The 72,089-nt window shown below is 33.1% G+C and overlaps 5 protein-coding genes and 1 long non-coding RNA gene across 9 annotated transcripts; 4 read left to right on the top strand and 2 right to left on the bottom strand.

Annotated features, from left to right (window-relative positions):
* The first annotated feature begins 10,806 nt into the window (after nt 1-10,806).
* Nucleotides 10,807-12,693, top strand: LOC105973583 (zinc finger protein ZAT9). Its single transcript, XM_012998616.2, has one exon. The coding sequence runs from the start codon at nt 11,220-11,222 to the stop codon at nt 12,510-12,512; it is 1,293 nt and encodes a 430-aa protein (XP_012854070.2). The 5' UTR covers nt 10,807-11,219; the 3' UTR covers nt 12,513-12,693.
* An 8,262-nt stretch (nt 12,694-20,955) lies between these two features.
* Nucleotides 20,956-24,960, top strand: LOC148771190 (uncharacterized). The gene is made up of 3 exons (XR_016030865.1): nt 20,956-21,189; nt 21,904-23,681; nt 23,786-24,960. It is a non-coding gene; the product is annotated as an uncharacterized LOC148771190 (long non-coding RNA).
* On the bottom strand, nt 21,593-25,615 carry LOC105973321 (glutamate receptor 2.3). Of its 2 annotated transcripts, XM_088816927.1 has the most exons (5): nt 25,255-25,615; nt 23,385-24,724; nt 22,962-23,274; nt 22,466-22,872; nt 21,593-22,393 (listed from the first exon to the last, which is right to left on the bottom strand). In XM_088816927.1, the coding sequence occupies exons 1-5, from the start codon at nt 25,529-25,531 to the stop codon at nt 21,869-21,871; spliced, it is 2,862 nt and encodes a 953-aa protein (XP_088673053.1). In that variant the 5' UTR covers nt 25,532-25,615; the 3' UTR covers nt 21,593-21,868. The 2 variants fall into 2 exon arrangements, with proteins under 2 accessions (XP_088673053.1, XP_088673052.1); XM_088816926.1 differs by having other exon boundaries at nt 21,768-22,872; nt 25,255-25,559.
* A 14,917-nt stretch (nt 25,616-40,532) lies between these two features.
* LOC105973518 (SNAP25 homologous protein SNAP33) lies at nt 40,533-43,948 on the top strand. Its single transcript, XM_012998549.2, has 6 exons — nt 40,533-40,842; nt 41,526-42,146; nt 42,943-43,036; nt 43,170-43,303; nt 43,469-43,566; nt 43,658-43,948. The coding sequence occupies exons 2-6, from the start codon at nt 41,634-41,636 to the stop codon at nt 43,755-43,757; spliced, it is 939 nt and encodes a 312-aa protein (XP_012854003.2). The 5' UTR covers nt 40,533-40,842; nt 41,526-41,633; the 3' UTR covers nt 43,758-43,948.
* Nucleotides 43,949-46,612: 2,664 nt separating this feature from the next.
* LOC105973519 (LYR family of Fe/S cluster biogenesis protein) lies at nt 46,613-48,853 on the bottom strand. Of its 2 annotated transcripts, none has more exons than XM_012998550.2 (2): nt 48,459-48,853; nt 46,613-46,857 (listed from the first exon to the last, which is right to left on the bottom strand). In XM_012998550.2, exon 1 carries the CDS (start codon nt 48,762-48,764, stop codon nt 48,498-48,500), a length of 267 nt encoding a protein of 88 aa, XP_012854004.2. In that variant the 5' UTR covers nt 48,765-48,853; the 3' UTR covers nt 46,613-46,857; nt 48,459-48,497. The 2 variants fall into 2 exon arrangements, with proteins under 2 accessions (XP_012854004.2, XP_012854005.2); XM_012998551.2 differs by having other exon boundaries at nt 46,613-46,854.
* Nucleotides 48,854-51,646: 2,793 nt separating this feature from the next.
* On the top strand, nt 51,647-59,829 carry LOC105973463 (uncharacterized). Of its 2 annotated transcripts, none has more exons than XM_088816923.1 (9): nt 51,647-51,785; nt 52,032-52,147; nt 52,501-53,805; nt 54,410-56,122; nt 56,214-57,248; nt 57,999-58,103; nt 58,220-58,309; nt 58,926-59,036; nt 59,163-59,829. In XM_088816923.1, exons 2-9 carry the CDS (start codon nt 52,091-52,093, stop codon nt 59,652-59,654), a joined length of 4,908 nt encoding a protein of 1,635 aa, XP_088673049.1. In that variant the 5' UTR covers nt 51,647-51,785; nt 52,032-52,090; the 3' UTR covers nt 59,655-59,829. The 2 variants fall into 2 exon arrangements, with proteins under 2 accessions (XP_088673049.1, XP_088673048.1); XM_088816922.1 differs by having other exon boundaries at nt 51,669-51,785; nt 51,981-52,147.
* Nucleotides 59,830-72,089: the final 12,260 nt, after the last annotated feature.

The following is a 72,089-nucleotide window of genomic DNA, read 5'->3' as shown; positions in this document are numbered from 1 at the left end:
TTTTTTTTTAAATCTTTTTTTCTTAAAAAAAAATTATTTTAATTAATATTACTGCATTGGCTGCTAAATTACTGTCTCCAACAGTAATTTAACTGTCTAAGACAATAATATTAATAATATTACTGTTCGGGAAAAAAATATTCATAATATTACTGTCCAAAATAGTAATATTTCTGTCTGAAACAGTAATTTAGTAGCCAAGACAGTAATATTAATTAAAATATTTTTTTTCTAAGAAAAAAAAATCAAAAAAAAAAAAAAAAAGTCAACGTTGGAGACCGGCGGTCTCCGGCGGTCAACGCCGGAATCTGGCCGGAAAAAAAAACGTTTCAGAAAAAAAATTATTTTCTGAAAAAAAAAATTGAGGGTTAATGTGATATATTTTTTTAAATACGGGGTCAATGTGTAATATTAAGGAAGTTAGAGCATAATGGGTGGAATTGATAAGAATTAGGGTAAATTACACACACCACCCTGAGGTAAGCTTAAATAACTGTAAGGTCCCTGTGATATGGATAATTACACTCAGCCCCCTGAAACGTAGTCAGAAACTCTAATGGGATAATGAATTGGATATGTTATTCCAATAGGGTTCTAACGGACTATTGGTTTCAGAAAGTGGTGAAGACAACAAAGAGCTATGGGAAGAGTTATGGGTGATTTAAGAAATGTTCGGGAATGTTCGGGGAGCCATGTCACCCCATAGCTCTTTGTTGTCTTCACCACTTTCTGAAACCAATAGTCCGTTAGAACCCTATCGGAATAACGTATCCAATTCATTATCCCATTAGAGTTTCTGACTACGTTTCATGGGGCTAAGTGTAATTATCGATACCACAGGGACCTTACAGTTATTTAAGCTTACCTCAGGGGGGTGTGTGTAATTTACCCTAAGAATTATATTATGGAGGGTATTTTAGACTAAAGACATGGGGATGAGTTTAATTGAGAGACTGTTTTTTTTGTGGATCAAAATGCATTTAAGTCCTATGTGATGGGCATTTTTCCGCCCTAAATAATTATTGCGGCAAATTACATCTCGGCCTATGGGTTCAGACTTAATTGCGTATATATCCAGACTAAAATCAGTTCGACAAAAGAGGCCATTCACTTGTCTTTTACCGAAAATACCGCTCATAATATAATTTGCATCAATTTCATCTACAATATTCTAATTTATCCAATTTTAACAAATACTATATCGTCCCAATTGCATCTAGGCGCGGCCCATAGGGATTAGGGTTTATGAATTAATTAAAAAAAAAAAAATTATGCTATAATTTGGATATGAACTCAAGATCTCTTCGATTAACAAAGTGTGAGCTATCTATCACTAGGCCATTGGAATTTTTGTGATGCATATTAATCAATAATTTTATTATTTATATCTATTAACCAGTCAACTTGTATAATAGAGTTTAACCCACTAACATTAATTTTTTTTACAATTCCCTTTTATTTTGTTGTAACATTATTCACAGTAACATTAATTTCACAATAATATTATTTTTCACATTAACATCAATCTTCTTTTACTGATTATTTTCACAGTAACATTAATTTTCAGAATAATATTAGTTTTCAAAGTAACATATTTTTAAGTTTTTGTTTTCCTATTTTCGCAGTAATATCAATGTTTACGGTAATATCAATTTTGACATTAACATTAATTTTGACACTAACATTAATTTTTACAATAACATCATTAGTAACATTAATTTTCACAGTAATTTAGACCGCAATAATATACTGATGTATTACTGTTAACCATAACAAAATAGCCCTATACTATTGTGGTCCACAATAATTTTATTGTGGTCAATAGTAATATTATCACTGTGGTCAACAGTAATATAGTGATATATTACTGATAACCACAACATAATAGCTTTGCATTATTGTTGAGCACAACATAATTGGCGAAAAAAATATTTGTGAAAAAATAATAATGTCGTGTTGGCTTGTTAAAAAAAACGTTTTTGCAGCCACGCAAAAAAAGGCAATCATTTGTGGTGGGTAACGACATGTGGCGGTGGTGGCAGATGGTGGTGGTGGGTGGTGACGGCAGGTATCTGGTGGCAAATGGGTGGTGATGGTGGTGGCGGCGGGTATTGGTGGAGAATAGGTGGTGGTGGTGGTGGTGGTGGGGAACAATGGGTCAAAATGTAGTTAATACACCGTATTTGTTAAAATGAGTAGTGCTACTTCCACTTCCAAATTATCTCAATTCACCACCAAACATTATAAAATATCATAAATACCCCTCAAATTTATAATCCTCCACCCTTTCTTATATTAATTTAATTCTCATGTGTTCTATTTTATTTAATTTATTAAAAAAAAATTATTTTTTTTATTTTTTTATTATTATTTTTATTATTATTTTTTTATTTTTTATAGTGAAACATTTATTACAAGATATTTAAACTTTCATAACAACAAATTACATAATTTTTTTTAGGAAACAAAATTATATTAAGCCAAACTGATCATTTTTTAGGATGTTCAGGACCTTCCATACAAGCAATCTTAATTATTTCTCAAAAAACGTGAATTTCTGCTCTCTTTGACATTCGAAAATGTTTTTTCTCTGACGAAAGTATTATTCACTTAAGATGGAGAGGGTGAAATTTTCCGTGAAAAGAGTGGGATTTTTTTTGTATAAATATTTGAATTAGTTTAGTTGTAGATAGTTTATAAATTTGTAAAAAATTACAGGTGAAAGAAGAAGAAGAGGGTAAAATTGGAAATATATTTAATTTGGTGGTGAAATAAGATATTTTGGGGGTGGAAATAGCACATTTCGTTAAAATTAAGGTCCATATGTAATAATGGGTAAGTTGAAGTTTAAAATATGAACTGAGGGTGTTCAAAAAACTTATGGGTAATTTTGGTATTTATGGTATGATTTTTCCTTATTTGCAATAAGGGTCGAATGAGTGGATTTATTTGCCAAAGAGAAAAATAGCATGTCTTTGTTTTAATTAAATGTGTATCATGGGCTTATATGCAAATTCCCCTTAATTATGGTTGTCAGCAAGATTAACATGTGGACCAGTTATAGTTAAGCAACTTGCTAATTAATACGTAGTGTTCCCATAGTTTCATTCCACACCTCTTTAGTTGGTTGAAAATGAGAGCATGCTAATTGCTAAGCATTTATCTTGCTTTGACTTACAACTAAAGGTTGTCTTTTTCTTTAGAGAAATAGTAAAATTAATTTTCTTATTTAATTTTCACTCCCCTTCGTCATTCGTTAGTAACGATGTTTTGTGCAAATATAAATTCATTTTTTGTGTAAATGTTTTTGGTCATGTTTAGTAGCGGTGCCAGCATTTGTTAGTAACAATGGTTTGTGCAAATATAACACCCCAATATTTTTTAAATTTCTATTAATTTATGTACAAATATAAAAGAAAATTATGTACACTAGTATTAATGGTCCCCATTTAAGATTTTTTTTAATGCATTCGACCCCTTCGGACTGAAAATCCTGGGTCAAGTATGGTCATGTTTATTTGAATTTATTTTTAGTTAAATTACTAATTCATGAATATTGTAGGTGAAAAATACATATCAATCTAGTTATATGTATAATTATTGGAGAGAAAAAAATGTAGTAGCATATTGAAATTTATGTTAACTGGAGGCCTCTTTATTGCAGGAATATTTAGAAATAATAAAAATATATAAATAGAGTCATGGTTTTTTTATTTTTTTATTTTGGAAATCATGAAATAATTAATATCTTGATAAAAAGTTTGGCCTCCATCGATTTCATCAATTTGAATACCATTGGAGTAAGTTTGTCGATTTGTGAACTCCTAGATAGATATTCAATTGGATTAGTACTATAAAACTCCTATGTGCAAAAAAGATAACTATAATAAATCTTTTTATATTTATTTTACTGTATAAAATTATTATTTATTTTATTTTGCACAAAATAGATTTCCTCATGTATTTCACACAATAAATATACATATGCACTTGATTTTATAAAGATTAAAATAATTGGGAAAAAAAACAATTTTGCGAATTTATACGAATATATTAGCCTAAGCAAGTGAGAGCAATTATCTTTTTTTCTCGAGATACAAAAAAAAAAAAAAAAAAAAAACTAATTACAACAACCTTGCCCTTCTTATTTTTGGATAATTACAAACACCTCATCAACTATGTATTATTCAGGAAAAAAACCCCTCATTTAGTAGGTAAATTTGACACTGCGAGTGGTGAACATGTAAGACAATATATAGTTGAGGGATCATTATGATTACCTAAACATGAGGGAATTTTCGTGATTTGGTCTTAATTTAGAGGGTTGGCTGTAATTCGCCAAAAAATAAAATTAAAGTAATATAACTAGTAATTAATCTACAATAATAAAAGAAGTTTTTGAATAGTGGGGAGAAAAAATGAGTAATAAAAAAAGGCCAAATGGAAGGCATCTTATATAATTTTTATACTTAATAATGTGAGTAAGGCGTGGGAGACGCTAATTAAGACAAGTGAGTGGCCGAACCTTTCATGTCAAATTCAGCATCACTTTAGGGGAAATTTATATATACTCTTTGCTCACAAGTGAAGTCACTTACTTCGCCCACATTAATTTATTTATAACATGTCAAATATCACACCCACATACACATATATGCAGTTTGTTCTCGAGAAATTGAGGATCCTAGGCAAGTTTTAAGAATTTATAAAAATGGGATTCTATTTATATTGTATAATGTACACTAATTCGTTCTAAAACGAGCACGATTGGACAATGATTTTTTCAACTTACCGAAACTCTTTGATGTTAGAAATAAACAATATAGATTATTAAAAAATGCAAAGATTGATGGAAAAAAAAAGTTTAAGATCTTGAAATAGATAAAAAGGTTGATAGAAGAATCAATTCAATATTTAACTAATTATGATTGGTCTAAAAGACATTTCATTCACATCAAATGCAAGAATAACTGTAAAAATTTCCCAAATACTTAAACTATGTAAAATAATATAGTTATGGTTATTCAAATTGTTGAACTATGTAAAATTTGGGGGACTCAATTTTTTTCAAAAGTCAGATGTCCGACGCGACCGTCTCTTTCGCTTATAGTCAGAACCGACCCTGCATATATATATATATATATATATATATATATATATATGAATTAGTAAAAATGAATTGAATTGTCTAAAGATGTAAAATAGTGATGATCGACAAATCATATACTAGTTAATGTCTTCATTGATAACGTGTATTGAGGCCATGACTCTTCCCACTTCTAAAAAGAATATTCCATTAATTCATATCGAAACTTGTTAATTTTTAAATAATAATTTGTATCCCTGACAATTTGTACACCAAGCATGAGCTTTCTTTAAGAAGAGGCAACACTAATATTAATAAGTAAAACCATTTCACAAATTAAAACTAAATGTATTCTAAAATAAATCAAAATTCAACAGGGTAAATTACAAAAACCCCCCTAAGGTATGGTCAAATTACAAAAACCCCCCTCTTGTTTGGATAATTACATCTACCCCCTCAACTATGATTTTTTCTTAGACCTCCACCTTTATGGGGCCAAATTCAACATAGTCATCTAGATTCCGTGAAATGTAATCTAGTTTGTACTCTTTTTGTGTAAAAAATACAGTTTCCGATGCACCACAAACTGATATATACAATCTAAAAATCACATATTATGATCATCTTGCTTCATAATGTGGAGTTTGAATGGGATAAAACGGGTACAAAAGTGATAATATTCCATATAATCTCTAAGATTCCACTAAATTTGATGAGTTGAGGGGGGTGGTTGTAATTATTCAAACAAGAGGGGTGTTTTTGTAATTTGACCATACCTCGGGGGGGTGTTTGTAATTTACCCAAATTCAACAAGCCATCTCTATCGAACAATGCATTTAAAGTCTTATGAGAAGGGTGCCGATAATGCTGTTATACAAGAAAAGTTTAAACTGTTACATAAAATAACAGGGATTTGAGAAATACTGGGGGGCCATGGCCCTCCACCCTATGCTGGCTCTGACACTGGGTGGGTGGAAGGTGCTGTGGTGGTGAAAGATGCAATGAATCTCATAACAAATATTGTTAGCAACTTTTGATCTATGTTGATTTGTAGTCCAAAAAAATAAGCACTTTATTTACTCGTCGCCTCACTAAAGAGGATTTATCAATATGCAATAATAGGAAATGCACTTATTAGCCACTTACTACCACTTTCCCTTTTTTCTTAGCATTATTCAATTAATAAGGGAAGAAAGACATTTTGTTTGTTGTTTGGTGTAACCATCTTAACAACCATATTCTATTTAAAAAAATTTAGTTAACTTTTATTTTTTTGTTTATATCTTATACTTAATGACCATTACTATATAAATCACACCCATATGAAAATAATCGACATTTTACAAAAACCATCACATTTAATGTTTGATTTATTTACTAGATTTATCCTTCTATATTTTTAATTAAAAATTCCCTCTTTATTTTATTTATTAAGTTATTTTATTTTACTTTATATAATTCAAATATCCAATTAGACCAAGTGGTGAGGGTAGATGACCTTTCCCTAGTTCCTTCATCATATAAATTCGAATACCATTGTATTTTATTTACACTTGGGATTAGGGGTGTAAATCGGACGGATCGAATCAGAATTAGCCCTTTCAGAAAAAAAAATGATTTTTTTTCGGACTGAAAAACTAGTTCCAATTATGTTTCAAAAAATTGGAAATCGGAATTTTGGAAATTGGAACGAAAAAACTTGTTCCAAAATCTGAAAATTGCGGATTGAAATCTGTGCGGAATACGGAAATTTCCAATATTTGGTCACCTAAAATATAAAGTACATAATAATATTAGATTTTTAAGTGTAATATTGAGGAAAAAAATCAGAATTTTCGGAAGTTAAATCAGATTTGAAATCGGAATCTCATATATATTTCAATTTGGATCAAAATAATTTCGGAAAAATCACAAGTCGGAATTCCAATGAAAACTATTGTTCCGAAATCGGACAGTAATATTCGATCGATTCAAAGAACCCACAGTTTAAACTTATGTGGTCCTTAACTTTCTTGTGCTTTATCACTTTCCACACGCAGAAACATTTTCATTTCTATTTTATAAGTTACATGTTTTTGTTTATACATTGTTAAAATAGCAAGAATTTACTTAAAAAAATAAAATAAAAGAAGTGGTCTAATAAATAGCCGAATATCCAACCTCTGTGTAAAATATAGTTTATCTGAATGTTATTTTTTTTAGAACAATTTATTTTTTATTTTTAATAAATATATAATATAATATAATATAATATATTGGTCCTAGTTGCTGTGTATAGACGTGCCAACACTAAACTCACTCATAATTCCTAACTGGTATAAAGGGAACAAGAATTGGGAATATTGGAAGACAATGTACAGCTAAATCTTGGCATAAAAAGCCGGCAATTTATTTAATTTAATTTACTTTAATTAGCAAGTGTGAGCCGAGCCGGGCCGAGCCGAGCCGAGCCGGAATGTCAACCTTTATGCTTGTGAGTTGTTGTACTTGTGAGCAAAGGCCGGCCGGCACTCTCTCACTACACTTCCATGCTTAGCTAATTACTACTTGCCATAAACTTGTGACTTAAAGTTTCTACTTTTCTTGTGAAACATACAACTGGCTTCCCAATGCTTATACAACAACAATTAAATAAATCAAAAAATAAAAACTTGTTAATATATTACATTTAAGCCCTTCATAAATGAAATACATTATATTTACACCCCCATAGCATTTTTGTCCCAATAGTAGCATATCGATAAGACACGCGGACATGGGTGAAATTGGAAATTTAAATCGTTGGTATTAACTCTATTACGGGTTTTTATGTGGATAAGGGTAAAATTAGAAATTTAAATTGAATATGCTATGATATCTTAGTAATTCGTTAATGTTCTGGATTTTTTTTTTTTTTTGTAATTTAGCCTTAACTCCAGGGGTTGTCGTCATTGATCGTTGTTGTTGTTATTATTATTTTTATTCTTATTCTTATTTACACACAGTCGTCATATACGTGTACATGTATATTTGTAAAACACATATAACTATATACACACGTATAATTAGATGTTATCGGATGAACTATACTGAATATACCATACAATCCAAAATCCATATGAATAACTCTTCAAAAGAGCCAACTAACTTGGGGTTGTCTAGGGTCCGAGAGGGGTTGTACTACTCGGACCCAAACAATTGAAAATCAACCAATAAAAATGTGACACGTATGATTTGTACGAACCCCACAAAAAAAGTACGATACCTACCTTATAAGTGAAATTACATAAAAACCCCTATAACTAAAACTTAAGTAACAATTAATAATAATTAATAATTAGGGTCATGACAAGGGACTTAATGCACATTGGTCCACATAAACAACAATCTTTCAAATAAACCCATCACCATGTCTTTACTCTAAAATACCCTCCATAATATATTTTTTATCAATTTCATCCATTATACTCTAACTTCCTTAATATTACACATTGACCCCGAATTTAAACAAATATATCACATTAACCCCCATTTTAATAATTTTTTGAAAAATATTTTTTTTAGAAAATAAATTTTTTTCTGAAATTTTTTTTTCCGGCCAGATTCCGGCGTTGACCTGGCGGGCGTTGTCCGGCATTGAATTTTTTTTTTTGAAAACATTTTTTTTTCTGATTTTTTTTTTCCGGCCAGTCAACCGCAGTTGACCACCGCTCTCCGACGTTGACTTTTTTTTTAATTTCGTTTTTGAAAAAAAAATTCTTAGATAAAAATATTTTAATTAATATTACTATCTTGCCTACTAAATTACTGTCTCGTACAGTAATATTACTATTCCGGACAATAATATTACTGTTTCAGACAGTAATATTATGAATATTATTTCCCGAACCGCAATATTACTAATATTACTGTCCCAAACAGTGACATTATTGCTTGAGACAGTAATATTACGGTCAAAGACAATAATATTACAGTCGAAGACAACAATAATGCAGGCCAAGACGATAAAATTAATTAATACAGTAATATTATTGTCTCAGACAGTTAAATTACTGTTGGAGACAGTAATTTTGAGCCAAGACAGTAATATTAATTAAAATATTTTTTTTAAGAAAAAACAAAATTTAAAAAAAAAAGTCAATTAACAGTTAAATTATTGTATCCGAAAGCTAAATTACTGTAGCCAAGACGGTAATATTAATTAAAATATTATTTTTAAGAAAAAAAAGTCGATTAACAGTTAAATTAGTGTCTCCGACAGTTAAATAACTGTGGAGACAGTAATTTAGCAGTCAAGATAGTAATATTAATTAATATATTTTTTTTAAGAAAATAAAGGTTAATTAACATTAAATTACTCTCTCCGACAGTTAAATAACTGTTGAAGACAATAATTTAACAGCCAATACATTAATATTAGTTAAAATAGTCTTTTTTAGAAAAAAAAAAAAGCCGGAGACCCTGCGATTGAGCTACCGGAAAAGAATTTCAGACAAAAAAAAAGTTTTGAAAAAAAAAAAGATTTAACGCCGGAGACCGTGGGTCTCTGGCGGTCTCCGGTGGTGGCGAGTCAAAATTGGGGTCAAAATTGAAATTATGGTAAAAAAATGGTTAATTGGTGAAATTGGGCTAAATTAGTTAGTCGAGGTAGATCGTGGAAATTTTTTTTTTATTTGGGGGGCAAAGTGCAAAAATGACCAAAGTTAGGGGCAAAGTACAGTTAACCCTACTTTTAATTCTGTGGTTTAACAATGTAAGGATAATAAAGTAATTTTACATGAAGTACGATGGAGTACGACCTTTGTACGATCTATTTTTACTGGGTTCGTACTTTAATTTATAATTTCATAGGTTCGTACTGGATCGTACTAGTTCGTACTTTAAATCAACGACTATAAATTTTTACTAAATATTTTCTACGCACCAGATTAAATCGTTTGGGTCCGAGTAGTACAACCCCTCTCGGACCCTAGACAACCCCAACTAACTTAGCTTAGTGGTACCAAGAGCCTCTCTCATAGTAGTGTTTGGTGAGAGGTCGGGGGTTCGAATCTCTTCAGGTGCGTGGATTAGATACGTGCATTGTAGACCATATTATAAGGTCAATTTAAAAAGCAAAAGAAAAAAAAACCTTCAATAAAACTAAAAAAAAATTGTGAATACATCAAAAATAGATACAAGTTGGTTAAGGAAAAAGCACATCTTTGTAAACTAGATTAGTAGAGAGTAGATGAAGCAAAGAGCAGTTGACAACTAGAAAGGTGGGGCCCCTCACCATATACTGTGGATCTTTGTTTTCATTAAATATATTAATTAAAAAATAAATAAATAAAGATTGGAAAAAGTCCAAAAGAATAACTGCCAAAGAGTGGAACTCCCATCTTTCACTTGGCATTGTGGGCTTCCTTAATATCAAGACAAAGGCAAGAATATATATATCTATATCTATATAATTTTATTTGGACAATTAATTAGTTTCTACACTTTGTCATCTTTAATCTCGGCCGTTGGATCGGTCCACTTGGCGAATAGCAGCCGTTGGATGAAGGTGGTGTAGGATTCTCAGTTGGAGTAACATGTGCTACCATCTTTGTTTGCTTTATTTTATCTCTCTTTTTCCAGTGTTTGCTTTCATGCATGGTTTTCTCCTCCCAAAAATAGTGTGTTTATTAACTGATAATTAAAAAAGTTGGATTATTAATTAATTAGTTTTTTTTTTTTTTTTAATTTATTCCACTTTTGTCCCTTAATATTGGTTTGTTGTGATGGCCATCATTTGCATCAAAGGTAACTGTCCCTTCTCTTCATAATTTGTTTTTTCTTTTTTTCTTCAACTTTCAACTACCTTATAGCTACTACTACTTCTAGTAAGAGAAACACCACCAATAGAGAGAGAGAGAGAGAGAGAGAGAGAGAGAGAGAGAGAGAGAGAGAGAGAGAGAGAGAGAGAGAAACAAAAAGAGACACTGTCCTTAGTTGCTAGCTAACTCATCTTTCTGCATACTTTTCTTGCTTGTCAGATCTTGCTCTGCACCAGATATTTCACCAAAAATCTTTTTTTGAAGATCATACAAATTCCCAACATTTTTTTCTTCGAGCATCTTTCGATCCTTCTTTTTTCGATTAAATTCGACTCGATTATATATATACATATATGGAGGAAGACAAAGATCAAAAGCACATATGCAGATTCTGCAGCAAAAGTTTCCCCTGTGGTAGATCCTTGGGTGGCCACATGAGGTCTCACTTGATCACTGTTCCATCGACCGATCATCATCACAACCAAAAGGACGAAAACACCCCCGACAAGAAAAAGAAGACCAAGAAACTCCCTCCTCTTGTCAATGGAGGAATAATTCCAATTCCGAAAAAGCCAAACAAGCCCCTAAATTCAAGCGAAGAAGATACTTTGCTTCACGAAAAGCTCTGCAAGGAATGCGGCAAAACTTTCCAATCTTGGAAGGCCTTGTTTGGCCACATGAAATGCCACTCCGTCAACGGGAAAACACTCGCAAGCCCGAACGCGATGGAGGAATATTCCTCCAACAGCCAATCGGACGAAGCATCGGCGAAACCTATGCTACCGTGTAAGAGAAAGCGATCGTACAGAACGAAAAGGTACACAACGACATCCAATACAAACTCGTCTTCTTTGACCAACACGAATCTATCGTCTTCGATTTCTGAAATCGACGAGCAAGAAGAGCAAGAGGAGGTTGCTCTGAGTCTGATCATTCTTTCGAGGGACAGAGGTGATTGGAGGAGTGGCAATAGCAATTCCGATCGTAGTTCCGATTTTCTTGAACCTAAGAGAGTTGCTAAAGAATTGGAGATCAAAAGCCTACCTATTTCAAGAAACGGGCTCGAGTCGGAAGTTAACTCGCCGAAGAATTTGATCGAGGGAGGCGGAATATTCTTCGACAATCGAGAGAGGCGAAACAAGATTAATAAGGCGAGAAGGAGTTTGAATAATAATAATGTGGCTAGTGATTTTGAGAATAAGAGCAAATGTTTCACGTGCTCGATTTGCAAGAAGGCGTTTTCGTCTTATCAAGCGTTAGGCGGTCATCGGGCGAGCCACAAGAAGTTCAAAGGCTGTTGTGCTCCGATAACCGGAAACATGTTCGAACCGGAAAATTCACACACTCAAGGTGGTAATAATAATAATAATAATGATAATAATAATAAGGTAGTTGTAAGTGGGAAAAGTAGCAAAGAACATGAGTGCCCAATTTGCTTCAAAGTTTTCTCATCTGGTCAGGCTTTAGGTGGGCACAAGAGATCACACTTGATTGTTAATCGAAATCCGGTTATCGAAAAAACCCATAATTTTCTTGATCTCAATTTGCCGGCTCCCGATGAAGAAGAAGAATGCAATGAATTCAAGCCGTGGTGGATTGAGCCGAGCCGCGAGCAGGAGCCGTTACTCGGCTTGCTTTCGAGCTGATGACTCAGCAAAAACTTTTTTTCGTCATCAAAGAAGACGAGTGCAAGTTGTATAGATTCATTGATTCTTTACCGAAAAATCGAAGTTGAGCACCGAATTTTTTTCCATTACAGTTTTACACCTATGTTTCTTTAATATGTTGTTACATATCATTTATGAACTATGTAGTATTGTTGACGAATTACTATTTTTTTACTATATTTACTATGTGCATTTGTTATGTGGAAGCTAAAATTCAGGAAATCAGATGCTACACGTGGTTATAGTGACTGTACACATAATTACACACATCTATGAGTATACGTGTTTAGTGGGTAGTTATTTAAAATCGTCGACGATTAACAAATATTCCGTAAATAACCAAGTGTAGCATCTAACTTACCCTGAAATTCGGCTGGCTGTAATAATTTTAGCTGGCTGTAATAATTTTAGCTTGCTAGGGAAGGGAAAATGACTGGTAAACTGACTACCAAGTCACATGAGCAGTTGGTGACATTTTAGTTAATAATAATGTAATAAATTGAGTTTAGCCAACTACCTTGTAATATGACTACTTATCTCATTTCCCTTTCATTTATTAATTAATCTTAATTATGTGTTAAAGTGGTGTAGGTTTATATGTATGTACTTCATTTATTGACCATGACTATAGTGTGGTCATCACATAAAAACCACTTGCAAGTACAATTTCTTTTTTTATGTATTATTTAATTTTTTTTAGGTTTGGGTCACACTTTGGTTTTGATGTATATAAATTTATCTAATTTTGTCAGAAGAGGCTATTGTATGCTTTTGAATGAGTTAGGCAGACTTAATCCACAATTTTGACCTAACTTGAACAAGTTATTGTTGCACATTATTAGATTTTTTTGGATTTTGATCTTCCAATTCATGACTAACCACATATAGGGTTTGGAGATATATAGCACAAATTTGGTTTTATAAATTATAATTGAAGTTTATTTTTATTTTGTACCATTGAAATGTAACGTTTTGGTATTTTGCAATCTAAACAAATATTAGTTACATTTTGCACCCTTGAAAAATATGTAGTTGTCGGTTTTAAGTAATTTGGTGAGAACGTGGTAGAAGGATGAAGATAAATTATATTTCGAACGTAGGAATTACATTTGCACCATGAAGATAAATACTATGGGTGGAAAAAAAATGCTAATAACCATGTACCACGGTAAACCAATTGAAAATTACCGAAAATACTATCAATACAACAGTTACCAATGCATTCGGTACAACATTAGTACCGTTACCACTATATTGCGGTACGATAGTGATATTGGATTTTTAATGCCACGGTAATACTGTACCGTACAACAATTTATATAAACACTTAATACCAACTTAACTGACAATTATTAACTTTTACTTTTAAATAAGTTTTTGCAAACACCACCTATACATAACTTTCTTCGTAGGGGTGGTAAACGAGTTGAGCCGATTCGTGAGCTTGATGAGGTGGTTCGAAAAAAGCTCGAACACAAACTCGAGCTTTCTGACGAGTCGAGTTCGAGCTTCTTTTAGTTATTCGTGATCTCGCGAGCCCCCTCACAAGCCTTATCTTTTTATATATTTTTGTATTCCTATATATTATTTTATATTTAAATAATGTATAATAATATAAAATAAGTTACAATAATATAAAAAGAAAATATAAATATTAAAATATATATATATATATATATATATATATATATATATATATATATATATATATATATATATATATATATATATATATATATATATATATATATATATATATATATATATATATATATATAATTACAGTTTATTCTTTATTTGTAATTTTTTTATTATAATCTAGGTAATTTTTAATACTAAAAAAAATAGTTAAAAAAAATGTCAAATGAGCTTGGACTCGAGTTCGAGCTCGAGCTTGACAAAATGAACTCGAAAAGAGCTCGTTCACACCCCTAATTCTTCGTTAGTTATGAAGTATACTCATTTAAATTTCGATTTTAGTTACCTCCAACACCTTTTGTTCATTAATGTATTTAAAAAAATGGGATTCTTTAAGATAACTCTTGCCCTTTCTAATAATGGTAAGTCAAGTCACATTTTCATTATTAGGGATAAATCAGCTTTTCTTTTAGGGTCTATTAGATATAACCCCCTTAAACATTCAAATAATAGGGGTAAACCCAAATTTATATTTGCCATTTTGATAACAGCCCAAACTTTTCCTAATTACATAATTACCCTTAATCAAATCCCACAAAACCCGTTACTTTACCTTTTGAAATAAAATCAAATCCCTCCCTATTTTCCAGTTAAATCACTATCATCCCAAACCCACTATCGAATAAACTGCAAAACCTCCCAAAACAACTTTCCGGTACGGGCGATTGAAAGGGGAAGACGTCTGCACTGCCGTGAAACGACGATTTCCGTGCACTCCGAGCAAGCTGTCGTAGGTACGTCGTCGCCACTCGCTGAATCGCTATCATCCATCGATTTGTTGATATGTTTTGGCTAAATCGACTATCACGTTTGTGTAATTGCAGATCTGTTATAATCGTATACCGAATTCGAGCACTAAATCAGTGATATTGCAACAATTGATGGGCAGGACATCCACCAGAAGTGATATCGTCGTTGGCCGCCGTCGTTGCCGTCGCCGTCACTGCTCCAAGCTAGGGTTACTCAAATCTAGGATTACTCAAATCTAGGGTTTTGATAATTCTTCGGCCCATAGTTGATTAACGAGATGCATAGTCGACTTACATCTGTATTAATATACTATCCCATATCATTTAATAGACTATCCCACTGGTATAAGTTTACTATGGATCTCATTAATCGACTATGGGCCGAAAAATCATCAAAACCCTAGATTTGAGAAGTGACGGCGGCGGATTTGTGTTTTAAAATTAATAGACTACCTCATATCTTTTAATAGACTATCTCATGTATCTAATTCGACTATAGGTTTAGTTAATTGACTATTGGAAAAATAATAATATATATGGAAACTGAATAATATGTTTGTTTGAAATACTAATCCATTAGGGTAATTTTCCTTATTATATGAAAACGATTAAGGTAAATAATAATATATATGAAAAAATAATAATATATATGGAAACAGAATAATATGTTTGTTTGAAATACTAATCAATTAGGGTAATTTTCCTTATATCATGTAATAGACTATCTTATTGATCTAATTCGACTAGATCTCGTTAATCGACTATGGATCCCGTATTATTCAACCACATAGTATATTAATAATTTCAATATAGTACATTGATCTGCTATGATAGTATATTACGGTTATAGTAGTGATATGAATTGTGTTACAAACAATATACCACTGAAATGACAAGAACATTGAGAACAACACCAACGTAAAGTATTCCAACATAACCAATAAAATAGTACATTAATAATCCCATAATTTCAATCTAGGGTTTTGATAAAATACATAAAACATATCATAACACAATCAAACCAATATGTCGAGTTAAAAAACTCTAGTACATTAATAATCTCATAATAATATAATAAAATGATAATGGTAGTATCATACGGTATTCATAATAGTATACTACTGTATTACAACGGCTTAAAAGTTAACCAAAGTTACCGAGCCAAGATACATTCACCAACGCCTTCCAGCCTATATGTCATGCTTATATCCCACCCATCGAGTTGTGGCCACATTGAAATAACAAATGCAACCAATGAACCGCGAGTAAACCCATTCGAACACCTCTTTATAGCAACCAACCCACCAAATCTCAACAAGATCCGTACAAAATTCGCCATCGATAAAAACCTTGAATCATGATACGACATTAAAAATGCAGAATACTAAAAAATATATTAATATGATCAAAAATAAACTTAAAATGCAAAATTCATACGATAACTTAAAAAATACTACGGAATATATTTTAATGTACTACCCAGCGTCGTAAAATCCGCTGTTATAAACAAATAAACCAACTATCGACCGGGATCAGATTCATGAACTCCACGACAGCGGACAGTTATTTCAATTAATGCGTAAACCAACTACGATGTTCATATAAAACAACTCTGGTCCGATATACGTGAACCATCCTCATCTAACTCTGTCAATCATCTTCCAAACAAACATCATCCGCCAAAAAATAACGATGTATATATGACGGAATAATTTTGTTAAAAAACGTTCTACTTAATAGAATCAAGTATCAACACAACTCTTAAAAATTTCTAACCACCGTAATCGACAATCCTAGACATTGAGCGAAAAATAAAAACGAATAACGCATTCATACCCGGTTAACAACGTCCAACAACGAACGCTCAAATTCGATCCTATTTCAACGACGGTGCAGAAATCTTCAAAGACGATAAAAAACCGCTGGAACGCTGAAGAGAACCTTCGAAAAATATTGTACACGATTTGATATAACGGCCAATGATCTCACGTAATTTTATTCCGTGATTTTAGGCAACGTATCAGCAAATCTCAAATCACGTAGTAAAGGAAATAAATGCCGTTTAAAAATAAAACAGGGGTATTAAAGGCAAATTATATAATATATTTTGCCAAGTTGGCAAAATTGGGTCTATATCAAAAAGGGAAAAAAAAATTGGATCTACCTCATTAGAAAATATGAATAAGGGGGTTATCCCTAATAAACCCTTTCTTTTATTACCCTCCCTGCTATTCACTTTCTATTACCCCACTATTTAATGTAGTTTTTTGTTTTTTAAATACTTCAATTTTTGTTATTACTTATTTTTTTAAATAATTAAAAATATATATTTTTTAATCTCATTTGTTTTTTCAACTACAAAATTATCGAAATCAACTCAAATTTTATTTTTCTTTTCTTTTTAGAATTAACTATAAAACCACCATATACAACTACAAAATAGTGGTATTCAACAGCCCAACCCGTTTACCAAACTGAAATCATCTACAAATTATCAAAATCAACTACAAAAGAGTCGAAATTTATTACCCTCCCCGCTATTCACTTTCTATTACCCACTATTTAATGTAATTTTTTGTTTTTTAAATGCTTCAATTTTTTTTATTACTTATTTTTTTAAATAATTATATATATATATATATATATATATATATATATATATATATATATATATATATATATATATATATATTAATCTCGTTTGTTTTTTCAACTACAAAATTAACGAATCAACTACAAAAAAATACTTCAATTTAATGTAACTATAAAACCACCATATACAACTACAAAATAGTGGTATTCAACAGCCCGTTTACCAAACTGAAATCATCTACAAATTATCAAAATCAACTACAAAAGAGTCGAAATTTATTACAAAACTATCAAAATCAACTAAAAAAATAGCATAATCCGAAATCAACTACAAAGTATAAAAAAAAGACTATATTGTTTGAGGAATAGGGAGACTCCATATAACATGCCATTTACAATTCCTGCCCCACTACTTGAGCCTTCTCGGCCTCATCGTTGATTCACTAGCTCGGAAAAATGAGAAAGAACCCTATGGTAACACGATTTAACTGAGAATCTGCCATTTTTTTTTAAATGCCAAACCCAAATGTCCTTCGCATACCACGCCTGTTTCACAAGCAACGTGCCCCCCCCACCCCCCCCACCCCCCCCCAACAACCAGGCCATGCTCGTATTCTTGCCATTTCCCCACCAAAATTGTCGAATTGCCATTTCAATTTCTTTAATAAGTCCGTTGGGAAGAAGAAAACAACTCATCACGTAAGTCGGTATAGCCTGTAGGACTGTTTTAATCAAAACTTCCTTGCCCGCTTTGGAGAGTTGTTTCTCTCCCCACCCCTTGATCTGGAACCGCAATTTCAGTCGGACATAAAATAAATTCTCAACAAATTCCTAGACAATAGGGATTGCATATATCTATTAATCTGTTTTTAATTCAATTTTATTTAAATAATAATGTATCTGATGCCTATGGGTCGGAACATAATTAATAAGGCAATTCGATTCTGCTATTCGGCACGGAATATCGGATTACTCGGTAGCTTGCGTTGCAAGAAATCATGAAAGGAAGATGCCTTGCTTGGAAAGTGATGAGGAGCCACGACCAGCTACAGCCGATCGAGGGCGAAGCCTTGGCGGCTCCCCTGTCTTACTAGCTAAAGCAAACGGTCGGACGGAAGTTAGTTTTCAGACTAATAAAAAGTTCGCAATCTACAATCTCGTATGAATTCATCTCGAAAGATTAAGACAATTTTTTTTACACGATTTCTCGTTATGAGAAAAGGTCTACCATAAAAGTTGTTATTCTCATTTGTAAAAATATCAATATCTTTGTCAAATAATTCATAATCGGAACTTTTATTTTTGATTTCATAAATATCATATGATTTCATTTATTTTATAATTATTGCATCATTATTGAAAACATACACAAGGAGAATAATATATATATTCATATATCCATGTATATCCATAGCTAATGCAACAATTTATTTAAGCAATGGAAGAAACCGAAGGCGAGTGATTCATAGCAGCGTTAATGGCAGCATCAAGAGCATCGCGACAACACTTCATACAGCAATTAGGCAACTCTGCTTCGCAACAACTCGGTACAGCATCGACCCCTTGTAAGAACGCCATGCCAATAATAACTGCAACTGCAAAAACGACAAACGCTACCGATCGCGATTTTGTTGTATCGAATTTGAACATGCCATTTTTTCTTTCTCCAGCCATTTTAGTGTTTTTTAATTAACTCCGATCCCAATTAATTCATATATTTATATAGAAGTTTGTGTAAAGGTGGTAAGTGAATTACAATATGATTTGATTTTGATTTTTTAAGAGATTTACTCTACAAATAGTAGGTAACTGTAATTGATCATGTTACTACGTTATATTAGAAGATTGAATGAATGTATACAGAAGAAAGAAATGAAAAAGAAATCTACTAGCTATTGAGATTTTACTATATATAAAATTAGCATAAAATATGATATAATTAATCTAGCTAAGACATTATTAATATTTTTTTGAGTTTGAATGCCACAAATCTCTCTCTCACCCTCCAAATACTAATAATCTTTAGATTGACAACATCTGTTATTAAAATAAAATACCACTATAATACAAAATTGCTCTCATTGTGTTTTTAAAAAAATCTACTTAGGGTGCATTGCAAATGATATATCGTTTTTCAAGGGTGCTAAGTGCTATTAATTTTACTCTAAGGTGCAAAATGCCAAAAAAAAAATATTTAAAGGATATGTCATATGAAGTGGAATCTGTGCATATTCAACTGTTAAATAAAGGGGCGGGTCAACAAAGCATTGACTCAACTGACCTGAGTTTGAATCCAACTTGGCCTAATTTGGTCTTGTTTCCTCTCAAATAATACATTCAAAAATCGAATAATACGGAGTATTGCTTATGCGCATAATTAATCAAATAGTACCCAAAACAACAACTTATTTATTTATGGTGTTGCACTTCAAATAGATAAATTTACAATCAGAAGAGAAAACTAGCAACATCAATCATATAGTGATTAAATAAAATATATTCTTGTTTTCCAGGGATTGAAGAAATAATTGCAGGACTTTTAATTATGCATTGAGTGTAAAGTACACTAGACTAATCATGTGTGACAAGTTCGAACCATTGGAAATGAGATTTGAACTTGAATTAATTGACATAAGATCACTTGCCCAAACCACCGAGTCATACAAAACCTATTAATAAATAAGTACAAGAATGATTTTAAACTATTGAATTCCTTTTAACTTGTGACTTTTTACTAAAATTATAATATAACAAGGGAATTGCTTTTTGCGGTTTGAAAATTGCTATTTGCGGTTTATAACAAAAAACACTTTATTTCTCTAAGTGTTCCAACATGTTTTTGCGAAAAAAAAATCGATTTGTAGGGCTTTTTAACATGAAATTGGTTCCGTAATCGATCTACCCAATGCATATTACACGTAAAAGAGTCGAAATTACATCAAAAAATCGAAGCCCAACCCTTCTTCAAGCTTGATTTCGAATTTTCGATTTTTTTTTTTTTTTGCTATTTACAGTTTGGGGGGTTTTTTGATTTTTTTGGAAAGTTTTTGAGGGTTTTGTGAAAAACCGCAAATAGCAATTTTGTAACCGTAAATAGCATTTCATTATAACAATCATCTATAAAATTCACTGTACATAGAAATTGGAATAAAATTTTCAAATTTCGACGATTTCAATCCAAAAAAATTATAACTTTCGAACTCGTTTTTTTAATTCTAATTTTTGAAATTTGGATTTTTGATTATTCCAATTTTCTCGGAACAAAATTATAATTAATGTTTTACTTGAACATAAATAAATAAAATGGTATTATGGGACTATGGCCACCCTTACGAAAAACTCTTCATGGATAATTTCAACCACCCCACAACTTGAGAGATTTTGTACCTCCGGCTGTAATTTACCCAAAATAAAATGATTTGCTCCCAATATCATTTCGATCCGATTAGATATCCACCAGAGGGATATTTTTATCTGAATTCTCTGAAAAGTGAAAAGTGATTAAAATATGGCCCACTGAAAATCTTCATAGATTTCCAAAACAACATCATCATCATTTAAGCTGGTGAAGCTGAGTTCAATTCAGCTGTTTGAATGTGCCTGCAAAGAAAGGATTGGTAAGTTTTGTTTTGCGCTACTGTTGAATGTTTTATATAGACACACACACGTATGAGGGATGCCTACTACATGTTTGTTGAAATTCCTACAAGAAAAACGAGCTCTTAGAAATTAGTCTGGAAACTTCCACCGTGTTGTGCACACAATGAATGAATGAATGAATGGCATTCCGTAGTGAACATTTTTAATTCCTTATGCATCTCATTCTCACCATTACCTTAAACTTTTTTCCTCGTACTAAGGTTAAGTCTCTAGATTTGTGATGTTTCCTTAACGACCCTTGAACGAATTTCACTTATCTACATTATCTCGTCTTTCGGTATTTTTGTCAATGCTAATGATTGTGCTACCCCAAATCAAGAATTGTTAGGCAGTGTGGACTGTGTAAAGCTCCTATGTTGCAAAGCTTTTGAAGTTATAGGCATTTAGTGTACATTATCATGCTACTGCAAAAGCTAAAATGTCGAAGAATCGTATTCCGAAGTGTGTATATCTTCCGACACACTTCTTAGTATCACACCCTCAGACTAAAAGTTTGTTTACAAGTGTCACTGACGAGTCAACCGAACATCCAAACTGGGACAATGTTTTAGAAGGACATACATACATAATCGAAACGTAGTTCCAATGTATGCATCATAATCACAGTGAAAGAAAACGAAAGAAAACCTGTCAACATTAATGTTGTGCGCTCGTTTCATTCCTATCAACAGGCTCAATCCCCATGTTCGTTATGTGAGACGATTCGCCTTGTTGACTTGTAGTGTCGTTCTCAAAAGCACTTGTAGAATCGGAAACAGAATCTTGTGAGCGATCAGTTGTTGTAGAGACCGATGGGGAGTTTAACGGGCTCTTTCGGCCATCGTCTGTTTTCTTGGACAGGAAAATCTTTAGCCACTTTACTATCTTGCTCCACCTTGTGGATCGAGTGCCTGCGGGCTCTACGATGACACTCCGATTTTCATGTTGGAATTTAATCATGTAATCTGCAAAGGCTATAACTCCGACTATTCCTACAACTGAGAAGAGTACCGCAAAGCTTTCGAGCCCAATACTTTTCGATGAGAGTTGGGTGTTCGAGTCCGAACATTTGGTGCTATCTCCAAACCACTTCCTCTCGATTTCCACCATCTTTTGGCCCTCTGTCACATTCAAAATTGCTCTTGAAACATCAAGTACTAGAGGAGAACCTGTTGGGAAGACCTGCAAAGAAAAAAAACGAGATTTTAGAACGATAAAAAGGAAAATAATGGATAGGAGGGTCGGGTCGCATACAAATCCGAAACCATCAGCCTTGTATGTGGGTCCGACCATCACGTATTTCGAACAGTATTTGCCTAGAAACAGCTTTATGTACGGGATCTCTTGAAAGGCAGCAGCTATTCCACCGTTTCTACTCCCTTTAGAGAGAAGTTTATCCATTTCCTCCGCTGAGTTGAACGGCCGAAGACGGGACTCGTCAAAATTCAATCTTTTCAGAAATCCAAACAAAAACGATCCTTCCATGTAGCCTACGTACTCCTTGTTTTGAATAAGCACGTTTACATCAGTAACTGCTGGCTGCAGCTTCTGGACTGTTAGCATGGACGTAAGACTCGCAGTATAGGTTTGCGTTAGTATAAGTACCACCAGAAACCATATGATCAGTACAGACCTGCCCCATTTGCTTACGACCCTCTCCTCTGCCGAAAAGTACAAAGACGAATATCATGCTAATGTAACCAACATTCAGGAAAAACGAGTATAGTTTAGAAGATGAAAGGAGTCTTACTGTGAGCAAATACCATGGTGGAGAAGGCAAACCAGAATATCATGCCTAGTTGGTGCAAACGAGGACCCCTGAAATCTTCGTTGATTCGATGTTCAAGAATCCAGATAAGAAAACCTATGAAAATGAATGAGCAAAAACTCGTCAACCAAAGTTGCCAAGTCAGTGGCTTTAGAAACGCCAGCACGTTTTTGCCCTTATCGTCTCGGATTGGTACGACCATCGAAACACCAGACTCTTTATAAGGCAGAGTGAAGTCAACGTACTTTGACCTATTTCCTAGAATCGTTACGTCTCCAGCCACAGCATCATAGTTCTGTTGTTCATTGATTATCAAGAAAGTTAATCTTGCTATTATGTCGAAAAAAAAACGTGCTTGGGTTTTTTTCTTTTTTGTAAATTCATATGAAAGGGGAAGATACTTACTCCAAGGTACACTTGATAGACCAAATCGTTGTAATCTCCAGCCGTCTCGTGTTGAGGTGTCGCAAACGGAACGTATTCGTACGGGACACCATACGGTAGTGCTGACATCACCGCATCAAAAACGTCGACGCAGTATCCTTCCACTTCTATGGAATTGTCGGAATCCCAAGTAACACGAACAAACTCGGTGAAACCACCCCTCGTAGGTACTCCTACTCTCAGTTTCTTCCCGTTTGTGGGAATCACCCAACCTTTAGGTGGAGATGATTTGTCGCCCGGCCATGTAACGGGTCCCAGGTTCGACTTTGAAGTTGAATATTTTTTTACGTTTGTACTCGTGAAGTTCGGTTCTTCGACAATTCCATTCTCTTCCGTCCAATATCCTATGTTGCTAGCTGCAGGACCAACTATATTGACTATCTGATACGGAGGTGGTTGGAGTTCGCCTTCGACTAATCGAAAACTTCCAGCAAGGCCTTTAAATGTAATACTTGATAAAGACTGAACGAGCTGTGGTCCGCTCACCGATACGCCAAAGGCTTCAAGATCTGTCGAATTTCTAGACACGTTCGCCTCTCGATATTTATGATTTTCTAGTCTTGCTTTCTCTACCGCCATGGCTACTGCAGTGGCCGCGTCATAAGCCCGCATCCGATAGATGTCCAAATCAGAAGTTTGAGCTTTTGGACCGATCTGCCGAACCCTTTTCTCGTATCGGATTTTAAAGTCGTCGAGCTCCTTGGTGTTCGGAACATAAGGCCTTACTCCAATTACTCCTCGCATGGACTCGACTACAGAAGGATCCATTGAATTTAAATCGTTCGTGACGCTATCGGTTATCATCCATGCGTACTCTTTACTCATCATTCCTAATTGTTTCGCTTTGGTGAACAGGCGAGAAGCGAGAGGGCTCAGCATGTGGACTACGAAAACTCTAGTCTGCATAGTCATCAGCTTGTAAAGCTCCGCGACAATTTGGTCGTCCGTTGCTAATGGCGGAACGACGCTCCTGTAAGGTACGCGCACGCTAACCTTTTCAAGTGCATCGGTCAAAAACGGTAGGATCCCTTCCCCGAACTCGTTATCCTCGTAAATGGGCACAACTTCTCTCCATCCAAAGGCTTGAATAATCGCAACTATGGCACCTACTTGTGAAGAGTCTTTTAGAGTAGCCCGAATAAAATACGGACTCCTAAGCGATGAAAGAGAAGGACTTGTGGCTGAAAAGGTAATAATAGGAACTTGAGCTTTGTGTCCGAGAGAAATAAGGAAGCTAGCCTGTACCGATAACATAGGACCTATGATGGCTTGCACTTCGACATTCTTCAATAAGTCCAGACCTGCATTTCATGTATTCATGAATCGATCATTTTGAACGTTTCATAACAAGACCAAGAAAATCGTTGAATATTTCGTATATTGATTGTCGGCACGGAGTTCTGGCTAAGGGAAAATTGTAATTTTGGTCCCATATGTTGGCATATAACTTTGTAAATAAAGTAAACCTTGATAGATTTTACTTGTGTGGAGACTTAATAGAACTTTGATTTTGTTAGATGACGATTTTGTGAACCAAGTCAGAGGAGCATTTATAATTTTTAAGCGTCCATTAAGTAAGTTTTGGCGAGTTTGTTAGCTACATCGTCACGCAATAGTTAAAATTCAAAGTTCGAGCGAAATAGGACAAAAAACGCTAATTGTGCATAGTTATTGCATGTAAAACTGAAAACTGGACAAGTTAAAGGACCAAAATTACAATTTTCTCTCCTCGAGTCTCGAAGAAAATAACATATAGAAAAACTTGCGAAAATATTGTGTGTGTGTGTGTGTGTGTGGGTGTGGGTGTGGGTGTGTGTTATAGGCGAAGTACCTGCTGCAGCTGCTGCAACAACATCGCCTTTAGAGTCCCGATCGAAGAGAAGCAGCCTTGTCTTATAATGATCGTGCGTAGCATAGAAGTCTGAGAGAGCCATCGTTATGTAGTCTAATGTTATCTTTCCATAATTATCCATGTCTAGCACAACCCCGACTCGTACCGGAATGATCTGCGCCGTTGCCATTTTTATCGAGAAAAACTCTGAAGCGAATACGTAAACGAAGAAGAGATACAAAATGGGATTGATCATGCAGCTTGTTTTCTTCTCCATATCTTTTTAATTTTTTATTTTGTAGCTTTTTTTGAGATGGTTTGATTAACAAAGCACACATGTATATGTATGCATATTGGATGTTTTGAACTTGAACTATCCACATCAAGAACTAATTACCAAAATGGGATGTGCTAGCCTGCTATGTGTATTAATATTTAATTATATTATATTATATTTTCACAGTTTCCTCGAAGAATCATTGTAGTTTACTTTTGTGAAGTCAATGAGCTATTCAACAACCTGCAAGATGATTATTTATTTATTTATTTTATTTTTTATTATTTTTTTTATTTGAGAAAAAGATGATGAAATAAAAGGGTTGGTTACTTGGTTTTGATTTTCCTCTTCTGTAAGAAAATATTACATTTGTTATGTTTTGGTTATTAGAAAAAGAAAAAGAAAAAAGAAAAAAGAATATCAGGTGCAAAAGGATTAAACAAGAAGCTTAAGAATCTTGGAGAAAACCAATGAATGTATGTTAAGCTACCAATTTGTATTTTACCATGAAATGATTTTTTTAATTTTTTATATAATAAGTAGCACAGGCCTCTGAGGAGTTTCTGTAATTTATTCTAAAAAGGGTAAATTCCACTTTACCCCCTCATACTCTACCCGAGAACCACTTTACCCCCTCATACTCTCAATTTCATCGATTTACCCCCTTGTACTTGTACAATTTTCCAATACAGCCCTCTCATTCAACTTTTGGCATTTTGACTCTGACGCCGTTTGGTCAACTCTGTAAATTACAAAATTGCACTGCCTATAACGCATCGTTTCTCCTCCGTTAATATTGTCATTTCTTCTTCTCCCACCACTTCCCCTTCCAAAATATCCCCAAATTGAACCCCTAACTTAGTAAAAATCAAGACCCAATAATTGATCGATTCCACCCAGTGCAAAGAAAAAATATATATGAATGTGCGAAACTTTCTCTTTTCTAATCACGAGAGTCAAAATCGAAAAAAATCAACATTTACGTCAATATTTTGACTCTTGACCAAATGACATCAGAGTCAAAATCGAAAAAAGTTGACGAAGAGGGCTGTATTGGGAAATTGTACAAGTACAAGGGGGTAAATCGATGAAATTGAGAGTACGAGGGGGTAAAGTGGTTCTTGGGCAGAGTACGAGGGGTAAAGTGGAATTTACCCTTCTAAAAATTATAATCCATTTGGGTTTTATAAATTGGTTTAATTCGGGATTGAGTACTCCAAGTTGCTATACTTGACTTTTACACCCAATAACTTTATAAATTAGTATTGTTGGTCCTATTTTGCCAAACTTTTCAATTTCAACGGCTCAATACTGATGTGACTAACAAGCTTGTCGGATCGGATGTTAAGTAAATATTTATATGATTAAAAGTGGGATAATTACACTTTTGGTCCCTCATGTTTGGCCCGATTTCACTTTTGGTCCCCCTTGTTCCAAAGTGAACAAAGTTCACCTCCAAGTTTCAATTTTAAACACTTTTGGTCCCTACTGTTACATATCCGTTAACAAGTAACCGAAAACCCCATTTTGGGGTGGACAGTGAAACTTTCAAATCTCTTGGTGCTGAAAATAATTATAAATTTAGAATAGACTACTTATAATTTTTAATAATAAAATAAAAAATCAACGAAACAAATTATTTTTTAATATACTTAATATTATTATAATTATACTACTTATAATTAATTTTTTAATAACAAAAAAAATTAACTAAACAAATTATTTTAATCATACTTAATATTATTTTTAATTATACTACCTATGATAAAAAAAAATTAATCACAAAAACATAAATTAACTAAACAAATTATTTTCAATTATTATTATTATTATTATTATTATTATTATTATTATTATTATTATTATTATTATTATTATTATTATTATTATTATTATTATTATTATTATTATTATTATTATTATTATTATTATTATTATTATTATTATTATTATTATTATTATTATTATTATTATTATTATTATTATTATTATTATTATTATTATTATTATTATTATTATTATTATTATTATTATTATTATTATTATTATTATTATTATTATTATTATTATTATTATTATTATTATTATTATTATTATTATTATTATTATTATTATTATTATTATTATTATTGAACAAATACTTAATATTATTATAATTGTACTACTTATAATTATTTTTTTAATAATAAAAAAGGAAATTAACTAAACAAGTCATGTATAATTATACTTAACATTATTATAATTATACTACTTATAATTAATTTTTTAATAATAAAAAAATTAACTAAATAAATTATTGTGCACTATACAAAATTTTAGTTTTCATTTACTACTTATGATTATTTTTTAATAATAAAAAAAGAAATGAACAATATATTTCATTATACGTAATATTATTAAAAATTTAATTATAAGTACTCTATTTTAAATTTATAATTATTTTTCAGCCACAAAAAAATTTGAAATTTTAATTTTCGCCCAAAATAGTGTTTTTCGTTACTTTCTAACGGACATGTAACGGCGGAGACCAAAAGTGTTCAAAATTGAAACTTGGAGGTGAACTTTGTTCACATTGAAACAAGAGGGACCGAAAGTGAAATCGGGCCAAACATGAGGGACCAAAAGTGTAATTCTCCCATCAAAAGTCTATCGATATTGAAATCAAGTTGCAAGTTGATTTATATTTTGGGGTGGCTAGAGCTAATACCAAAATTTTCTTACTTTAATACCACTAAAAATTGACAAAAATTCGACTTGTATGTGTCGAAAATTGTAGGCGAATTTAAAAAAAAAAAAAAAACTAAAAAACCGACTTTGATGCTCAAAAAAGACATGAATACATACTTTAATGGGTTCTCATTCCATGTAAACCACCATTTTATTGTCTTGTGACTCTACTTTATAAGTTTTGTAAGGTTTTGATTCTTTTGAATTTTGAGATTTTTTGGAGGGTTTGTAAGAAGACGAAGAAGAAGAGAGGGTTGAGTTTGGGTTTGGGGGAGAAGAAGAGAGGGTTTGAGTTTGGGGGAGAAGAAGAGAGGTTTTTAATTTTTTGTATTGAAATAAGGAAAAAAAATATTTTTTGTACAAATTATATTTTGTTTGATGAGGGATATTTTAGTACTTTGCTTTTAAAAAAAATATTTGTGGTATTAATCTAAGAAAAAATGTTAAAAAATTCTCTAAAATATGGTATTGAACTTGGTGGTATTGAAATGAGAAAATTTTGGTATTAGTTCTAGCTACCCTCATATATCTTTTTAAATTAAGGCTGTGACTGGATTAGGTCAGTCGATTATTGGCATAAAAATCGACTCATCTGACAAACTATTTTTTGCTCGAATTGAAAATCATTGCCAATTCAACATTGACGGGTCGGTTGATGGTTGACAACTGAATATTTGTTTTCAAAATGGATTAGTTAATGCCAACTAGTTAGGCACATTTTGCATAGTGCCAATGTGCCAACATCACTTATTAGTTCTACATAATTAATAGCAATTCGACAAAATATGTCAAACTAATTCTAAATATGCATATTCTACGATAATATCACAATGTCATAATCACTCATGAGTTCATAACAATTAAAAGCAAACACATAACATACTTCAAACTTCACCGCCTATATTAAAAAATAAATAGAAAAAATACCTTAATTTAGAAAATAAAATACTTTTTGATAAAATTTTATTAATATATTTGGTGTACCAATAACTATCGGTCAACCAACTTTTGATGATATTAAAACCATCAACCAACCAATTATAGATAGGTTGGTTGAAATTTTCGGCCAAATCTAATGGGTTTAGTTAAAAATTTAGTATCCACCTCAAAATATAGTTTGTAATGAATCGGTTAAAAGGTAAAAACCAAATCAGTCTCAACCCTACTTTTAGGTATCAATACAAATGAAATCCAACAAGTTTATTTGCCACATTAGTTGCATAATATTTTGTATAATGACTGTCCTCTGTGTACCATAAATTTTATTTTCATAGCATAATATAAATTCAGTTCATTGTTCTTGTTTTTTTTTTTTTTTTTGGTTTTTTTGGTTTTTTTTCATCTTTTTTTAACTTTCATGTGTGGTATTTTGATTGAAACAAAACATTGATTTGTTTGTTTTCCGGATTTTTTTGTGGTATTGTTGTGAAATGTGGAAGATATTTGTACCTTGTGTTGGGTAAACTCTTGTTTTTACTTTTTATGCTTTCTTATATACTAGTAGTTCGATTGATATAATTTAGTAGTTGATTACCATAATTTAGTAGCTGATTGTAATTTTGTTGGTTATTATCATAATTTTATATTTGGCTACCAGAATTTAATAGTTAGATATCATTACTTTAGTACTTTAATATCACAAGTCATTAATTGAAAACTATGATTTAGTACTTGTTGCTTACTATAAATTAGTAGTAGTTTTTTAAAATATATACTAATTTTATGGGTTGATTTCTATATTGATGGTGGCGGACTTTTGCCAATTATTGATTTTTGCATTTTAGGTGGTGGCACAACTTTTTGTGATTAGTCTTTGTGGGAAGAAATACACATAATAGATTTGTTGGTATATCTTTTAAAAAATTATCGTATTAGTGAAAATTGTGATGTAGATTTAGCAATGAATAAGTTCTTGGCTAATTGTTGATTAAATTGCATGAATTATATGCGACGATTTTATTTATCAACTGCAATTTAGTAGTCTATTACATTAATCGACTACGATTTTAGGGTTCTTTTGTTATTGTTTAGATTCTTCTGTTGAATCGTGTTGGGTTGTATTGACTACATTACGGTTGTTTTTTGTTACATTTAGTAGTCATTTTCATTATGGAGTTTATGCCGATAAATTCCCAAGTGCAATCATAAAACGCGAGGCAGTCCCCGGCTACGTTTCACAAGGGGAACTGTCCCTACAACAAACATAAACATGCAGTTCAGTCTCTAGCCCTACTTTATTTCACTTTATACACTCTATCTCCTCTCTCCTCTTTCTTCCCTTTATTCTCTTCTCTTTCTCTCTCCTCTCTCTTTCATCATATTCTCTGTTACTACTTCCTCTTCCTAGACCGCGAAAAAAATAAAATTTCCTAGAATGGCAGCAAATGGTGAACTAAACCCTCTCCGCACTAGTATTCTTGGAAGTTGCCGGTACCAAGATAATATGCACATCAGTTTCGTTAAGAATGATTCGACTTTAAGGGAGATCTATGAGTCTGTCATAAGGAATTGGGACAATATCCATCCCGACAAATTAGTGCTCCAATACTTGGCTCCTCGTGAAAGAATGTTTGTCACACTGGCTATGACGAAGACGTGGTAAATATGGTTATATTGCATTTGATAATGCACATGAACGTGGTCGACATTGGGATGAGCCGTAGTGACGAATCAAATGGTAAATATGGTTACATTGCATTTATTTATTTTTTATTTTATTTTCAGTGAACCGGTTCTGACCGGTCCAGCTGACCCAAATCAGTGGGCTGGATCAGTCAGACCGAGAACAGATCTGATCGATCTGAATCCACGTAGATTCGATCAGTTGGATCGATTAGAACCATCGAACCGGCCGGTTCGACCGGTTCGATCCGAATAATTAAAAAAACCGACATTTTAAATTAAATTTCAGATCCGATTTTCTAATTTTAAACAATTTTAAAGCTGGAAAAAATTCTAAACAATATTTCAAAAATATTTTAAACTTTTGAAAACACCCAATTAAATAATACAACAATCACAACTTTAATAAATCGAACATGCATCAAAATAAGCATAGCATATAAAAACGCAATTAATTGCGCAACGAGCTCTGATACCACTGCTGGGAATCGGGCACGTGTACGCAGTGGAAAACAAAAATTTTATGCGAGTTAAACGAATTTTAATCACATAATCACATGCCCGACGTTTATTAAACAATTAATTGCGTACATTTGCGCTTCCAGCGAAAATTAAAAACAACAATCATTAATCAACACTAAATCAATTAGCATGCTCGTAGTAAATCATGAATTTCATATAAACATAAAATACATATAAATTCACGAAACATACTACGAAAACGAACATGGATAATTTAATCTAATTAAATCAAAAACATAATCGAATACCAGATTCAAAAATTTACCTCTTGAAGCGTGAGGTAGGCGCAGGAGTCGAAGCAAGACTGCCACGGAAACCAGTCCGTTCAGTCGAGAGCGGCGGCGGTGGTGCTAGCGACAGCGGCGCATGTGGATCACGCGTTGTCTTCGGGCGGCGCGTGAGAGCGTGTGCGTCGTCGGCTCGGGGGCTGCTCCTCGATTCTTCGACTCTTCGATCTTCCTCATCTCGGATTTTACCTCGTATACTTCGATCTACTAAATACGTGGGACTAGACACGCAAAAGTTAGAATAGAAGGAAGAAAAGAAAAGAGAAAAATAACTACCAAAACCACTCGGCGCAAGGGGCCGATTCCGGCGACGAACGACGGCGGCCGTGAGTGAGTAGTCGGCCGAGTGAGAGAGTTCGAGCGGCTAGGGTTTTAATTGTGTTGTATTTTTGTTCAAGACCTATAAATCATATATTTATTGTGTCTTGTATAAAAGCCCTAACGGGCTTAAGTTGGATCGGGCCAACAACTTAAGTTCGTTAGTTCTTTACTCGCTCGTTTCTCACAACTCAATGATCAGAAAATTGTAACGATTATATTTTCGGAATCATTGTAATGTCCTCGTCATCACAAGTGCCGAATCTCGATTTTCAATTTCTAAAAGTGGAAACCTTAATTCAGTGGACTTTCTAAATTTGGAAACTTCCCGATTTAGAAAGTTCACTAAGATGTTCGCCTATTCTTTTCCTTTTCTTATTCTCATTCATAGTTCCAAATTACGAATGTTGGACTCAATCATATTGACTTCCAATCATGCAAAGATAAAACATTTTTATCTCTGACCGTTTATTCAAAGATCTCGAGTGCACGAGCAGTGTGACCCTCGATGGTTAAGGTGTAAGCTAGCTGTGGGTCCACAACTCTTTGTGGTCTAAACTCGTCCCTTAGAGTTACGATTAAGATGAAGGTCGTTTGACCTTAATCACCCAACGAATCAAGATTGGCGTCTAGCAACTACGCGTCATGATTCCCTAGATACAAATGAAGTGCATGCAAGAACCTTTTGATATAGTTAACGGACAGTACGATCCCTTAGATTCATATGTCCCGATTGAACTAGAGGGATTGGTTCATCGAGACCTCCTTAGTAGTTCAATAACGGTGCGATCATTCTAAGTGTTGTAACCGGTACGTGCATGACTTAGAGAATCGAATTCTCTAATCATCACTTAGTCAGCTCTGGCAGACTTAGAGATTACAAACTATGAGAACACACAGGACATCCAAGACTATTCTAGCGATTGAATGCCCGGTTACAATGCACATACCTCCCACTAGATTTCGGACTGCACGAACACAGACCCTTGGGGCGATCCTCGGTGGAACTCAGGGATAGGTCACGATACAACTGGTCCTCTAGTGAAGTCACGGTGATGTCTAGGTCATAAGGACTAAGGTGTACAACTATACCATAGATATCTCTACTCAATTATTGAGAACCACTTAGAGATTTCTAGGGTGAGGGAGTTCAGTGAACTCGTCAACTTACGAGCACCCACTTATGCATGCTGATATCACAATACCGTTTACTGATGAGATGCAGTACACATACACTAAGTTCTAGTCTCTTAATATGAATGGACGATATCCTCATTGGTGGCGTAACCCTTCGACTAGGAACATGTTTAACAGTTATAATACTAAAGTAAATATCTAACGATCCTAAAGATCAATTACTAGTACTTGTAATAATTGTAAGTACTATATCTATGTTTGAGACAAAGGGACAAAGATATAGAATGACAAGGTGTTTTTATCATTAATACGAAAAATGATTATGTATTACAAGAATAAATGAAAAGACCACAGCCACAAGTTGGCTTGTTGGTCACCTACTCTAACAAAAACTGCAATCCCATCATAATGCAGAAATTCATAGGGTCAGATACGACGGGGATAATTTTACCTCCAAACCAAAATGTACGTTCCTCCATGTTGTACGTCTTTTTCAATAGAACTGACATATTTAAGAAACTATGGTACATCTTAGGCATGTTTAGGAAGTGCCCAAAAGAATTTTCCTCCAAGACAGCAAAATATCCGGCCGTCATCATTGGCTTAATTATGTCCATTTCTTCTTTGAAAGCGCTAGGAGAGCACTTACAAGCTTGTTGCGCGTCATCATCTACAAATTTATTACGATTATAAAGTAAAAAAAAATCAGCAAAAATACAATTGTAAATAACGGTACTATATAGTTATAGTAATTGTACCTACACTCGCATGTCTCAATACCATACAACCACATTAACTATGCAATACAATATATATTATTTACTTATATCAGAAGAAAGTCCATCACCCTGTTTTGATAGCGTATAACAACAATAGCACTACCATTGTATAATACGACTTACATTAGTTAAACAAATTTAATATTCAAAATCAAACCCTTCTTATGACAAAAAATGATTTGGAAAAATGCTAATGTGCCAAACGAATGCTACATGAGAGTGGAAGTGTTCAAAATCATGCAATTCAAAAGCAAATGAACAACTTTTGCAAACATAAACAAGAAAACAACATATATTAGAATCATTTGTTCAATTTTTTTATTTGAGAAACTTCCCAATCTCGTCGATGGATACTACCCACTGTTGGAAATGCTCAAAATCATTCAATATGAGAACATGCAGTATGTTTTTGCAATCCTAAGGGAAAAAAGGAAGTAAACCTTGTTTCTCTTTCCCCTTCTTTGCCCGCACCATTCTTCTTCGAAAATAATTACTTTTCTTTCATTTGTTGCCTTAATGCTTTCTGCCTCGTTGTGGGTATTTATACAAGCAAAAAAAAAAAAACCTGAAAGATAGGAATAACTGGTTCTAAACTGAAAGAAAATGCTTTGAAAATGGTTCGAAATTGAATGACAACGATTGTTGAAAAGGCGTGGAACGTGTCTCCCAAACGGCGCGTGAAAAATGTGTGGAAAGGTGTGTCAGACATATGCAGGTAATTTCAAAATAAAGTGAAGGGTGTTTCGAACTTTGCACGCATAGCTAGGGAGTTAACTGCATGTTTATGTTTGATTTAGGGACTGACCTATTTATGAAACGTGACTGGGAACTGACTCGCGTTTTATGTTTGCACTTAGGGATTTATAGACAGAAACCCCTTTCATTATTCAACTACGATTTTAGTAATCAATTCCTTAATCGACTATGCTTTAGTTGATTAATATCGTTTAAATTAATATACCTAACAAAGAAAATTAAAATTAAAAAAATAAAAATTAACTTTTAAAAAATAAAACCGAAATGGGGATAAAAGTAGTGGAGTCATAATTTTGGAATTAGAAAAAAACAATCATCTCAAAGAATGAAAATATGAATGAACATTTACTTGTTATTATAATATTTGAAAGATTTTGTTTAAAAGCCCCTTAAAAATTAGATTTGTTTCAAAAAATGTGGACCCAGTTAACGAACAAATTGACTCTGACCCAATTTCGATCCGGTTCGACCCGGAGTGCGGTCAAGTCAACTGAGACCCTCTTGGTTTGACTTGGCAGGGTCTATAAAGACATAACATGCACGATTAATTATTTTTAAAAAATGTTAAATTGTATTTAATTGAGAGGACTTTCATGGGTAATTAAGAAATGACTTATTGGTGTGCACCTTCTTTGAGTTTATATTTTAATCCAGAAGCCTGCCACCTTTGACTTTTCGTTGTTGTTTTCTTTTTTTAATTTTTAAGCTTCACGAACACAATTTTTTTTCTTTTTTTCACAATGAAAATCAAGGTACTTGTGTAAAGTACCATATCTTTAAAGTACCGATTACAATTACATTCAGTCACAAATCAACTAATTCCAGTTCGAATATACATCATTTTTTTGTCAAATAACAAATAATTCCGTGACAACGGACTTAAATGTACATAAGTCCAGACAAAAAAGAGTATCCACATAATCTCATTCATATATATTTTCTCTAAAATACCTTTGGTAATATAATTTTCATCAATTCCATCCGTTCTACTCTAACTTCATCAATATTCCACATTAACCCCAGACTAGAACAAATATATCACATTAACCCCTATTTTTAATAATTTTTTTGAAAAAATATTTTTTTTTCAAAATATTTTTTTCTTTCTGAATTTTTTTTCCAACCGGACTCCGCTCAGCGTTGACTTTTTTTTTATAACATTTTCTTCTCTCTACATTATTGTGCTAACAACAAAATTATTATCTGAGATAGTAAGTAATAATAGATAAATGAAATAAAAAGGAGGGGTATTATTCGAACCCTAGCGCCTGATCATAATAATTAAAGTTATGTAATTGACATTTTCTATTAGGGTAGTTGCTAGAGCCTTCTGAAGTAGCATGGTTCGTGTTGTTAGTCAAAGTGATATTTTAAGAACATTTGAATTTGTTTTTCTTCTATAAGAAAAATGAGGTATGGAAGTTATGTACCAACTTTTAAAATTGGCATTCGGATTCGGGATTCAACAATTTGTCCAATACCGATTTTGTAATTTAAATGAAAAAAAAAATTAGATTTCTCGATCTTGGAATTTCTCGTAATTCAATTCAAGCATATTTAATAACATGACGAGCATCTGTTGGTGCACACAAAATCACGAAGTGTGGAGATTCCCTGATTCTAAGGGAGAAAGCATAAATTTGAAATATGAATTCCGTATCTCAAAATTCTGTTAAAAAAAAAGTCCATTTTTTTAGGGGTGTAAACGAGCCGAGCCGACTCGTGAGCTCGAAGAGCCGGCTCGTAAAAAGCTCGAACTCGAACTCGAGATTTTCGAGCTCGAGCTCGAGCTCGCGAGCTCGAGCTTTCTGATGAGCCGAGCTCGAGCCGGTTTTCAGTTGTTCATGAGCTCGCGAGCCGGATTTATTATTATTTTTTTTATTTTTTATATGTTATTTTTATTTAAATAATGTATAATAATGTAAAATATTATAGAAATAAATACAAATATTAAAAATATATATAATTACAATTTAGTTTTTATTTTTTATTTTTTTAAATAATTTTTAATAATAAAATAATAATTAAAAAAATATTTTTTAAAAAAAAAAAAAAAAAAAAAAAAGACAATGGGCTCGAGCTCGAGCTCGAGCTCGACACAACTGACACGAGCTCGAGCTCGAGCCAAAAAAAGAGGAGCTCGCGAGCTCGAGCTCGAGCTCGAGCTCAACAAAATAAACTCGAGCTCGAGCTCGAGCCAGCCAAAATAGGCGAGCTCGGCTCGAGCTCGGCTCGTTTACACCCCTACATTTTTTCCCTTATAATTATTGTTTTTATTTTTTGCTATGCACATGGATTAAGAATGTCATTAGTTATTACTTAAAAAGAATATGATCTTCAGAGCCGGTCTTGAGGGGAAGCCAGAGATGCCACCGCTTAGGGCCCCATTTTAATCTGGGCCCCCGAAATTTAATTAATAAAAGGGGGTGCTAAATCCTACACTAAAAGTTACTAAATCCCGCACATAAATAAAAAATATTCCCTCTCTACGAAAAATATTCTCTCTCTACAAAATATTTTCTCTGACTTCTCTCTAACTTTTTCTAGGGTTTTCCACACAAAAAATTACTAAATCCCGCACATAAAAAAAAAAAAATATTGTCTCTATACAAAAAAATTATTTTCTCTCTACGCTCTATTTTTTCGACTTCTCTCCAACTTTTTTCTAGGGTTTTCAAAATACTAAGAAGTCGTCAAAAGTCATTTTTGTTACGTAATAATCATCAACTAATGAGTTCAATACCTTCTAACGACAATCCACTTCAACCGGATGTAAGATTTTAATTTTTTTTGCCAAAAAAATCATCATACGCAGATGGCAGACAACTTGGAAGACGAAACAGATAGCGCGCACATGTTGGGCGCGCAGTACACTGTATTCGCGTCCAAGGTGGGCGCCGTCTTTGATGCGTCCGCTTCTACTTTAGATGCGATCCAGTGTTGTGTTATTTTTTTTTTTTTTTTTTTTTTTTTATATATATATTTTTTTGTTATATTTTTTTTTTAGGATAATGGGGAAGTTGATTATTTTGAATATTTTCGAGTAGTACAATTGTTTAATTGTAGAGCCAATTTAATACATTGGGCGAGAGACACATTTGAAAGCCATAGCATTAAGCTAAGTATAGGTCATACTTTTTGTGATAGAGTATAAGTCACTGTGATCGGTTTGGGAAAAAGCATGTGAAACGAAAGAATAGATGTGTAGAAAGTACAAAATGTACTGGCACAAAAAAATGTAATTGTGGTTTCCAGGTGAAGGGGGCTCTACAAGCAGAGGATAAATGGGAACTCTCTATAGTTTACGGGAAGCATAATCATCCTCCGGCTTCGAAACATGGTATTTATAAACAACTCTCGCAGAAGCAGTATGAACTTACCGAGATGTTGACGAGAAGTCACGTGAAGCCTAAGAAGATTTTAAACCATCTTCGACATGAAGATCCAAATATTACCACTTCGTTGAAATACATTTATAATGCAAGACTCAAAATCAAAATTAAATTAATGGGCGGAAAGACAGTTATTCAACATTTGATGCAGTGTATTGATGAGAGCAAGTATATAGAGCGACACCGCGCCGATTCAATGACGGATGAGGTTATTGACTTTGTGTTTGTTGATCCTCGAATTCCTAATATGCTCATCGACGAGGCATCTGTAAAAAAAAAAAAAACAACTACGAAACATATTTATTAAACATTTAAAAAAAAACATTTAACATAAATTAAGCATTTATTAAATATTTGAAAGTTATTTAGTATTTATTAAACAAGTTTAAATATTTATTCAATATTTTTTAATTATTAAATATTTATTAAACATGTATTCAATACTAATTATTTAATTCTAAAATATTTATTCAGTATTTATAAAGTATTAAAATTTTATTAATCATTAAATATTTATAAAAAATTTAATAAATAATTGAATTAATATGAATTAAAAAAAAAAAAAAAAAAAAAGAACGCATCAGCCCTTGGCTTCCAACCCAGCCGCGCCCCCCCCAAAACCCCACACCTGCCATGACGTGAATTTCATGGCAGGCACCCCAACCCCCCTCCCCCCCTCCAAAAACCCCACACTTGCCATGGACGTGAATTTCATGGCAGGCCATGAACGTGAATTTCATGACAAATAATAAAATTGAATTGAATTTAAAAAGAAAAAAAAAGGAGAGAGAGAAGAGAGAAGAAAATCCTATTGTATCGTTAATTAGTAGAATTAATTTGAGATAGAATAATTACTTTGATTGTAGAATAAATTTGAGAAAATTTTCTTCCAGTTCGAATCTCGAATTATAGTACTGTTTTTATGATGTTTTTGTGCAAGCATGAGGGGAAAAGAACTTGTTTGGGGAGGAGAAAAAGACCGACGTTTGAGATTTTAGAGAGAGAAATAAATTTTATTATGTGCAGGATCTAGTAATTTCCATGTGGGATTTAACATTTCAGTTAAAAAAATCCTACTATATATATATAGATACATTTTTCTAATAAAAAATAATATTGCAAACAAAAATTTATAAGATAGAGGCCTCGATATTTTATCTCGCCTAAGGCCCCGAAAACCCTAGGGCCGGCTCTGATGATCTTAGACTAAACTGCCCTTTATTTTCATTAATATCAAATTTGTTGAGAATCTACTTGTTTCTCATTCTTGTTTGGAGTAAATAAAACAATTTGTTGAGAATCAAATTTCATGCAAATTTTTTTGAGATTCTAAGGCTAAGAAAAAATAATTTCGAATTATTGTTGTAGAAACTTATTTGTGTTGCTTTCATCTCGTCCTCCGGGGGCCATTTAATATATATATATATATATATATATATATATATATATATATATATATATATATAAAAGAGAAAATATCATAGCCATAAAATGACACAACCTCCCTCTTTAATTTGAGAATTGATTGTAGATGCAAGTGGAGTGCATATTAGTGTTGAATATAGGTTCACCTATGGAGTAAAAAATAATTGTTTTAATGTAGTTTATGTCTTTCGTATGGTTTGCAAGTTATTATACGAGAGTGTAAATTTACCCAGTACACATATGCGATTGGCTGCAGGTTCTTTCATTAAAAAAAAAAAAAAGTGCAATAACAATGTTGGCAAAATAAAAATTGTTGGAATTGCAAAAAAACGAGTTAAGAAGAATAGTGCTGAAGATAGCTAAGAATGGTAGGATTGTAAATTATTAATTAATGTAATATTGGAATTGTAAAATGAAAAATAACCGATAATTTGAAACAAAAATTTTATTATCTTTAACCTACCATTACCTACTCTACTAATTAGGATTGGCCATAATACAATAATACCCAATATGTAACCACATAGAAACATTGTGGGAAATAGTCAAATTATTACTAATAGGTTGATTAGCTAAGCTTACTCAAAAAAAATAAAAAAAAATAAAGCTAAGCTTATAAACTTTAAAAAGAGTTCATAAACTTTTTTATGTGTTTGGTAATTTAAAAAAAAAATAAAAATCTTACGAATTCAAAAAAATAAGCTATTTAAGAGCAAAGCTCTTCTTAAAAAATACCACTAGCCAACATTTAAATTAAAATTTTATAATGAGTAAAAATAGTTTATAAGATCATTATCCAAATACTTTAAAATTTAATTTTACAATTAAGATGTAATAACTTATTAGCTCTTAAAATAACTTATCGAATATAACAGTTTATCATAAATTTAGCCAAACGAGCCCTAACTACATTTCATAATTAATCTGGTATGGACATACATATTAGTAATAAAAAAATGTTAAAGAAGTGATTTGTGCAAATTAAATTATTTAAAAAATAAATAATGGGTAAAAGAAAAATATTAAAATACATTAAAAAAAGTAAGCGAGTATTTTGAATAATTGAATGTTTCTACAAACTGCAGTTTCGTGCCAGTTTCAACTCACCCCAACTCTTACCAATTCTCCCCCGACGAAGATTTTTCAATGTACTCGTTTTTTCATATATTTATATACTATAAATCGATGGAATCCATTTCTAAATTCTCATTCTTCTCCCACTTTCTCTCTCTAGTTTATCCCATTTTTTCCGCACTCTAGATTGGTTGAATTTTTTTCTGGAAGGAGGGTTCTTCATTTCTACCGAAAGTCAAAGATTATTCGTTTCAGCTTTCGTGAAATTTCAGGTATTCCCGCCTTGATTTCTTCCTTAATACTTACGTTACCTGAATTAGATTTGTTGCAATCCTGGGTTAATTGATTTTTCTTTGATCAGAAAAAAAAACCCCAATTTCAAGTTCTTATTGCGTAAGTAGATGGTGTGATTTTGTCAGTTTATTTGTGCGATTTATGTTTGTTGAACTGATTTTAGGGTTAAGGAAAGAGTTGGTATTCTCGTAAATATATTGTATGTACTTTGACTTTGTTCAATTTCACTTTTTCTGGGTTAATTTGCTTCAGTTGATCGAATCCCATGTTTATGGGGGTATGGGTCAACTTTGTAGCATGATCAATTGTAAAAGGGGAATAAAGTAAAAAGGGGAAAGAATGAAACCGAAAGCTCTTTCGGTTGTGAATTATGTAATACTGAAAAGTTTCGATGCTTTTTTATCGCACTTATCCTTCATCGAGAAGTGTAAGATTTGGATCGTTACCGAAGAAAGTAATCGAAGGATTTTGTCCGTTTTTATGGTTCTTGATCCAGGGTTTTTTTTTTTCTGTCTAATTTTGTCGGGGCCTTTACTTTTTTTATGGTTCTTGATTATGTTTTCATTTAGTTGAAGTTTCGATAGTACGAGGTTTATATTCTTCCCACCGATGTTTGTTGCCTACGTATGATTCTTACACTATTTATTTTATGTACTTTCAGGTTTTCGTCGAAACACATACGACTTCTTTTATTGATCAAACGCGCACCTTGCCCGAGTTAAAAAAAAGGTAGCCTAATTCGATACGAAATTCTTTCGCCGCTTCGAAAATGTTTGGACACATGAAATCTCCCTTACATAAGCTTTCCAAGCACAAATCGGCCGACCCCGGATTTGTTAAGCCGGCTGCTGCTAATCCTTTCGATTCGGATGATGAGCTGGACAACAATAAGCAGCCAACCCTTAAAACCGCCGCAAGAACATCGTCGGAACCTTCTGTTATTACAGCAAATATGAGGAGTAGTCTTTTCGACGACGATGTTGTTACTAAAGGGACCTCTTCGTCATCATCATCTCAAACATCTGTTACTTCGTCGGCAAGAAACAAATACAAGAACGATTTTCGCGAGTCTGGCGGATTCGATAACCAGAGCGTACAGGAACTGGAAAATTACGCTGTTTATAAATCGGAAGAGACTACGAAAACGGTGAACAATTGTCTGAAAATTGCTGAGGATATGAGAGAAGATGCGACGAAGACTTTGGTTACTTTGCATCAGCAGGGTGAGCAAATTACGAGGACTCACATGACTGCTGCTGAGATTGACCATGATTTGAGCAGGGTATGTTTGTCTTCCTTTTTTTTTTTTTTTTTTTTTTATTTGAGCTTTTTTTTGCCACTTTTTATTCTGTTAATGCATGCACGGAAATTTGCAATATGGAAAATGGCTCGATTTTTCTTTGTTTTCAGTATTTGTGAGGATTGACAGATAATGCATGATGGAACCTTCATTTGTTGCCTCCTTGAGTTTTACATGTTTTGGTATCACTGCTAAATTAAACAAACACACACACGCACACGCACACGCACACACACACACACACACACACACACACACACACACACACACACACAAATTAAAATTAAAAAAAAGCAGCAACATAAAGAAATATGCTTGAAGTTATTCTTTATCTTCTCTTCGTTGTATATATTAGGTGCCGGGCAAGTTTTCCATCTACGATTTTCTCTTTTGCACCAATCTCTTATTTATTTATTTAATTTTTTTTTTTATTATTTCTATTTTTGCTATAACAAATATCTGTGTTGGGGTGTGGAGATCAGTATAATCAACATGCTTATTTTTATTTTTATGCCGAAAGGTTTCATTTTTTTTTTTTTTTTTTTTGGGGTAATTCGTGTTAGTTGCAATTGGAGAAATTGGTATATTCGTTTATAGATGAAACATATAGTAGATTATAATATCGACCTACCGTTACCAACTGATATTATTGGAGTATGGACTATACGATTTATGCATAATTGCTATTCGTTTATCATTATGCTATCGTATCTCGTTGTTCATCTGTAAATTTAATTAATAATTTAAGGTCTGAAACGATTTGGCAATCAAAATTTAGGGGGAGAAGCTTCTCGGAAGTCTGGGTGGAATGTTCTCCAAGACATGGAAGCCTAAGAAGAATAAAGAAATTTCAGGCCCCGTAATCACTAGAGGTATTTATTTTTCGTCATTTTTTCGACAACACTAATTTATTATATTCTTATATAATAAATAATCTGTAAGCACGTGGTCCCGTTTTTTACACCATGACTTACGGTTTTCAATACTTTTGGTGGTCCTGTGTAGATGACCCTGTACACCGAAAGGGTAACCATTTGGAGCAGAGGGAAAAATTGGGATTGACTTCTTCTACCTCTCATGAAAGATCTCACACACGTAAACCACCTATTGAACCAACTAACGCGTTGCAGAAAGTCGAGGTATATGTAATTTGGTTTTCATTTAATTTTTCTTGAAATCAATATATATATATATATATATATATATATATATATATATATATATATATATATATATATATATATATATATATATATATAAATTTAGGCTTCTGAATTTCTGTTTTCCGTGTCGGTTTATGACAGGTCGAAAAGGTGAAACAAGATGATGCCTTTGAAGATTTAAGCAATATCTTGGGAGATTTAAAGAGTATGGCTGTTGACATGGGATCCGAGATTGAGAGGTTAGCTTTATTCCATTGACGATTATCTATTTGTGTACTTATTACTTTATTATTTTTATTTAATTGTTTATTTTTTTAATTACGAATGCAGGCAGAACAAAGCGTTGGATCATGTTGAAGATGATGTTGATGAACTGAACTTTCGAGTGCAAGGTGCTAATCGGCGCACTCGTCGTTTGCTCGGAAAGTAGACCACTTGTCACGACTTGGTATCGTTTTCTGCATGTTGTTTTTACCTTTGATTGCATTTATACGCAAATCAAGATTTAATTACGTTCGATAAAGTGTTAATAACTGCAAGAAGCACTGTATTTTTACCAATGTACTTGTAATTTGAATTGTTGGAATGCTTTGTTTTTATTCATATATAGTTTGAGAGATACATATGCTTGTGTTGAATTTTCTAGTTTTGAAATGAAATATATTTGAAATCAAACTTCACTCCATATTATTTATTACATCATGATATTATAGGTATCTACTATTTTTTTTTTCTTTTTTTTTTTAATTGATTGTTTTCTGAACACTCAATAGAAGTAATTATAAGTGGTCACATCTCGTATAAACGAGTACAAGAATTTGAATTCTATGACAAAACAAAAAAGAAGTGATTGATTTGTCTCACAAACTAGATATATATTCTATCACTTGACAACTCATGATTATCGAATCGAGTTCGTAGAGCCTAAATTTCGTCTTCGTAGAAAATAAATATACACTAATTTTATTTTTAAAAAATACTACACTACTTAAAAAATAACAAATTTTTAAATAAAATACTAGGATTTTGGGGAGACGACGGGCCTCACAGTCTTATGCTGGTTTCGCCACTGAAACGAGCCTTTATTGATCTTTACATGTCAAATCAAACATCAAGAAAATTTATATAACACCGTTTTTGAAGACACTATACTATCATATTAATTTCTTTTTTTGTGGAGTGTGTGTATAAACCTGCAAATGGCTAATTTTTTGGAGTCGAAACAAAGTAGTTGGTTGTTATCACATATTAAGAAAGTATTGACATTAATTAATAAATAGGGCAAGCAATCCAAAGTTATTGCATGCCAAAGGCAAAACCCCTCCCCCACCTCTGTCAATTGCGTAGCTATAGTTTCGTGGTCTTAAAATAAAAATAAAAAAACAACCTTTTTTTCTAACCTCATTCATTGTAGCATTTATGGTGTAGGTACATGGTTCATGGGTCACTTGTTTTTGCTTTAAATACTCTAGCTTTCATTGTCATCATGCTCTTCTTCTTATTCCAAAAATTTCACTCTCACCACCTCTCTCTCTCTCTCTCTCTCTCTCTCTCTCTCTCTCTCTCTCTCTCTCTCTCTGCATGAAGAACTCACCGTCAACTACCGCCGCTTCCTCCTCCACGAGTCGCCGGAATAAAGTCGTCATTATAATACTCCTAATAGCTTTAGCAAATATGAAATGTTCGAGTGCAATACTACAAGAAACTCATCGGCACAAATATCTTCCGACAAGGCCGCCTCGCCTCCTCCTTCAAACCCACCGGCACCACCCACAGCCACAACCACCACCACCACCACGACGTAGCGAGGGTGACGACGAAATAGACCCAAGATATGGCGTCGAGAAAAGACTAGTTCCAAGTGGGCCCAACCCTCTGCATAATTGACAATGTAATACTACTATATGTACAATATGATCTATTTGCTATCTCTAATTATTTCTTTCTACTCTTTGTTAATTGCCCTTTGTTATATACTACTAGCTTTAATTTGTCGCTAAAAGTTATATCAGCATCAACGCATCAGTCGATTAAAAGTTGTGTTTCTTTTTTTTTCTTTTTTTTTAATACGAAATCAACCGTATAGTTGCACTGGATAAATTAAATTAAAGCACGAGGTAGTAGTAATAGTATAGGAGGGTGGTAAAAGAGGCTATGTTAGGTTGTAACGTGTGCATGTAAATTAAATTGAAGGGCAGTGTATATTGCTGCTGTTTTGCTGTGTAAGACAATTAATATGGTTAAAACTTTTAGTACAAGAGGATTGGACAAAGTATCAGAATTTACTATTGCCTGCTTTTTTCGACAGAATAGAGGTTCTTGCAGTTAAAGTACTCTGTTTCTCTGACCATTAACATAATCAACTAATCACTACTTACTTTGACACATTGCTGTCAATGTTATTTATTGATCTATGTATGAGAGAGAGAGAGAGAGAGAGAGAGAGAGAGAGAGATTGCGTGTAGTAAATTTAGTTTATGTAAGCCCTATGTTTTGAATTGATTTTGAATCTCTTTTTACCTAGAGAGTGACTTGACACCATATATTTATATAAATAACTACCCACGAAGGACACATATATATGATCGTGTGTCTTTTATTATGTGTAGATCACCCATCGTATTTCACAGTCTGTAGCATCTACAACACCCTCGCAATAGTGACTAAGTTGGTAGGGTAAAAAAAATAATTTGATGCAAAAAATCCAGAATTCCCTATATCGACTTTCTTGATCGAATTGGTCCGACATAATTTATCAGGCGCAATTACATCTAATATACGATCTGCGAGGTATTATAGATAGCAGGATTTATCCGAAAAACACATTACTTTATTTTTCAAATTTGTTCTAAAACACCGTACCGTTTCCCCCGAAAAAATTGAAAATATATAGAAAAAAATGAGTCCTTTCACAAAGAATTAAATATTCGAACAAAACAAAACTCTTTGCTCGTTGGTTAATGAATACTTGCTTCCAGTTTAAATGTTGAACTTCAATTTTGTGCACAAAAATCAACCATGAGCAGTGTAGTTATTAATAATATTTCATATTGCCACGTCATCATTTGGTCCCTCACCTACACAATTGAGTGCAATTAGCACTTTGCAGGTTTATTATCCTTAACTCCTTAAAACAGCTATGGAGCTATATTGCTCGAAACGGTATTATCAGATGCGCTAAGCAAAGATTTAAAAAATTTCGACATCAATTTCCACCGCAGTGTAATTCCTGCGCCCTGCAGTTTTTATGTAGTACAGGAAGAGAGAAGGGGCAACAATATATACGAGAAGAAATCGATAATACTAAAAATCATACTTTAATTTAATACCACAACTGTGGATATTAAACATTTTATCTCGCGCATGTGTCTCGGTGAAGGAGGCAGTTATTCTTTAATATCCGAGTAAGAAACACTAAAACGTAGAAAAATACATAAATCCAATAATCAGGAACTTCATAGCTGATCCATCCATCGGCATGAAAAGAAGCAAGTGTTCTTCTTCGTCTTTTCCTCTTTCATCAACAACTGCTCGAAGGACAATGAATGCAAAGGTAAAATCAGAATAGTATAAGAGGTCGAAGATAAACGTACGATTCGATATAATTGTATGCAACCTTTCCATCAGACGAAAAATCAAATATAAAAATCAGTGTAAGGAATCTCTAACAACCGAAACATAACCACAATTTGTAACGTTATTGTACAATCACATGGATCGGATAATCAAACGTGCTAATGGAGCAGGCTGCACGACCACTAACTTGTTTAGAAAGTCGTCAAAACACAATTCAGTAATCATAGTAGTCTGTTTTGACACGCTCGGTTTGATATGAACACACTATCCATAGCTAGTTAAATAATAGGCTGCATTTGATGTTTGGTTTGTGTAATAGCTTTATTGAAGGATTACGTTTATTCGACCTTCTCTAATCCAATTATACAATTATCTTGGCAACCGAACGAGGCCTAAGCAATCACTTTAGAGTTCAGAACATAACATATTCAAACGGATTGAAGGGCACAAAACAGAGTAATTACTCGCAACCTGTATGTTGATCTGATCCTATAAACACACGACACCACTTCACCAACAAAAAATTAGGCTTCGATTTCTGAACAAAGTAATTATGTACAGAACAGCAAACTTAGACGAGTAAAACCTAGGATATCAACATCAGCAACTGAGTAGCAGCTCAAATTCTCGAGAAACGACGAAGAGGTATCTCAAGCATGAACCTTAGTCATCTAAAGACTATTTCTCAACAAGACTACGGTAAAAACTCAGCCAATTAATTTCAAGTTTGTATTCCGAATGTGCCAATTTTTTTGTGTATGATTATTTTTCTTGCAGATTTTTTCTGAGGGGTGTCACCTTCTTACAAGATCTAGACACGTTAAAGAAACATAAAGCTTGCCGTAAATAAGTTGTTACAACCTTCCATCACCGATAGTCCAGTCAGGTTAGTTCAAATTTGAATGGAAACATCAATCTGATTGATTTTTCTGATTACATAAGTTCTATTTCTCGTTCTTCGATCCTTTCTAGGGTAAATAATAGATATGTTTTACCCACTCCAATAACACGCTTTACGCGACCATCAACTGGTAGTACTATCAAATATAGGCTGGCAGGCATGAGAAATGAACAACTATTCCGCTTCAAAATCGAAAACACTACTTTGCTTATGAAAATAGGTGGATTTAACACTGAAGTAACATTAACATATAATTTGCTTATGAAAATACACATGCAGCAACGAATTCAGCAGATATCGGTGCTTATATGCGATTAAGCAAGCTAACAGGATAAAGAAACCCAAACCAGAAGATCATTTTCCTTATATTTTCAAAATTACGCCTCAAATCCATAGAATCTCACACATACCAAAAGTACCCTAATTTATTTCCATTCCACGAAACCTAAATCAAGCAAATATATTATTCAACAACACAAAAATAAACATTTCAAACACAAATATCAGATACTACAAGCAGCAAACAAAAGCGAACTAACACAATTAAATAAAATCTGATGAAATTGAAAGTAAATCTATCTAGATATAACCTCGAAAATTAAAAATCGAAGATACTTCTGAAGCTGTAAAAGAAGAGTGAAAAGAAGAACTAACCTAATAATGGCGATAACGAATAAAATCGAGAGTGGTTGATTAATTCATTTCCATAACGCTCTTGACTCGAGGAGCGTATAGCGAGTAAACCACGGCCTGGCGCTTGGCCACCTCGAGCTGCGACTTCCCTTCGGCGAAGGCGGTGGCCGCCTCCGCCGGGTCGGAGAGGCGCCTGTTGTGGCGGAAGGCGTCGACAGTGCGGCGCTTGGCGTACTCCCTGATATTGTAGTCCGTGAACTGACGCGCCGTCCGAAGGAGTGACCGGAAGAGGAAAAGCACTTCGCTGCGCGTGGGCGCCGACCCCATTTCTCTACCCTTTTGTTTTATTTTCTGCTTTCTTTCAATTTTGCCCCCGTCTCTCTCTCTCTCTCTCTCTCTCTCTCTCTCTCTTTGCGTGTGTATGTATTATTTATGTATAAAGTTATGCGTATATTTATCTGAACTGAAAATTCGATATATTATTTTCAATTTTCATCTTTGGCAAAGAAAAGGGCTTAATTCCACTTTACACCCTTGAACCATTTTGGCACTTTGCATTTTGCACCCTCAAAACAAATAAATAACACTCTACACCCTTAAAATGCAATATATCATCCATAATGCACCCCAAATGAGTTTTTAAAGCTAATAAAGGTAATTTAATTTTTTAGTGGTATTTAAAAATTATATTTTATCACAAAAAAATATTTAAAAAAAAAAAAAAATCCTTCAGCTATTTTGTTATCAAGTTATCTGAAAATCATATTTTCTTCCAAATATTTATGACTGATATTTCCACTAATTATAATAGAAGACCTATCAATCGAATAATTTAGTGATAAATTTTATTTTGTAAGAAGATATTTAAAAAAATCAATTATCCGATGTGATGTGATTTTTATTTTTCTGTACTTTGTGGTCTCAAAATTAGGTTGGAGGTTGAAGAAAATAACAACTAATTTGTTATTTTGCACCCCAGAAAAAAAATCAATAAATAATGAATTATCCTTTATTATTCAATTAGGGGTGCATTGTGAATGATTTATTGTGTTTTGAGGGTGCAAAGTGTTATTACTGTTTTTCAATGGTACAAAGTGCCAAAAGACTCCATTTTAAGGGTGCAAAGTGGGATTAAGCTAAAAAAAATTGAGTAAATTGCAAATACCCCTCCCTATAATCGCCTTTTGGTGCCAAAAAATAGAAAATACGCCTTGTAAGTTATAGTCAAAGCCGTATTCCCTCACATGGTCGGATGTTAATTGTTCGATGTTAGCTTTTGTATATTATTTTGTATTTTAGTCCTTTTTCTTTGTAGTTATTACTTTGTGTATGATGGCATAAGTTGTAATATAGTGGGTAGCACTTTTATTAGTAACTAGCAGTTTTACAGTTAGTTAGTTAGGAGTATATAATGAATAGCTGGATATTGTAACGACTCATTTTTTCTCTTCTTCTTCGATGATTAATCCCAACAGATAAATTTCTTGTTCCCTCTTTTCTCTCTTTCCATTAAGTATTGTGTGTTGCTGCACACCTTGTCCGATAACGACACGTCACTCGAGTACCGCTTCAACCTCCTTGTCGTAAGACTTGGTTACCACGGGCGGTGCTCGATGTGAATATCCTCGGCTTGGGTCTCTCTCGTCCACGTGATAAGGCTTGAGCATACTCACGTGGAAAGACCAGATGAATCTTCAAAGTGCTAGGTTGGTCAAGTCTGTAAGACCCCTGTGCACAGGGGCGGAACCAGGATCAAAATATAGGGGGGGCTAACTAAAATTTCGGGGTTCGGGGCAGCGCCCCGAAAAAAATTTTAGGTTCACAAGATATAGCAAAAATAAGTTTATATTGATAATTTTTTAATTAAAATAGCATATATATTATAGTTTTATCATATTTTAAGCATGACAAAAAAATCTTAATGCATTGCACTTAAAATTTTGGAGATTAATGGCATCATCTCATATTATTTTTAAGAGACACCGATAAAAAAATTCCAAAATAAGTAAATATTCATAGATATTATATAAAATAATACAAATTTAACCAAAATATTTATATAAGATTGTGGAGAAGAAAAAAGAATTAAGGGTTAAGACACATATTTACAAAAACTTTAGGGGGTCAAAAGTAATATTCAAAAATTAAAATACCAAAATACCTAAAAAAGAATTTTTTTTTTTTTAATCTTGGGGGGGCAACAGCCCCCCCCTGGCCCTTAAAAGATCCGCCCCTGCCTGTGCATGCCCCTTAATTAACGACTTGAACTGTTGCGGTAGTAGCTTTACCGTGACTCGATCACCTACCGCAAAGTCCTGACCTCGACGCTTGTCATCGGCCCACTTGTTCATACACCCTATGTGCCTTCTCCACGTAGGAACGAGCAAGGTCGGCATGTTCCTCTCAAGTTTTGACCATCTTGACATTTCCCGGGCACCTTTCGCTTTCCACGGATGTCATCAAGGCATGGGGTGTGAGCGGTTGTTGACCGGTCACAATCTCGAATGGGCTTTGACCCGTGGACTTGTTCCGCTTCAAGTTGTAAGAGAATTGAAAGACGTCCAAAAATGATAACGTAGCTGATAAAACACATAAATGCATACCTTTGTGGGTTCTTTCATCGTATAATCTTCCATTTTGATATCTTTTGACTCAATACTTGCCATCTTTGTAAGTTTTGTTGAGTTTTAAGATTTTGAATGTTGAAGTTTTTTGGTTTTATGGAAAAGGAAGGAGAAATATTTTTGTGGGCTTTGAAAGATGGAGAAGATGAAAATTGGGCTTGTGGTTAAATTTTAGTGGTTTTTGAGTTTATGGTATTGCATTATTTTTCATTTTATTTTTCAACAAGTAAGCCCGTAAGGGAATTAGTATTTGTACATTGAAAAATTTAATTTGGTCTTGCACTTAATGGAATTAGTATTGCAAATAGCCGCGACCTTGAAAAAAAAATCAGGGACTCTTATAGACTGACAAGAAGAGTTGTTGGCCATAAATGTGAAATACAATATAGTACATGGATTTAACTTTAATTGTAAAAAAAGATCAGGGACCATTGTAAATTGACACGAAAAGTTGTGGGGCATAAATGTAATAATAGGGCAAATACTAAATGATAGATTAGTGAGAAATCATTCTGCACACCTTCTCCACCATTTTTCATATAATAATACTTTTAAATTACTGTCACTAATCTTCCATTATTCCTTCTCGTCCAATTCCTTTTCCATTACTCATTACAAAATAAATAAATAAATAAAATAAAGCTCAAAAAATAATTCATCAATACTTTTTTTCGCATATCATTTTCAGCTCCCAATCCACCATTCATCGTCTTTATATTTTCAGGTTAACGAGTTCTAAGCTCTAACCTCCGCTAATGTTATTTTTTTTTTTAAAAAAATTGGAATTTAAGCCTCTATTTCCATAATTTTGAGGCTTTTTTTTTTTGTTTCCTCGGCCCCAAAATTTGATAGAATAAGAATTTGAAGTCTAAATTGTGGGCTAATTTTGAATTTATTTCGTGTAATAAATTTGGCTCAGGGGCGTTTTTGTCTGATTATGGTGTTTTCATGTGGGTGTTATTGGTGAAAGGGAGAAATTGTGTGGTAATGAATGGATTATATCCAAATTGTTGGGGCTGAATTATTTTGATGGAGAACTGTGATGGAGGAGATGATCAGGCTTCTGGATGGATGCAAGTCAAAAAGGTTTATTTCTTTTCTTTTTTCTTTTATGTTTATTATTATTGTTGTTGTTGTTGTTGTTTATTTATTTATTTATTTATTTATTTTTTATATATTTGTTGGATTAGCAGATGCATTTGCTTTCTTTAAGAATTGAATTGAGTTTTTTTATTATGTTTTATTAAATGGAGAGGGTGAAATGGCTGATGATTGAGGATTATCATAGAATTGATCTGGACTGAGTTTTCGTATTACAAATTTGTGATATTTCGAGCTAATGTAATGCCGCAAACATGAACCCTTCCTTTGTATATCTTTACGTGTTTGTTTTGGCGCCGCGTTTTTAACTGAAATCATTTCACAAACTTCTTGATCAGAAACACAGAAGCAATTTGAAGTTCTCACTGCATGGTTGGGTTGAAGGGCTCACCGGAAAACAGAGGTCTAGAAAGCCGAACAATCAGCGTTCGTTGGTTCAACAATTAGGGAGTGGTAAAAATGAAACCCTACCTTTCAATGCAAGTAAAGAATGTGTCGTGCGTGATGTTAGTAACGCTAAAAACCCCACGTCCGTCTCTACTGAGACCAAGGCAGTTGACCATTACCTAGATAAATGTGTTGTTAGTCAAAATAATGAAGACACTGATTCATCTCATTTGGCACCCGCAAATACCGTAGATCCGAGAAACAATTTAGTCGTCAGTAATCAAGAAAAAACCCAGATAGATATTATCCTTCCGAAAATCAAGTGGGGTGACTTGGATGAGGGAACACTCATACATTACGGAAAATCTCCTCAAGGTGTATCTAAGTTTGAGGGAAACAAAAATCACGATATTTTTTCTCCGAAGTCTGAGGATGCCGGGGAACATCTTTCATGTGTTGTTGTTCCACTTGATCCCGAGGAGAATAAATCTGTCGAGGCAGCAACTTACGAAGATCGGGTTCTTTTAAAATCTCAATCTTTGTCTCCGAGGTCTATCGTACCTGTTGAAGAAACCACTAAAGAGGTTAATGAAATCACTTTGGAAGATTTTAAAGAGCAAATAACCGACGAGAAAATAGTTAGTCAAAGAACTAGTATTTCAGGTGAGCAAATCGAGCGGGAAAATGAAGAAAAAGATAACCCATCTCTGGAGAATATTGCATGCACAGATAACGAAGAGGAGGCAATGATGATGTCAGCTAATTTGTCATGTGAATCTGGTTTGCACGATATTTCTGTAGCACCTCTTATCGATAATTCTGACATATTACTACAAGAGAATGAAGAACCCGGAACTAGTGGAGAATCCATATTGGCTGATTCAGTTGAAGAGTCTGGAAATCAAGAATGTAAAGAAGATTCTGTTGATTTACTGGACGCACAAACTGCAGACGCTATCGATTCAGATGCCACAGGTGAAAGCAAAGAAAGATTTAGAGAACGGCTTTGGTGCTTTCTATTTGAAAACCTTAATAGGGCTGTAGACGAACTTTATCTTCTCTGTGAACTTGAATGTGATCTTGATCAAATGAAAGAGGCAAGTCTTGTTCTTGAAGAAGCTGCGTCGGACTTTAGGGAACTGAAGTCTAGAATCGAAAAGTTTGAGAAATCGAAAAGGTCTTCCTCTCGTGGAGCTGATGGGGCTCTATTGATGGTGCAGTCGGATCATCGCAGACCACATGCCCTCTCATGGGAGGTCAGTATTCCTACTCTTTTGGATACAAATGGAATTTCGTTTAGGTTTTGATGATTTAGAAATTTAGGTACTGTCGCTCTTTCTTAATTTGATGCATTTATTTTCAATTTTTACTAATAATATCTAGATCATTAAAAATAGAAAATAAGTGAATACAATTTGTAGAGGAAATAGTAAGCGAATTTTTACTATTTATCTTATTTATTCCTGCAATGCCGAGTCCGTAACTTGGATATATGATCATTTTCTGGGTTCTTTCCGGGATTCCTTTATCTTTCCTTTTGTCCATCATCAAGTAATTTTACTTACGAAAGATACGTTTTAACTTCTTAAAAGCTTTTTATTTATGGTGAACTGTACATATCATTTAGCAACTTATGGAGATTGTGGTGTCATTAACTTCGACCTTGATCTTAAAAAAAAAAAAAAAAGCTTAAAAGAGATTATCTCATCTGAAAATATGGATACTCATTTATGCATAAAAGGATTCTCTGGAATTTTCGTTTCAGTTGTAGCTGATAACGGAGACAAACTGATCAATTTTTACATACCGCTCAGCGTTTGTTTGTTTTCTGAAGATCGTAGTGTTTTACTCTGAGGGCAGGTCCGTCGAATGACAACTTCACCACATAGAGCAGAGATTCTGTCGTCATCTCTTGAGGCTTTTAGAAAAATACAACAAGATAGAACTAGTGAACGTGCCAACAATGCTGAGAATCTGGATATCGGAACAAGGGATATTTTGGACTTGGAGAATTATGCTAAGAAAGGTAATTCAGTGGGTGATTCCAAAGAATCAACGGTTAGTTCAATGAAGCATACTGGAGTCTTAGATATATCTCAGAGCTCCACTAAAGAAAAGAGAAACCTTGACTCGGATAATTCACGTTCTTTGGCATCTAAATTACCCCAGAAAGAGGGTTCTGCTTTTGACTCGGAGAAGTTCATTCATAAGAGAAACAAAATCTTAGCAGAAGCCTCTACTGAGAAAAATGCGAAATCAGTTGAATCCTCGAGAAGGAATACTCCTTTTCCCGAAAGAGAAAGAGAAAAGAGAATCGGAATATCATCGAAGTCGATGGATGCTTGGAAAGAGAAGAGAGATTGGGAGGACATACTTGCTACTCCCCATCGCGTGTCTTCCCGTTTCTCTTATTCACCTGGCATGAACAGGAAGAGTGCCGAGCGAGTACGTGTTTTGCATGACAAACTTATGTCACCTGAGAAGAAGAAGAAATCTGCCATCGATGTTAAAAAGGAAGCAGAAGAAAAACATGCTCGGGCCACAAGAATCAGAACTCAGCTCGAGCACGAGAGAGTTCAAAAGCTTCAACGAACATCAGAGAAACTGAACCGTGTAAATGAATGGCAGAGTGTTCGAAGCAATAAGTTGCGTGAGTCAATGTTTGCTCGACATCAGCGTGGTGAATCCAGGCACGAAGCTCATTTAGCCCAGGTTGTGAGAAGAGCTGGCGATGAGAGCAGTAAAGTTAACGAGGTCCGGTTTATTACGTCGTTGAATGAAGAGAACAAGAAGCATATATTGCGTAAGAAACATCAGGATTCCGAATTGAGACGAGCGGAGAAACTTCAAGTTATAAAAATTAAGCAGAAGGAGGACATTGCTAGGGAAGAAGCTGTTTTGGAACGTAAAAGGCTCATTGAAGCGGAGAAGTTGCAGCGCCTCGCAGAGACTCAGAGAAGAAAAGAAGAGGCTCAAGTGAGAAGGGAAGAAGAACGAAAAGCATCAAGTGCAGCACGTGAGGCAAAGGCTATGGAACAAATTCGAAGGAAGGAGATTCGAGCCAAAGCTCGGCAGGAGGAAGCTGAACTCTTGGCTCAGAAGTTAGCCGAAAGGCTCAGCGAAAGCGAACAGAGGCGGAAATTTTATCTCGAACAAATACGGGAGAGAGCGTCGATGGACTTTAGGGATCAGTCTTCGCCTTTATTGCGACGCTTTGCTGGCAAAGAAGGCCAAGCCCAAGGTAGATCGAATTCAAATTCATACAGCAATGGGGATGATAATAATCTCGGCAATGATAGTAGCTGTACATCAGGCTCTGGTATTTTAACCAGCGAGGCATTGCAACAGTCGCTAAAGCGAAGGATCAAGAAAATCCGTCAAAGACTTATGTCCCTGAAACATGAATTTCCCGAGCCTTCAGGTGGACTTGAAAGTTCAAGTCTTGGGTATAGGACCGCAGTGGGGACCGCGAGGGGTAAAATCGGTAGGTGGCTTCAGGATTTACAAAAACTTCGTCAAGCGAGAAAAGACGGTGCTGCTAATTTTGGACTAATAACTGCTGAGATGATCAAGGTATCTAATTCCGTTTCTTTGCACTTTGCAGTTAGTAATTTATTGCTTTCAATATACATCTGTTTTATTATTATATTTTTTTTCAATTTAGTTCCTCGAGGGAAGGGATGCCGAGTTGCAAGCTTCTCGACAAGCTGGTCTGCTCGATTTTATTGCTTCTGCATTGCCAGCTTCTCACACATCTAAACCGGACGCTTGCCAAGTTACAATATACCTTCTAAGGCTTCTGAGGGTCGTTTTGGGCACGCCAGCAAATAAATGCTATTTTCTTGTACAGAATCTTTTGCCTCCGATCATTCCGTTGTTGGCAGCAGCACTAGAGAACTATATCAAGATGGCAGCATCAGCAAATAATATCCCTGGTCCAACTAATATTGTCTCGATTAAAACCTCGACCGGAAATATGGAATCAGTTTCCGAAATTGTCGATGGTTTTCTGTGGACCGTTGCAGCGATTATTGGTCATGTGAGCTGTAACGATTTCCAAATCCAGATGCAGGATGGTTTGATAGAGCTTGTTATCGCATACCAAATCATTCACCGGCTACGAGATCTTTTCGCACTTTACGATAGACCACAGGTGGAAGGCTCGCCTTTCCCTACGTCTATTCTTCTTGGTATTAATTTATTGACCGTTCTGACCTCCAAATTCAGAGAATCATCTTCAATAGATTGGGATTCTTTTCCTAATGATGTGATACAAGGATATAAAATCGGCCCGTCAACTTCTGCGGATTCAAGATTCACTTCATCTGAATCTAGTCTAGATGGTCGGTCCCTTTTGCCAGATTTGCCAGAGGGAAGTCCACTAGAAGATTTTCCGAGTATTCAAGGAACAACCGACAATCACAGTGTCGAGCATACGGCTTCGAAGAACGAGATTGTAGATGTTATGGATGAATCGCTTACAGCTCTAAATGAAGATGTGCATCATAGTTCTGTTACTCAGAAGGATAGAAATAACTCTCTAAGCAGTAATGCAGAATCGAACCGGGGAAATGTATCCGACTCGAAGCAGCCTGCAAAGTTTCTTCTTTCAGCCATGTCCGAAACTGGATTAGTTTGTCTTCCTTCCATGTTAACTGCTGTGCTCTTGCAGGCCAATAACCGATTGTCTGCTGAACAGGTAAGTGTACTTCCATTTTTTATGTCTATGTCGTAGTTTTGTAGTAATTATCTGCGCAAACCATTTGAACCAACTTTTGAGTTATTACGTGTATTCGAAATCCACTCTATATATTGAAATCGTTCCTCAAAATCGTCTCATCAAATCCAAACCCTTCAATCCAAATACACTCTGAAATTAATTTTTAAAAATTATTTTCCGATTTGTGTGTTTTATGCTTAATCCAATTAGTTTCTAGGCTATCCGTAATTGTGTAAAGTTTATGTTTCTTCTGCTTTTAGATATAAGATTCTGTTTTCACATACACACTCACAAGCGTGTATCTTGCACATTCTATAGATGTATATTATGTCAACCTTTTTGTTTGTTGTCTCTAACAAAATGAAACGTTTTCATATTATTATATATTGTTAGCGTTCTGTCATCCTGCTTTGACTCAGATTTTACCGGTTTCTTGTTGCATTTGTGAACAAGTTAAGCGCAGAAACGTTCAGATATTTTCAAAATGAAAATGTAATTGTGCTAGGTGAAGTTAGAATCCAACTTCACTGAATTAAGACTTAAGAGAATTAGCAGAATGTACCTCTGTTAATATCTACGGAGATTTCTCACGTGGGCTATTTTTATTTTTTATATTATTTTGGCGCTGAATCAAAATGTGAGACGAGAGTTGAAGTTCTGTTAAAACATTTACTCAAGTTTTTTCCACTATTTGACACTCAATAATTTTTGCGAAACCATATATTTCAGAGCTCGTACGTCCTTCCATCTAATTTTGAGGAAGTAGCAACCGGAGTTCTGAAGGTGTTAAACAATCTCGCTTTAATAGACGTAATTTTCATCCAGAAAATGCTGGTAAGTCCTCCCCACCTGTACCAGTGTGTGTTTGTGTGTGCGCACGTATTTTCCTCCGTATCCGTTTTTGTATATGATCGAGAGTTGATTATTTTATTCTCGTAAATAAATATCAGGCGCGGCCAGACCTGAAAATGGAGTTCTTTCACTTGATGAGCTTTATCCTTTCTCATTGCACAAGCAACTGGGGAACTCCCACCGATAAGGTAACCCTACAATTTTCGTCTCAGTGTTAGACTGTTAGTTGACCTATATAGTGGAAATGGGAAAATTGTAGTTTTGGTCCTCTATGTTGGCCTATTTAGGAATTTAGTCCTCTAACTTGTCATGTTTCAGTTTTACGTGCAATAACTTTGCAAATATAGTATTTTTAGTCATATTTTGCATGATTTTTAATTTTAGGACACGACAAATAAACTTGACGCATTTTGCTTATATGGACGCATGGAAATTTATAAATTCGACATCTAACTTACCATTTGTAGAACTTTAATTATGTGAGACGACTCATCTATATATCAAATTAAAGGAGCATTTATAATTTTTAAGTGTCCATATAATTAAATTTCTACTAGTTTGTTAGGTAGATCATTAAACCACGGTTAAAATTCAAAGTTCGAGTGAAATAGGTCTAAAAATACTAATTTTGTATAGTTCGAGTGAAATAGGTCTAAAATTCAAAGTGTAGAGTGAAATATGACAACTTATAGGACTAAATCCCTAAAGAGACCAACATATAGGACCACAATTATAATTTTCTCGAGTGGAAATCATGCTTTATTTTCTGAAAGAGAATCTCCAATGTTTCTCTGCATTTCTCAGATCGGTACTCTCTTGTTCGAATCTTTGTCACTTCTCGGTTATTTTGCACTGTTCCATAACGGGAATCAAGCGGTTCTTCGCTGGGGAAAAAGCCCTACCATCCTTCACAAGGTCAGTACATTTTTCCAGTCATCCCATATTGAAAAAACCTCCGACGTATAATTATTACAGAAAATAGAACCTAAACCAGTTCCTTCAAAAAAAAAAAAAATAAATAAATAAATAAAAAAAATCCAGGTGTGCGATTTGCCGTTCGTCTTCTTCAGCGATCCAGAATTGATGCCTGTATTGGCTGGCACATTAGTAGCAGCCTCGTACGGGTGTGAACAGAACAAGGCTGTTATTCAGCAAGAACTCAGCATGGACATGCTTATACCCTCTCTTAAATCCTGCAAAATTCAGAACGGTTCTTTGATCGACGATTTTAGTGAGAGAAAAGTTCCGACCGATTTTTCGCATAGGCTGAACAACAGCAGGAGTTGTTATTCGAAGACCGGTTCTCGTGTATTTCCTCAGAGAGGTAATAATAATAATAATAATATCAGAAGTGTCAAGGCGAGAAACCAGAGAGAGAGCAAAGTGATGAAGCTTAATAACGGTGACGAAATGAATAATTCGCAGTCGGAAACTTCTTCTTCCACTTTGATGTTGCACTGTAGATTTCCCGTTAGCTTCATTGGCAAAGCCGAACAGTTTTTCACAGCAGAGAATAATACGTGCAATAGTTGAGTTGAGTTGAGTTGGTTCGGTTTCCAACAACCTTTTTTCAGGTCGGAGAGATGCTACGGCTCTTTATTTGTTCCACATAATTTAATTTCGTTTATTGTAAGAAAAAGAAAAACATGTTTACTGAAATGGAAGAGATGTGTACAATTAAAAGTGAATGATAAAGTATATTACGCGACGTTGTTTTTAACCTTGTAGACGTGCGTTTAGAAAGAAGAACGAGTGCTAAGAGAAAGTTAAAGTTATCTACACGCGTACATTTGGATTTGACTGGTTTCCGAATTTGACGAGAGAATTTGAGGGAATCTTTTTAAATGTATCCGAAGCAAGTGAACTTCGAATTGGTTGCAAATGATACAATAAATAGTTCGAATCGAAGGATTTGTTATAATAACATAAAATTCTTACCTCCCAATCCTTTCATTTGAATACACCAATTTGGAATTGAGGATCTCATTTGATGTAATCTCTTAAGACATCTTAATCTTGGTGGTTGGACAAACTACGTTTAAGCAAAGATTTAATAATGTATGAATAATATTATTTTTATGTTATAATCTTACGAATTGTCAAACAGATAAGTTGTTGTGAGTAACGCGTATGGATGATTATATTGCAGGCCAAGACAAATAAAATATTATTGTGTTAACAACAATATTACTATCTGAGATCGTAATATTACTCCGTTAACAATAATATTATTTTAATGCGTCAAATAGTCGGGAATAGAGAAAAAGTCAACGCCGGCAATCGACTGAAAAAAATTTCAGAAAAAAGTGATATATAGTAATATATGAAAAGAAATACACGAGTTCTTAATGAAATACATAGTTCATTAAAACTATTATAAATGCAAGTGTTTCAATCATCCATAATAATTCTTCACATGAGCGTGATAAGACGTATGCGTCATCTTGCCATTTGTATAGTTTAAGTTTCGTTTGCAGATAAATTATTGATGATGTAAGCGCTTGCATCATCTGCAATGCTAGATGAGTGGTTAAAACGTATGAGTCGTGTCACCTTCTAATTGGTATTTCAAATTTCGTCTCTACATAAAATTAAAAATGATGAATGCGCTTAATTACCTTCTTGACCTTGACTATGAAAGTTCACCATCTAGCCTCTTGTGCTTTTGAGAGATTTAGTTATACAACGTATACAACTTTTCTAGGTGGACATCGGGATCTGATAAATCGAGGAGAGTATAATGAACTAAGAAGACTAACTGCACACATGTGGGATGCAATGTACATAGCCAAATAGAAGATGGTTGTGAATTGTGATCGATGATGGTGAAGAAGATTAACGAGCTATTTTGTAATGAGTTTATATTATTTTGTTTAATTATGAAACAATTTATCAAATTTTTATTTCTTATGACTTTATTATATGCATAATATTTTGAATTTAATTGTTTTTCATATATATTTCAATGATTTTCATAGTTCATAGCATAAATGTCGAAAATTATTTTTTGAAATTGAATAAAATAAATTTATAATAAGCATTACTCCATCCGTTCCCTTTTAATCGTTGTTTTTTTAGCTTTACACAAAGATTAATAATTTCATTAAATGTGTCTTGATTTTAGACTAAAATGACCATGTCTTATGAATATATAATTCATAAGAGAGAGAGAAATTAGCTAAAAAAAGAACGTTGGAAATAGTTAATAAGGGTATATATAAACTAGAAATCAAGTAATTAATGAAATGTTGAAAATTTAAAGCAACAGTAATTTGGAACAAAAAAAATTCTGAAAAGCGACAGATATGAACAAAGCAAATAAAATATAATTTGGTTGCATATTTGGTGAATTCCATGGTATACCAAAATAAATTCGATTATCTAAAATTGATGAATTGATGAAATGATGGAATAATATTTGGTAATATAGTGCAAATTATGATGAAAATCATGGGAGATCAAAACCACACTATTTTTCCAACCAAAAAGATGCAGTTAGAGTGCTAACCATAGGGCATCAGCTCATTCTTTCAACCCAAAAATAGGTGAAATGGTGTTTAAAACCATAGAAGATGATCTTGAACATGCCATTTTTTGTTTTTATGCTTTTCGCCGTGCCTTCTTGGTTAAAAAATAGACGGAAATTGTCACGTATGGTGCACGTCATTTCGCGCTAATTACAATTTTGATCTTTATACTATAACACATGTTTGATTTTCGTTCATATACAATTCAAAATCACGATTTTAGTCCTTAATGTTATTAGTTCTTTTATTTATTTTTTTCATAGTTTTCATATGTTTTCTACTTCTGGAGTTCAATTCAACATCAAAAGTTGCGTATTTTGCACGTGTCACCCGTTTCAACCATATTTTTACCTTCATATCAGATTTTGTCCCATATTAACTGAACCCCTAATGTCTCAAAAGTTCCACTACAAATTATTCGAGAAATGTACACCTTTTATTTAAACATGACTATAGTTATTCGAATCTCCCCCTCAAATTTAAAGTATATCTTTTTAAACGTGTAGATTAATATATTCATGTAATCCATAATTTTTTTCATTTTCAAACTCTAAATCTCGAGGGATAACCTTTATACGCATCTGTATTTACAACCCAAAGAATCCTACACTCTGGGGAATGGCAAAACCAATCTCCAGATCGACAAAGAAGTAGTAAGTTTTGCTCTAATTATTTTTTTGATAAACCATCTCTAACCGAATTAGCCGAACATAATATTATGTGTTGGTGCTTAATTAATTAATTATTATTTTCCCTCCATGGCGATTTCTTTAAATGGTCATTCGGCTTACTCAATCTTGCAAAACACAGGCAAGGTCGTCATGAAGTAGATATAGTTCAGTCGTAGGATGTGCGGATCCATGCTAGCATACAACATAATGTGGATGGATTACTATTTTGGTACATAGAAATCCTATAATTTATCAATAACTAAGAGGGTGTTTGGCTAAGCTTATTTTAAACAGCTGATAAGCTCTTACGTCTGATAAGATGTTTTAAGAGCTGATAAGCTGTTACATCTTATTTTTAGGTTTAATTTTTAGAGTGTTTGGATAAATGACTTATTTCCTATTTTTACTCATTAAAAGATCTTAAATAAAAAGGTGGGGTAGATGTACTTATTTAAAAATATCTTATTTGCTCTCCAACAACTTATTTTAAAAAAAATTAAGATCTTTTTCTAAAAATTTACCAAACACTTTGGAAGAGCTTATAAGATCTAAAACATCTTATAAGCTCCTTTTAACATCTTATAAGCTTAGCCAAACACCCTCTAAGTTTGCAATTTGTACTAGGTGTAGCATTATATTGTTTATTTATATTAATTGGTATGGTTTGCTAATTTTATTTAATTTTTGCAGTCATAATTGGCCATGTCGTAGAAAAAGACCAATTTTTATGTTTTTACAAGTTATATGATTATTTATATTTTTGAATAAATTTCTATGTTTTTACAAGTTTTTGTACCTATCATATTATCTACCGTGTTATGTTGCGAATCGTATTTCATTCTTATTATCCCTTCTTACCATTATTTTTACGGGTCTTTCTAGGGTGAGACCATATGTGTGTTCTAAACTTTTATGAGATATACAGTAATCATCATTAATTTTCTAAGATTAAATCTGGACCCTAAAAAAATAACATGGCATATGTTCTAAAAAATGAAGTACTTTACCAAATTATCCTTCGATTTTTTTTATTAAATTAATATAAAATTGATTAACATTGAATTGTCTAATTTACCCTCTACTATATTTTAATTAAATAATTAATTTAAATTCATTGTGACCGAGTTTTATTTGATAAATAATCGAAAAAAATGCATTCATTAGGGATAGAACTTGGGACATCTTAATACAATCATCACTCCTAACCATTCAAGCACATTAACTTATAATGATATATTTAACCATAATTGTATAAATACTGTTAATTAAAATATTAATTACAACATTCATTATTATTAAATGATATTAAATACATTATTAACAAATTTAATATAATAAAGTTTGAAAAATATAAAGAACTGCAGTTCAATACGCCGAACATCTATCATTAATTATATAATATTAGAATTATTAATAAACTCCACCATTTAAAAATGTAAAGAATGCTCAATTAAATATAAAAAAATACATAACTTAATTCAAACTCACTTATGTTATTAAATCGATAGTGTGACAAATCCAAATAAAAAATAAAATAATATGTTTATTTAGAAGAAGAAAAATTTATAACTCATTCCAATTAGTAGTTTTCTCACTTTAAAATAAAATTATATACTACAAATACTATATTGTGCATTTTCTTTTAATATTTAATTTAATCAAATAGTAAGATTTGAATCGATTAAGTTCAAATCCTTTCAATCAGTAAACATTATTCAAATATTTGAATCGGTTGCTTAACTATTGACATAACGTGTTACATAATTGATTTAACTATTTATAAGTACTGTCTAATATCTTTTTAATTTAATTTTGTTATAAAAAATTATAAATTTAATTCCTAACACATGTAAGAACCTAATCGTACATCGTAGTATTTTATCAAAGCGTAATATTTGAACCAATTAAGCTCAAGTCCTTTCAATTTGTAAATATTATTCAAATATTTGAATCAATTAATTGGCGCGCTCAACTATTGACAAGAACGTCTTAATCAAATTAACTATTACTAATTAAAGTGTAATACATTTTTAATTCAATTTTATCATAAAAAAATAATTCATAAATTACGTAAGAATCAAATCATAAGATTAATTAAAGCGTGTGATTTGAATCAATTAAGCGCAAATCCTTTTAATTTGTAAATATTATTCAAAAATTTGAATCGATTAAGTTCAACCACTGACAAGAACGTATTAATCGAGTTAACTATTTATAATTAAAGTCTACTATCCTTTTAATTCAATTTTAACAAAAAAACATAATAATTTAATTCGTAAAATCGTAAAAATCAAATCGTAAATCGTAAGATTTAATCTAACCATGAAGCGATTAAATCTCACGATTTTTACGAATTAAATTTTATTATTTTTTATGATAAAATTAAATAAAAAAAAGATACTAAATTTTAACTATACATAGTTTGATTAATACACTATTGTAAATTATTGAGTTTAACCAATTCAAATATTTGAATATTGTCTACGAATTGAAATGAGTTGAGCTTAATCGATCAAATCTTTGAATATTGTTTTTGATTTGAAAACACATGAGTTTAATTGATTCAAATATTACGATTTAATTAAATCTTACAATTTACGATTCAATTCAAACTTCAAATTCTTTCGAAATTCATTTTTAAATTACACTAGTTGATCAACAATTCCTTAGATTTTTAAAATATATTATATAAAGATTTGTTAGTATGGAATATTATTAATATATAATAATAATTATATGAGAATTAATAATTTATTTAACATTATTTATATAAGTTTTATAACCATTATAAATTGTAGCTTTGTGATATATATCTGTATTGTTAGTTTATTGTCAATTATGTGTTGTGTCCTAATGGTAAGTATTCTTGTATGTTTTCAGTTGGTCACAAGTTTGAATTCAGGTTGATGCAATTTTGGATGGGTGGTTAATGATTTTTATTAATAATGATATAATTGACTTTATAAATTTTAATTCAGCAATAAATATAAATTTAAAATAGCATTAAAATACTTCTCAAAAAAAAAAAAATAGCATTAAAATAGAGAGGGTAAAATTGACATTTCATTAATAATTTATAATTGCCGATTTTTTAAAAATAATTATTGTACAAAGGGTATTTGAGACAATACATAAATGAGAAAAAAAATAGGTTTTTGGTAAAATTGACATTTCATTAATAATTTATAATTGCCGATTTTTTAAAAATAATTATTGTACAAAGGGTATTTGAGACAATACATAAATGAGGAAAAAAATAGGTTTTTTTGTTGGGACACTGTCGCAATTTAAAGGGGTATCTCATATAAATTTAGAACACAGGATCTCACGGTAGAAACACCCTATTTTTACAAGGATCACCACGGATCACATCATAGTAGTTAAACTCGCGAGGTACCGCAATATATATCGCGAGACGGTACGGTCCGAATCAAAATGATACAACTCATAGTATGTATCGGCTATGCATAAATACCATTAAATACCGCGAGATATCGTATCGTAACGCCATATCACGATATTTACGATATTAGTCAAAATATTAAAAAAAATTACAAAAAACTAAAAAAATTTAAAAAATAAAAGAAAAAAGAAGGAAACGAAATATTCTCATTGTTAGGGCCTGAAAACGAAATTCAATATTATTTAATGCTTTTCTTACATATATTAGATACAAAAAATTTACACGCCAAGTTTGATATTGATAAGAGAAAATAGGAAAAGGCCAAAGTTGGAATTGAAGAGATTGATGAACATGAGGATGAAGACACTCGTTTGAAATTGGTGGATGAAAAAAATTTAAGTGACATTGATCTTGAAGATTATGAGTGATAGAATAGTTTTTTACAAATAAGGAATCAAAATTTGAACTTTATTAATGAGCAGTTATGACTTTTGTCCTATTTATGATCTTTTTTATGATAGATTAGTTGTTTTTAAGAAATTAGGAAATAGTGGTTGACTTTAAAATATAAAATTTTACATTTTTATAGTATATATATATACATATATATATATATATATATATATATATATATATATATATATATATATATATATATATATATATATATATATATATATATATTGTTTTTAATAGTTGGTTAAATATCTTACGATACGATATAATACACGGAGGAAAACAATACGCCGATATTTTCCGATTCGATAACCATGGATCACATTGCCTGCTTCGTTTTTGTCGTTTGCTTTGAGCCATTCATTAGGTTGCGAAAGGGTTGCTCTAACACTTCAAGGAATAGTTTTTTTTTTTTTTTTTTTTTACAATAAATGTTCGTATCGTTTTCTTTTTCATTTGTCAATCTTATGTTGCAATTCTGTTGGAACCACGGCTGCAATTTGACGATTGATCACGAAACTTGTGGATGAGGCTTAGACTCCATTTGTTCTCTAATTTTATAGGTAACAAGTTGCTGCAATAAAAAACCACGATAATATGGAGATAGGCAAGGTGAGGCGCGGACTAGGTCGCTTTCTTAAGACGAATTTCACGACCCTTTCTCTAATGAGGTGCAAAAAGGTTCCGATCGTGTCGCCCATGGGATACAACAGCCCGGCCTATCTCTCCGCTGTAACTTCACCGAAATTGCACGTTCGAGTGAAGTAGAAGCTTACACCCGACACACAACAAGAGCTCAAAGTAGTATAGATGAAAGGTGTTTCTTTTTCTCTTCACACTCCTATCTTGCAAAACCACAAAGTCCCCTTTTTATAGTGTAAAACATGGCCACCATAAAACCTCTATTTAATATCGAATTAAAGGAAAATATTGAGGTTTTATGAGACAAAATAAAGTCTTTGTAGGTTTCAAAATGTTGGTCCAAATGACCTCATAAATTGGTCAAAGACAATATTATATTTTATAATAAAATATACATTTTTATTAAAATACTCCAACAATCCCCCACTTATTTTAATAAAAATAAGAAGAAGAATAATACTTGAGCTCTTGCGGAATATTATGCATAATGAAAGTGAGCAATGCCTTGAAACCTTCACTTAGTACAATATGTTTCTCGTACTAGAATCAAAGTGGACTTAGCCTTGAAACAGTGACCCTTGGGGCACGTAGAATCATATTGCACACATAATACTCGTGTCCCGATTGAAGCTTCTAAAGCCAGCACGTTAATGGCCATGTGCTTTACCTCATTTCTCGTGAGAGCTCTAGAGAACAGCCTATAATTATCATAGGAAGCGGCCCCACTTCCACACTCACAAGGTGAATTCTATCAAGGATGTTTACGTAACTCCAACACCCCACCCATTTGGGCTATAGAAATTCATTAAGAGATCAAAGTCTCAACCTCACAATTCGTTACGAGCTTTATTCGTGCACACGCATCATAGGGATGGATAATAAAAGTGTGCACTTTTATCATTATCAAGTTGCTTTCAGATTCGTTTTTCTTCACCTAGTTCGTAGGATCTCTAGCCCCTAGGCGGTAGTATCCTCATCAACAACTTTACAAAATATATTAGGCTTTAATCCAATCCCCCTCGATGCATTTCAGATTATTTCTGAAATAATGTGAAATATAATTTCACAAATTTAATAGGGCTTATCCGACATTTAATCTCGAAAACTCAATGCTTTATTAACCATTCTCAAATAATTTTACATATAATATCTCATAGATTTTCACGTGAATATTCACATAAATTCACAGTACTGTATTTTCTTTTAATGGTTCCGGATTCCATTAAAAGATTCTCGCAATATGCCAACTGCAAATTTTCAATCTCATTTATCTAAGCAAAAAGCATTTGATTTTTCTCAATCATATTTATCAAAGCACAAAGCATTTGATTTATTCTCAATCATATTTATCAAAGCACAAAGCATTGATCTATCCCACATTAGGATTTTATATACCACATTCGGTATTAACCGGCCTCCTCACAGGCTAATGTCAAAATAATCAATCAAAATTGATACGCGTTTTGACTTTTAAATTATAAACAAATAGTCATTCGCACAATGTGATAAATCTAATCAAATAGGAATATAATTCCTCTTATTTAGATTTTCAATAATCAACAATATTGAAACTTTCAAAAAACGTTTCACTTCACAACTCACAAATTTATTTTCGCAAATTAATATCTACTCTTACGCCTTTCTAAATTATACCAATCACGTATATGTAAAATTAGGCCTTTAATAACTACTTGCATATTCAAGATTGCAAATAAAGCATAATTTATAACACTATCACTATAAATAATTTGTAATCATAAGATGAGTAATTAACATAAATCACATCAAATTCAATTGTAACATGCTCATATACGTAGACTCTAAAAACCCCCACTATTTCTCAATATAAAAAGCAAATTGATCAACATATAAGATATTTAAACACATACAATATTAACTCCACATAATGAATCATGAATCAAGATACATTTCAATAATTATGATCATGTTCAATTCTCAAGTAGAGATAACTACCATTACCCCCCACTAATTGTCAATTTAAATAAATTATTTATTTTTCATAAAAATAGTTTATAACAATTCACCATAAAATTCCACAACAATAAGATAGTCTCAAACTTTTAATAAAAAAATCAATACTTCATCAATATCAAAAAATCATTTTAGCAATGCTCAAATTATGCTTCATTTTCTTAGGCAAAGTATAACGTTGCAAGTAAAGTCAAATTCACATATTTAATAACAACCATGAACGAAATAGTCATATATGCCATCAGATCACAAATTTATATAAATTGATTTAACACACAATGGTTAGAACATGCACAATATTTCAGTAGCAAAAATGTGATATTTTTAATCATAATGGTTAAAGTTCAATATATAATAATCACTGCCAAATAAAAATGTTTCTATGTGAACGTTTCACTCTATATCTGATCAATTTTCATGAACAAATTATCATGCCATCACTTTCAATATGAATTGCACTTCAATAGATCAGTTAATGCACATACGGTAAAATATTAAAAAATCAAGAGGTCACGTGCAATTAAGTACACCTTAATGAAATTATTAATAATGAATTAATGTTACCTTGATTATTCAGACCGCTATATCTTTCTGAATTCATCTTGAACCGAAACATACCCGAGTTTGATAATTTTCATTTATCAAATTTTTCTTACTTCGAATTTTTATGGTTAGGGAAAAAACGCGCATAATTGGCAGCTCCGGCAGTGTTCAGTATTTTGAGCATACCTCCCTCGTTTGAGATCCGATTCAAGCGATTTAATATGTTTTGAACAGCCAACACAAAGTACTCTAAATTTCGTGTTTTATACTTTCTCAAATTCGGACATTATCAGGTCCCAAACTGGCCTCAAAATATAAATTCGTGAATTGTACGAAAATTCACCTACACCAAAAATAAGATCGTTAGTTTTTCGTCAAATCAAAATAACAGTAAAATATAATTTATCATCCCCCTTATCATCATCAAGAGCCTATTTTGGATCATCGTCAAAACTCATCTTCATGGGATCAAAAATTTCGTCTTAAATTGTTGGAACCACGGCTGCAATTTGACGATTGATCACGAAACTTGTGGATGAGGCTTAGACTCCATTTGTTCTCTAATTTTATAGGTAACAAGTTGCTGCAATAAAAAACCACGATAATATGGAGATAGGCAAGGAGAGGCGCGGACTAGGTCGCTTTCTTAAGACGAATTTCACGACCCCTTCTCTAATGAGGTGCAAAAAGGTTCCGATCGTGTCGCCTATGGGATACAACAGCCCAGCCTATCTCTCCGCTGTAACTTCACCGAAATTGCACGTTCGAGTGAAGTAGAAGCTTACACCCGACACACAACAAGAGCTCAAAGTAGTATAGATGAAAGGTGTTTCTTTTTCTCTTCACACTCCTATCTTGCAAAACCACAAAGTCCCCTTTTTATAGTGTAAAACATGACCACCATAAAACCTCTATTTAATATCGAATTAAAGGAAAATATTGAGGTTTTATGAGACAAAATAAAGTCTTTGTAGGTTTCAAAATGTTGGTCCAAATGACCTCATAAATTGGTCAAAGACAATATTTATATTTTATAATAAAATATACATTTTTATTAAAATACTCCAACAAATTCTGTTGACTTCATTAGTCTTTTTTTTTTCTCTTAAGGTCGTTGGTCAGAAAATGAAGTTAATTTGGATGTCAGCCCGCTACTTCTACACTACAGAAGCTTCTGAGGCAACTTTATTTATCTTTTTTATCTCACTTGATTGATCCTTTGAAAAGATTATGTGTATTTTGGAAATGGGTAGTGATATACGCAGGCCAAATTAAACATTCAGGCACTTTTTTACCATGGTTTTTTACCTTTTTACCATAACTATTTACCTTATTAATATTTCATTTAATAAAAAAAAACATTTAAATAATGAAACGAAAAAAAAAAAAAAAAATTACTTGGTTCTGCTCGCGCAAAAATGCACGAGCATTTCAACAGTGCTCGTGTGAAATCAGACGAGCATTGTTGAAATGCTCGTGCATTTTTGCGTGAGCAGAATAAATGCAGTTTATTAAATTTATTAAAAAAAAAAAAAAAATTAAAATTAAGTTGCTCGCGTGGATTTACACGAGCGCAGTGGATGCGCTCGTGTAAATCCACGCGAGCAACTTAAAAGCCGGTTTTTTAAGCAATAAATTTATAAAAAAAAAAAAAAAAAAAAAAAAAAAATTAAAATTGAAACGCTCGCCCGATTTTACGCGAGCGAAGTGGATGCGCTCGCGTGAAATCGCGCGAGCGTTCCCAAGTATCGTTTTTTTTCGTTTTTTTTTCGGATTCGTAATCTACATAACAAGAGGATTGTAAAAACGTAAAAATTACCTCCGATCTGTTAACGATTTGCACGGGCTTTGCGAACGAAAATCGAAAGGGTAGAGAGAGTTTTTTGAGTTTTTTACCTTTTGTTTTTTGAGAAATGGTAAAAAATGTGCCTGAATGTTTAATTTGTGCCTGCACAAATCATTTCAGTTTGGAAATCGGATTCACTTACTTTAGTTTATCTGCAAATAACTGCACCCGATTACCATATTCGTTTTCCCTAAAATTTCCCGAGTCCCTTAGCCCTCGGTACGATTCGATTGACCATTATTCACATTATTAGAGCTTGAATACTATTGCTCTCGGATAAAATTTGGTTTGTTTACATCGTTTATCTCCAACAAATTCTATTGGGTTATTTTCTCCATCCTTTTGCGTACACATTAGCATCAACCATTCCCATGAATTATTTCAAACTAGTATACATACAATTTTTTAGTGTCTTTTAAATAACATGAATTCCTAAGTATATTCAATTTTGTGTTATATTAATTTTGTTCCAGTCCCGTACATCGCATGGGTCAAAAAATTACTCGTTTTTTAATTGGATGATATAAACATGTTATCTCACTTAATAATAATCATGTTTTGCTGAATTGGTTTCAAGTTAACACGGATTTTAGCGGTAAGTTGGCAGAGTTATCATATCGAATCAGTTATTATAACCTAAACTTTGGTATGACTAAGAAAATTAGGCACAGTACAAAATAGTAGTTAACATAATGTTGTCAAAATTGGACCGAACACAAAATCAAATATGTTATGAGGTGACGGTCGGACTAGTTCAATCCGAATTTTGTCATTTAAATTTTATTTTCTTTCAATTATATATACTAGTATTTTTACTCGTGCGATGCACGAGATATTATTTCAAAAATGAAAAAAATAATCAACTTAATACATAATTAGAAAATATCG

This window comes from Erythranthe guttata, chromosome 4 (assembly GCF_056151865.1).
Source record: "Erythranthe guttata isolate IM_541 chromosome 4, IM_541, whole genome shotgun sequence".
NCBI lineage: Eukaryota > Viridiplantae > Streptophyta > Magnoliopsida > Lamiales > Phrymaceae > Erythranthe > Erythranthe guttata.
This window is presented reverse-complemented; position numbering and strand designations above follow the sequence as displayed.

Coding starts and splice junctions, on each gene's coding strand:
- LOC105973583 (XM_012998616.2), top strand. CDS start 11,220: ATGGAGGAAGACAAAGATCAAAAGCACATATGCAGATTCTGCAGCAAA.
- LOC105973321 (XM_088816926.1), bottom strand. CDS start 25,531: ATGGAGAAGAAAACAAGCTGCATGATCAATCCCATTTTGTATCTCTTC. Junction 24,725..25,254: donor TGTTGCAGCAGCTGCAGCAG/GTACTTCGCCTA, acceptor CATGAAATGCAG/GTCTGGACTTATTGAAGAAT. Junction 22,873..22,961: donor CACCATGGTATTTGCTCACA/GTAAGACTCCTT, acceptor ACTTTTCGGCAG/AGGAGAGGGTCGTAAGCAAA.
- LOC105973518 (XM_012998549.2), top strand. CDS start 41,634: ATGTTTGGACACATGAAATCTCCCTTACATAAGCTTTCCAAGCACAAA. Junction 43,037..43,169: donor AGGCCCCGTAATCACTAGAG/GTATTTATTTTT, acceptor GGTCCTGTGTAG/ATGACCCTGTACACCGAAAG. Junction 43,304..43,468: donor ACGCGTTGCAGAAAGTCGAG/GTATATGTAATT, acceptor GGTTTATGACAG/GTCGAAAAGGTGAAACAAGA.
- LOC105973519 (XM_012998550.2), bottom strand. CDS start 48,764: ATGGGGTCGGCGCCCACGCGCAGCGAAGTGCTTTTCCTCTTCCGGTCA.
- LOC105973463 (XM_088816923.1), top strand. CDS start 52,091: ATGGAGAACTGTGATGGAGGAGATGATCAGGCTTCTGGATGGATGCAA. Junction 52,148..52,500: donor GATGGATGCAAGTCAAAAAG/GTTTATTTCTTT, acceptor CTTCTTGATCAG/AAACACAGAAGCAATTTGAA. Junction 58,310..58,925: donor GGGGAACTCCCACCGATAAG/GTAACCCTACAA, acceptor TGCATTTCTCAG/ATCGGTACTCTCTTGTTCGA.